The sequence below is a fragment of the Notolepis coatsorum genome, assembly GCF_963971535.1.
Source record: "Notolepis coatsorum genome assembly, chromosome: 18".
Lineage (NCBI taxonomy): Eukaryota > Metazoa > Chordata > Actinopteri > Aulopiformes > Paralepididae > Notolepis > Notolepis coatsorum.
In genome coordinates, this window is record NC_140182.1 from 77,009,831 (window position 1) to 77,065,501 (window position 55,671).

Sequence of the window (55,671 nt, forward strand, 5' to 3'; positions counted from 1 at the left end):
CAAGGGCATCCGGGATGGTATCTTCTGGGGTACATGGGAGCACATATCGAGAGAGTATTTTCCCACCAGCGACAGGCAATCATTTAAAGCTGTCAGAATGATGATCAGACCCAAGGGATTCGCACCATGAGGTAGACTGGTTTGTTAGATCTGGGCTTGCTTGAAACTTGAGACATTTCTAAACATAAATGGACATTACAATCACTAACTTCAGCTGAGCTTATAACCTGTCCCTTGTCCTTTAAAGTTCAAGTTTTGTTTTATTTGTCACATATAAAGGTACATGTACATTACAGTGAACTGCTTGGTTCTGTATGAGCCTAGAGATTGTGCTTCATACAGTAAAAAAACACTGTACAATTTATACAATATACAACTAAAGTACCAAATAAAGTACAAAAAACAACCAATGAAGTACAAAATGCAAACTTTTTAAAATTATAATAACAATAATAACAGCCCGTGTGCCGTTGTACACTGTTGATGCAATGCTGCCGCCTTGTGTTGGGAATCGGGATCTTATGCAACACCCTTTTATAAAGGTTGACCTGTGGAAGGAATCAAGGATAGTGTATGAAACTGAGGAAGGTGTATTATATTAGTAGTTACTGAAGTTATTCCGATTCAGTGTCTTTTCGTCAGTTTAATATTTCTTAATGGAGGGTTTTGTTCTATGACAGGAAAGAGAGGTCCTCTTTTGAAGTTATTTTTCTATCAGCTCTCATGCATAGCCTATGAGTGACACAGAGACTGATAATACAACACTATAGGGACGTTGATGGTTGATTTGTGTATTGTTGACTATGTCTTATGCTGCACCTTTGCTATGATGAGATAAATTAAATTGTTTTAAAGTTTCGAACTTCTTTTTGAACGATTAGCGTTAGGCCTAAACATGTTCTAATTCGATTTTATCATTCAATCTTCATAAATCGAAATAGATGCATCATGCACACTTGGTAAAATAAATATGATGTAACCTGCATGCAACTACAGATTCTTGGATGGTGAAACGAGCCAAGAAAGGTTCCGTCTCTGGGATACTGACCCGGAACGCTCTCACTGTAACCCCGCCCTAGAGAGACCAAAGACCGTCTCTGTATATCACCCGTATTCAAAACATTTAAACAATTTTATTTGCAACAATGCGTTAATTAACTATTTCTAAAAACATTAAAATACCACCGAAAAGAGGAGTTTTAAAGTCGATGGAAACGTTGACCATCAAAACCATAGATATATATATATCTATGATCAAAACAGACTAAGTTTGCCGACATCCTGTTTGGAGAGAGTCCTGCACGGCGCGCTGACAGAGCAAGAGAGGGGGACGCGGTCAGATTTACCCAAAAGAAGCCGTGCGTCACGGTGTGGCATGACATGAGTGACATAGACATAGACATACCCTTGACCGAATTAGTCTTGTTTACTTCAATGGGTGGTTTTCTGTCCACCGCCACCCCGGGAAGCGACAGTGACAGTCTGTAGTGTCAAGTGTGTTGTTTGATTTCGCTCGGACCAAGGTTGTTTAGCTACGGTGGCCGCGATGTATTGCCGTTCGGCGAGCAGGAGAATCTACGCCGGACTGTTGCGCTGGCGAGCTGTGAAGACATCATGGACCTCCTCGCCTCTGAAGACATGTCAGGAGAAGACAACCTCCTCGCCTCTGCCCCCCGCACTGAGGACCTTCTCCACCTCTCCTGGCAGGGCAGTGGCTTCGACGTCCAACGAGGGCAATACGCCTCTGAAGCAATGGGCTCTTGTCGTAAACCCCTTCAGCACAGTGCGTGTTGAAGTGAGTTGCAACATCATAATACGTCCCCTGGACCCTCATGATTTCCCCGAGTCGAACCGAGCCTTCGTGACGGTCCACGGGCCCGGCGCAGGCGCAGAGCAGGACGCGCAGCTGGATCACCTCGCCGTGCACTATGACGAGCAACACAAGGAGCTGGTCATCCTGGCCGAGAGGCTCAGCAGCGACCTGACGGTAGAGCTGTCCGCCCCGACCAAGACCGGTGAGCAAGTAGGAATACATACAACTCGTATTGATGATGATGTATGGTCGCATCTTTTCTCAACAAGGCAGACTTGACAAACGTTAAAAAAAAACAATACATTTAAGACAATATCAAATAAAATTTATGTAAATATGTACGAGACTATAATAAACAAAGCAAATTCCATTAATAGACAGGATACACATGTGTGTGTGTGTGTGACAGGGAACAAAATTTACTTTTTGACTTGCAGCCATTTGGCTGTTAGATTTTAAAAACTACCAGCAAGGCAGCTTTTTTACCAGCCAAAAATTATAAATAGCTTTTTAGTATATCGCCATGTGTTATTATTAATTTACTATATAATACTCTCATATGCTATTTTCAATTAATATCATAAACAACATAAGGAATGTTAGCATAATTTTGAGTGGACTGAAGGAATGAGTCAGCGTTAATAGTTTTAAATGCAAATAATTTATTGAAACATAGAAGTGGGGTCGGACTCGGGACACACACACACACACACACACACACACACACACACACACACACACACACACTGTTTCAACTCACCACCCCCACATCATATTGTAGTCTAGTCTGTCTTCAAACTTCCACTCCTCTCGAAACTTTCTTTTTCGTCTGAGAAAGGCGCGGTGGGTTTTCTTTTTTTCTAGCGGCAGGCTTACTCCTTCCATATGGTTCCACTTCCACATATTTGTAATTGTAACCCATTTAATAATAATAATATTTACATTTATATATTTAATTACTGCATATATTATGTAGCATCCCTGGGAGAGTGATGGATGGACTCCTTTACTGGTGTTTCATGAATGTTTATTTTCATTTCACAACGTAAGAGCTGAAGTGAAAAGACAAAGAAAGACAGAGAAAAGATACTCAGATATATACATTATATATATATATATATACAGGTATACATTAGATATACATAAGTGCCACATTCACATTGTTCAATAAAGCTAACATAACACTTGACACAAATGGCTTCCAATAACAGTGACATCCCAAATACATAAATGAATACAAATATAAAATAAACAGCCCATCTCACTAAATAGGACAATTTGACATCCCAGTACCTTGTCCTCTCTCTCCAACAGGGGGCTTAACCATAAACCACATGAAAGTCTTCTTTCCGGATCTATAAGCAAACAAAAACTCTTAAAATGCTGGTACTCTGGACCTTATTAAATGTGTAGACAAGCTAGCAATTTGCAATGACCAAGTTAGCTAGAAAACAACGTATTTTCACAGTAGCAGGAATAACTTTAAGTTGTCAAAACACAAACAAAAGTGAATTCAAACCAATATTAAAACCATAGAAAGTGCACAGCAGTTACCTTGTAAACCATTTCCAAATAACAAAAGAATAAAGAAGATATTCACGGAGAACTCTGTTTCCTTGTAGCCGTAATCTAAACGTTCATTTGAACCGTCAAGCTGAGCTCATGTTCGCGGTATCTGCTTCCGGTTAGCTACTTCCGGTTTGGCGGTGCTTCAAAATAAAGGTTCCCTATCACACACAAACTGAATGACGCTACCTGGAGGGTCGTTTACACTCCCACCAATCAGGAGTGGTTTATATTACACTGTAAATCCGACTGATTCCATAATAAGGAATAACCTAGTTGGCCTGTATCCCCAGGTAGGGAGGCTTAGGGGGTGCTACCACTTGCCCAAGGTGGACCCCCAGACCAGTGGATGGAAGGAGTCATCTTACTTCTCCATTCTAGTTCATTACGGACTAGCCACTGCCGCTAATTCTATATGACCTCTGATTGTTCGAGAGGTTAGTGTGTTAGACTTATTCTTGTGGACGTGTCTCTGAATGCGTGCGATAGCTCGAGTAGCGAGTGACCAAGAAGAAAACGTAGACAAGTGATCAACTATAGTGCTTTGCTCCTTGGTCGTTGTGCTAAGTGCAAAGCACTTCTGACTTCTGAATCTCCAATAGTTAGCTCTGGAGCATCATCTGCAGGCAGCTCCATTTCTTTGTTCCACAAGAACTTGGGTCCAGTGAACCAGTTGGATATCAGCAGCTCGCTGGGCGTCAAGCCCCTGGGCGCATGGTCAGCAGGGTTGTCACTTGTTGGGACGTATCTCCATTGTTGAGGGTCTGAGCTGAGATGAATCCGTTGGACACAGTTAGAGACAAAGGTGTGGAATCGTCTTGCTTCATTCCTCATGTATCCCAAGACTACTTTCGAATCAGTCCAGAAGAACTCCTCAGCACCAGGAGAGCCAAATTCCTCTTTGAGCAGGACCGGTGCCACAAACCCGAGGGGGTCGTACAGGGAGGCTACTGTTGACAGGATGCCGCGGCGTGTAGGAGGCTGTTCTTTAAGGTTGACGTTGAGACAGAAGTTGTCAGACTCCGTGTCCCATTGAATCCCGAGAGCTCTTTCAAGTGGCAGCTCATCAAAGGTGAGGCGCATGCACTTTACGTTGGTTGCTCGTTCAGAGAGCGGGATACTCTCGAGGACATCTCTGTTGTTTGACACAAACTTATGTAGACGGAGGCCACCTGTGGCACAGAGTTTGCGTGCTTCTTTGGCTAACTGAATTGCACTCTCAGTGTTTTCAACACTTGTGACCCCGTCGTCAACGTAAAAGTCTCTCATGACGAATCGTGATCCGTGCGGGTAGGTGTGTGCCTTCTCCTTAGCTAAGTGCTTTAGTCCGTAGTTGGCATACCCTGGCGAGGAGGCCGCACCGAACAGATGCACCTTCATGCGGAACTCCCTGGGCGGTGAGTTCAGGTCTCCTTGCTTCCACCAGAGAAAGCGCAAGTAGTCTCGATCAGCTTCCTGGACGTGAAATTGATGGAACATTTTTTCAACGTCGCACATCAGAGCAACTGGGTGCTGGCGAAAGCGGATGAGCACTCCACTCAAGTTGTTCAACATGTCGGGCCCAGAAAGGAGGTGGTCATTGAGGCTTGTTCCTTTGTAACTTGCTGAGCAGTCAAACACAATGTGAAGTTTGTCAGGTTTCTTTGCGTGAAAGACGCCGTGATGGGGAATGTACCACCTTTCGCCTTCTCTCCCACCATCTTCGACTGGTTCTGCGCCCCCCTTTCCAATAACCTCTTCCATGAACTTGACGTATTTCTTCTTGTACCCTTCGTCGCGCTGCAGTTTTCTTTTAAGGTGAATCAGGGCTGAGTTCTTATTGTTGGGGAGTCTGTTTTTGAAGGGCAGGGGCATTTCGTAATGGCCTTGTTTGGTTTTCCGTATTCCTTCATCCATCCCTTTCAGAAACGTGATGTCATCTTGAGACACTGGTTTTCCGTCTTCACTGCCGTCCTTAAAGTCTGACTCTAGAATGCGGATAACATCGGCCGGTGTGGCCGGGGGTAGCTCTTTAACTGTGGTTCTGTGGCACATGCGACTGGTGCTCAACGAATCCTGGCTTTGAGCTGAGGGCCCCATGATACTCCACCCTAGATCTGTCCGTACAGCGTATGGTTCCTCATCTGCTCCGAGGATGACTTGCCTTGGAGCCATGGCTCTCGAGCAATTATAACCTATGAGAAGACCCACTTCGCAGTCTTTTAGTGTTTGAATTTCGTCTGCTATTCCTGCTAGATGACTCCATTTCTTAGCCGTCTTACAAGTGGGGATGTGTGCACGGTTTACGGGTATGCAGTCCTTAGTGTAGGCCACTGGAAGATCGACTTGAGTGGCAGAGCTATATCCTCTTACACGAAGGCCGCAGACTCTCTCACTTGTGAGAATTGTGTCCTTTCCGCTCATGGTTGTCAGCTTCAGTTTAACTGGATGCTTGTCTGCATTAAGACCGTCACTCACCTCTTGGTCGATAAATGTAGTATCGCTTTGAGTGTCGAGAAGAGCGTAGACAAGTCTCTCCATAGTTGGGTTACTTTTGGAGGAAACCCATACTGGTAGAATCATTGATGTGCTGGATGAGCCTCCAACTGCTACACTGAGGGATCTTGCCTCAGGGTCTTGATCTGATTCTGTATCAGGTGCAGGCCTTTCTTCTCTTTGATAGTTGTTATCATGGAGGGCTGTAGGATGTTTTCTCTTGCAGGTGTCACAGGAGTGACGATGGCGACAGTCTTTCGCATTGTGTCCTGGCTTTAAACATCCATAGCATAGTCTCTTCTCCTTTATGAAGTTGCGTCGCTCATCCAGTGACATCTCTGTGAATCTTTCACATGCATGGAGCTGGTGTCCGTCATCTTCACACTGAATGCATGGAGCCATAGTCCTAAACTTCCGGTTCTCATTGTCAGTGTCTGCTTGAGTGGCAAGAACGCTGGCTTTGTTTCTCTTAGAGTCTCTGACATTTCCTTTATCGGCGCTAGTGGCTGAGTGTAGAGCTTGGAAAGACGTGATTGGATTGCAGGCAATCTCCGCTTCAGTTGACATGAATTTTGTGAAGTCCTCGAAAGTTGGAAATTCTTGACGTTCATTCAAGCGTTTTGTGACTTGACGGTTCCACTGAGCGGCTGCCCAGTCTGGCAGTTTGTAAATGAGCTTTCGGTTCTCCTCACAGTCGTTGAGTATGTCAAGACCCTTGACATGAGGAATGGCATCCCGACAGGCATTGAGAAAATCAGAGAAACTCCTGAGTCCCTCTGCATCCTTAGGCTGAATCCTCGGCCAGTTGGATAGCTTCTCTCTGGATCAGGGTTAGAAATTAAAAAAAAATTTCAAGGGCTTTTTTTGCCCCCCTTAATTGATTTTCGGGGGCTTTTTTTTGTATTTCGGGGGCACTGAATTTTTATGATGAAAATTAACATAAGGATTATAAAACATTGTTGACACTTTTTTTTACAGTCTTCGTCCCTATGTTTGATAATGTAATGTTAATGTCTCCATATATAGGGCTCTACGCTAACCTTTTTCCCAAGGAGCACATGTGCTCCTAAATAAAATGTTAATAAATAAAATCTAAATAAAAATTTAGGAGCACACAAAGAAATTTAGGAGCACAGTGAAAATTGTTCAAGTAACACAGAGTTTATTAACTATTTATCTCATGCATTATTATACTGTGCGTGTGCACACTATGAATTGAAAATGGGGGACCCTGATGTAAACAAGACGAAAGTCTTTCTCTGGTCTGCATCCCCTTAACTTGTGTGTATTGAGCTGTACTGTATTGTACCCATTCTGCAATCTGTTAATAAAGTTTTCAATCAATCAAACGCAAAGGATATCGGTTGTCAAGCTGCTTTTGTATGTTGTAGTGTTGTTATGATACCAACATTTTGACTTTGATACAGATAGGAAAGGTAATGGAATATATTATTAGATGACAGAACATTGAAAATTCTTTATACAATTATTTAATTCATTATGAAATAGAAATTCCGTTTTTGGGTGGAACGTTTGTTGCAAGGAGGGAGGAGGCGGGGACCGCTGCGTGTTACACACAACACGGAGAAATGGTCTAGCTGCTTCGGTGCGTCGTTAACGTTAACGTCGGAAGAAATTCCCCACTAAGCCCTAAATTCAGAGCAGAGCAGTATCCTAATGACTTTTATGCTTCAGTCGATAAGGTGTTTTGCGAATTCTGTCAACATACCGTGGGGACTGGACCCGCAAAAACACGTGCGAATATCAGTTCAAAAGCCATGTCAGCCGGATTCCTCTCTTTCTCCTCGTCTCTCTTTTGCTCAAAATAAAAATGAATGGGCTTCATGGCTGGCTGATTTTTTTGCGTTGTCTGATTCTGAATGTATAACTTGCCTAAGCCGGTACCGTGACTTTGTTTTCGGGCGCTACTGTGATTGGACGTTTATGCGCCTTGTGTAATGTGGGACTATTATAACAGCGGAGCTGTTTTGTAATCGTCACTCGTCTCGAGTAAATGATTTTTCCGGGTGGCGCACACACACATATTATTAGGGCCAAATACAAGGGAAATGCTCGCACTGTAGATCATATATATAATTATATATATAATTAGTAAACTGTCGGGGGCATTTTCTGCCCCCCTTAACTGATATTCGGGGGCATTTTGTCCATTTTCAAGGGCATTTTGCCCCGAGCCCCCGTTAATTTCGAACCCTGCTCTGAATGATCTCTGAATGGCAAATGGCTGGCCAAAGCGATGATTCAGCTTATCCCAGGCGTCTTTGTAGGCTTCCTTGTCGTTACGATAGAACGTGCCATCTAGAGCCTGGCGTGCTGGGCCACCAACATACTTCTTCACGTAGTAGAGTTTTTCAGCTGGGGTTATTGCTCTTTGGTCGATGAGTGAGGTAAACGTTGTCTTCCATTCGATGAACTGTATAGGATCACCATTGAAAACGAATGGCTCTGGTGCAGGAAGCCTACTCAAGGCTATGCTGTCATGGAAGACCTGTGCGAGAGCAGTGATGTCAGAATGAGAGGTTGGTGCAGCATGAGATGGAAAGAGTGTGGCAGCAGGTGCGTTCCTCATCTCTGCATTGCTTTCATTGATGTGTTCGGCAGCTTCATGTCTGATCTGATCGTCATAGACCTTTAGTTTGGCTTGGGCTGCGAACACTTCCTTCTTGGCCTGCAGTCGCTCTAACTCACGCTTTTGTACCTCCAGAGCCTTTCGTTGTTGTTCCTCTAGTTCGCGTATAGCTTCCCTTTGTTTTTCCTCTACTTGCATCATCTGATAGGTGGCTTCCTTTTCGGCTAGTTCAGCCGCTGCCTCCACACGCTTAGTTATTATAGACGAGCCTTGTGCAGACCTGCTGCTCTGAGTTAATGAGGAGACGTCAGAGGCAGATCCATAGACCGACCTTGCGTAGTCATGGCGACGCAGTTCATGAAGTCGGCTCCTTTCCCGTTGGACATTGAAATCGTCTTCTGTACCTATGGTTCTATCATGAGCGATGTTGACTAATTCCCTGGTTACTGTCTCGCACGTATCCACTCGTCGTCTTACGTCATTGGGGGGCGCGGCGAGACCTCTGATTTCGACATACATCATACAAACGTCCGTCTTAGACCTATTTAGTTTGTCGATGAGAGTCCAGAGCTCCTCCTCTGACATGTATGTCTTCATCTCGTGTCTTGCCTTGCAAATGTCGAGCTTCCATTTTTCATACAGGTACAGCAGTCTTTTCTCCCTTTTGCATGCTTCTTCCTCTTGGTGCGCACGCATCCTTTCTGTTGGGCACAGTGTACGGTGGGAGCGTTGGAGACCTTCAGTTAGGTCATCCTCTTCCTCAGGGATATCAGTGGGACCTTTTTCCTCTTCACTAGCTTCCTTCTGTGGGTTTTCAGACTCTTCCAACCCTAGGCCTACCTCTGTATGATGCTCTTCTCCTAAGCCTTTGACCTCATCTGGGGAGCTAGTTTCCTTATATAACTGTCATGTACAGAGGTCTATTGACCATACAAGATAGTAATCTGGGCAGGTGTTACATGAGCAAAAAACAACCCCCTCAGTAGAAAAATGCTTCTCGAACAGTCCCGGGTAGGCAGATAGTAAACAACAACGTTTTCAAATGGTAAATTAAGTTTATTACAGTGGGGCTTCCAACCCACGGCCTTTTCCCAAAGGGAAAAGGGATGTTGTCAGTGGGGATTTCAACCCAGATCACACAAAGGGAAAAAGGTAAGGGGAGGACAAGCACGGTACACATACAGACAAACAGCAACAGTAGGAATCAAATGATAAGGCCAATCATATAGATGTGCTCCCCCATGAATGTGTCAATTTACACAGAGGCCAATCTATATATATATATATCTATATGCTACCTGGTAGCAACGCTAGCAGAGACACCTACCAGGTAGCAGTGTGAACAAAAGGAACACACAGTCCCATATAATTATGGAGACAAGGCCAATATAATACAACAGGGAAAAATAGAGCATAGTTCCACCACAGTGGCAACCACAGGCAACCTCCAACACCGTGATCACCGGCAAGTGACACAATAAGGCGCCGAGACGTGTGTGTCCTGTCAGGTATTTGGATACCCATCCCTCTCGAGATTGATTGCCATCAGCTGTCATTCATCAGGCAATCAGCACTCTTCAGTAGGGATGGGCAGCACCTGATAGGGAGAGAAGAGACAGCATTACTCTCATGTTCACACACACACACATCATATACAAAACAACACATTAAATATACTAACCTGATGTTCAGAAGGTGTCATAAATACAGTAATAATGGTAATGACCAACCCAGGTACGTCACAATAACCCTCCTTTCCCTTCTAAGGATGCCATGATGAGCTAATTATTGCACCTTTCAACGTTAGAATAAAGTGAATGTGGTTGCGCCTTCATACAGAGCAGCATAGACATGGACAGAGAAATAGCACAGCATACACTTTGAATGGTAAATTAGGGCAAATAACCAGCATTGAATGTGTTATCTACAGTATGGGCATTTACATCAGTGTTCATGCCAAAGCAATGACTAGAATACACACAATAACAAAGGAAGCTCTACATGAAGTGTGCATTTTTAAAACAAAAAAGGTAATTAATTATCAGGTCTATAGTAATGTAATGAAACGGTTCCTTCTCTTAACAACTCAAGTGAGGGTGAAGTTCAGTGCAGGGTCCGGGAGACGAATATCCGATGTTCCACTTCACCATAGAGTAAGCTCTTACTGTAGCATCCCTGGGAGAGTGATGGATGGACTCCTTTACTGGTGTTTCATGAATGTTTATTTTCATTTCACAACGTAAGAGCTGAAGTGAAAAGACAAAGAAAGACAGAGAAAAGATACTCAGATATATACATTATATATATACAGGTATACATTAGATATACATAAGTGCCACATTCACATTGTTCAATAAAGCTAACATAACACTTGACACAAATGGCTTCCAATAACAGTGACATCCCAAATACATAAATGAATACAAATATAAAATAAACAGCCCATCTCACTAAATAGGACAATTTGACATCCCAGTACCTTGTCCTCTCTCTCCAACAGGGGGCTTAACCATAAACCACATGAAAGTCTTCTTTCCGGATCTATAAGCAAACAAAAACTCTTAAAATGCTGGTACTCTGGACCTTATTAAATGTGTAGACAAGCTAGCAATTTGCAATGACCAAGTTAGCTAGAAAACAACGTATTTTCACAGTAGCAGGAATAACTTTAAGTTGTCAAAACACAAACAAAAGTGAATTCAAACCAATATTAAAACCATAGAAAGTGCACAGCAGTTACCTTGTAAACCATTTCCAAATAACAAAAGAATAAAGAAGATATTCACGGAGAACTCTCTTTCCTTGTAGCCGTAATCTAAACGTTCATTTGAACCATCAAGCTGAGCTCATGCTCGCGGTATCTGCTTCCGGTTAGCTACTTCCGGTTTGGCGGTGCTTCAAAATAAAGGTTCCCTATCACACACAAACTGAATGACGCTACCTGGAGGGTCGTTTACAATATATATATATATTTATAGGGCAACCAACCTTTTTACACTGCCATACACTGAGGCATCAGGGCATGTATACTTGCCCAGATGCTTGATCTACTCGCTGTACGTTAACTTTTTTTGCACATAGCACTGGTGCTACAGAGGTTGATAGTTTTGTAGCACAGGCCAAAATCTTGTAGCACAAGTATAAAACGTGTTATATTTGTCACAAATGTGCCTATTGTATTTGTGTTATTTAGTTGCAGTGCCATGTTTGGCTGTCATTAGGCTTGTTCGAGATGGGATAGGCGGACGCAGATCTGCGCAGGTTTCACTACTGCCTCGCCAAGCGCGTTGCATGACGGTTAGAATGTTGTCCGACTTGCTCTGAAAATCTGACGAGGCGAGGCGTGGAACTCCCGCGGGAGCGAGCCACAAGCAGCCTTCAGAGCGAGGCGCCACAGTACCTCTCACTCGGCTGCTCCCGGCTGGGAAGCGACTTGCTATGGTCGGGCAAAGCGCCTATTGGCTCAGAAAAGTTGTCAGTCACCAGCCACGTGACAGCCAGTGAGTTATGAGACGTTTGATTGATTGATTGATTGATTGATTGAAAACTTTATTATGTTATGCGTTATCATCATATCATCATGATAAACTTCAAGCTGTCAGACACACACACACACACATACACACATGCGTCGTCTGTTTTGCCTCAATACTGTATGTAAAGGCCAATGAGTGTTCTTGTTATAGATTATTATTAGTAGTATTATTATTATCTATATATTATATATTAGATCAATGCACTGTTTTAAACTGTCTTATTTATGTTTGGACACTAGGGGGCTCACCACCCATTACAGCCCTATAAATAGCCAAGGTGATCAATGGAATCGTGTGCACCTGTGTTAGGATACAATTTTCTACCTGGCTGTTTCACTGCTGTTTCACTGCTGTTTCATCTGAGCACTTGACAACTGTTCTGATTTAACCCTTCATTCACCATCATTCACCTTTGGACAACAATAAACCTGTAAACCGAACCGGCGGCAACTTTGGACATTCAATTCATTCAACATCACAACTTTGGGACCGAGTAGGAGCCAGTAATAGCGGGTGCACCGTGGACGCTTGTCAATTCACTGGGGAGCGACAAGTGGCCACTACACTGTATATATAATTCTGTTTTGCCTCAATATACACAGTATACATATATATATATTGATGCAAAACAGAATTATTCAGCAGTGTGTTGTGTGTGCGTGCGGCCAGGAGCGAGCAACAAGATGGTATACATTATGGTATATGAATAGTATATTCCACTATAGCAGTATATGGTGTGCTGTACTGTACATTTGAATCTGATCTAATTTTGCACACGGCCATCGCATTATAATGAGCTGGACAGGTGTGTAATGTGTGTGTGGTGACGTGAAAGCGTATCTGCCATGCGAGACTAGGCGAGAGGCTCTTGTGAAATCGGCAGTGTCCGCCTTTTTAACTCCTCCCCCGGCTTCACTCGCCTACTCTCGTCTACTAGTCGAGGCAAACCGAAATCCATCTCGAACAAGCCCATGCTGACAAGTTGACGTCACACAGCCAGACACGTTACGTGTAAGGAATTATGGGATTTGGTGTTGGATGTATGGACTCTACTAGGGGTGGGAATCACCAGTTTCAGCACGATACGATACGATATCGATTCTTTGGACAACGATACGATATTTGCCGATATCTGCCACGATACGATACGATGCAGGTGCCTGCAATTGATATGAGACGATATCATAAGCCCATTTAACACAATCAGTAACATTTAGATCAACTCAAAAAAGGTAACGAAAATATAATTTGAAAAAATTTATTTAGCTCTTCCAGACATTTAAATGAAAAAACAATCTATTGTTTTTAATACAAATAGACCTCCTGTTCACTGTAAAGTCCCACGTTTTGATATATTGAGCTTTAAACTTCAAGTAAATTTTTTTGGAACTCACAACTCACAACACGCAACCTAAAACCCCTTCCTCTCCCAAACCGTTTCTACAATTGTTTTATGTTGCATGATGATCATGAATTCATTTATTATTATTCTTTTTTTTATATTTGAATATCAACATTATCTGTCCATCCTCAGTAATCCTCAGTTTACTATAATATACTCCTGACTTCATCGTCTTTCCAAACGCACGCACGCACACACACAGAGAAAGGGAGAGTGCCCCCCCCCCCCCCATTTCCCTTTCCCCAGTCCACACTTTCTGCTGTTCTCTATGGCTCTGCCTCTGATCAGGATTAGCTTGTTAGTTTACGCTAACATAACGTTAATTTCGGGCGATGTGGGCATAAAGGAATGGCGACGATGCAAAGCATGTTGGATGCATTTGACCCGTTGTGAGGGGAAAAAAACACCACAGACTTATTTCGGGTAGCAAAATAGGCGCACTGCTGTGTAGCCCTGCTCTGCTTTAATGCCAGCAGACAGCACGGACTGGGCAGATACGACTCGCCGAGTTGCCACGGGATTTTCAAAATAAGAGTATCGATATGAACCGAACGTTGCTAGCTGCCCGGGCCATAGATATTATAGCTGGAACTGCGCTTGGGGCGGAAATGAGACCCGCCACGGGATTTTCAAAATAAGAGTATCGATATGAACTATTTTGTTACCGGCCAGGTGGCGGGCGCCGGGCAGACCTCTCATTGTTACTCGCCAAACCTTAAATCGAAACCGTGGCCCCCAGGTTGTGGAATGCTCTGCCCTTGGACCTTAGATCTGTGGTCTCTGTAAACACTTTTAAAAAGCAGCTAAAGACTGTGCTGTTTAAACAGGCGTTTGGCAAATTATGCTCTATGTAAATCTTTTATGTCTTTTTATCTGTTTTGGCTTTTCCTGATCTTTCACGTTTTGAATTATTTTCTTTTACCATGCTGCTATCTTTTGCATTTTATTGATGTTTTTACAATGTGAAGCACTTTGTGACCCTGGTCTGTGAAAGGTGCTATATAAATAAACTTTACTTACTTAAATCTGCCCGCCATTGGCGCTTGGCGGGTACTTATTTTGTTCCCTGTGTATATATATATATATTTAAAATCACTAGGGGATGCAAATTGATCACAAGTACATAATAACCATATATAATAGTCAAATATTAAAAGTTGGTCTTTTTGTTATTCAAGTTATTGGATAAAGATTTTTTTAATTTCTTTATAAATGTGTCTTTCTGTTTGTAAATGTACATTTGTGAACATGGAACTTTGCTAACAAAAAAACCCAAACATTTTCTCATCACCAGTCAACTGTGCAGTCAACAGTATAGCAGAGTTAATGATAATAAAGCTACAAATATATTTTCAAAACATATGAGTGCGGTTACAAAACCAAAAGAGAGATGAAGGACCGTTCCTGGTTGTGATTCACAGGAATTCTGAATTGTGATTGTATTAATATCCTTCTCAGACTTCTTAAGAAAATGTTTTACAGGTTAACATCTATGGAGTAGCTTGAATGAAATCTTTCACCTTGTTTGTTAGTAAGAACTTGGACCGTACTTTTATCCAGTTGATATTTTCAACCAAACTGTTTCCGATAACATATCACCACAAGAACAGAAACGATATCCTGTTAGTACAAAACATGTATCCTTCCTTTACTACATACAGCACATGTTCCCTACTGCAGATGGCTTAATAGAAGCTAGTGGCAGAGGTAGAGCATTTAAAATACCATTAAATAACACAATAACAACACAATAATAACTGTAGGAATAGCATAAAAAACTAAAGCAAAGTCTCAGAGTTATTGGGATTTATTATTTATTCTGATCCAAATTAGCTATCACCTAGGCAACAGCTATACTTCCTGGGGTCCACAGATATTGGAATACAGATAACATCTCTGAGTAGTTGTAAAGGATACCCTCTATATTGAACTGACGAGTATTATGTTGTTGTTGAACTTGTTAAAAAAGAAAAAAATATTTATTCTTAAAAAGGATATTGTGGTTGTTCCAAATTAAAACATTATGTGGGGAGACGTTGTGTTTATAGGCCAAAATCAACGCCTAAAGGACTTGTTGGTGAAAATGAGACGGTTGGGATTTTATTGTATGTTATAGTTACAAAGTAAAATAGATTCTAGGTCACCTAATTGTGAGAACCCTCAGTGATACCGACAATACTCTTGTGAAATTGAATTAATTAAGATGCTACTAAAATGATAACTGCATGCATGTTTACATTTAGTCATTCAGCTGACACTTTTATCCAAAGCGACATACAAGTTCTGTACGACAGGTCAGCAGGAAGGGTACAACTCTTTCAGCTGAGTAACAATGTTCATCAAACCGTTTTAAAACGTTGGTGCTATATACTGTAGTGTTGAGTGCATAGACTAGTAGAGAGATATTAGTATAGTAGGTAGTAATATAGACGAGGAAGATTAATTAATGGAAGAGTGCATGATAGTAGAATACTGTAAGAAGGTTAATAGTTTTACAGATATTGATTGAAGAATGTTGTTTATGATCTCTACAAGTAGTTTGTGTCTGTATTTGTGTATTAGATCTTTACGTCACTGCTCGAGGAGAAGGCAATGTACACGTGCAGCAGATGGAGTGTGACATCTGCAAGGTACAGACGGAGAAGGGCGACTGTGTGCTGCACTCCGTCAAGGTAGGCTACATCACAAACGATGCATCAGGGCAATCTGACGTCTAATAAGAAAAGTTCTTACATTTGTCATTCATTCCTTGTAAAAAATGAATATAAAGTATAAGTAAAAGCCAAGTTCTTACATTTGTCATTCATTCCTTGTAAAAATAAATATATAAGTAAAACACAAGTTCTTTTTTTTTATCCACTTTTTCTCCCATTTTCTATATTTTCTCCCATCCCAATTTCGCATCATCCAATTCAACCCTCCCCTGTCACGAACGCTGTTTCTTGCCTCCCACAAGCCGGCTGCAATGTGGACTAAGTCATACATAGCACAAGTCCCCTCCGGTACTTGAGGTAACAGCAGTCGCATCTTTTCACCTGCGCAGCTCGATCTCTCAGTGGCGAGGAGTAACGCGTGGGAGGCTCACGCTGCCCCCGACACTTCCTGATTCTACTGCGCAGGCGCACCAACCGACCTGTAGGAGTCGCTGTCCACAACGCCCGATCCCCACCCATCAGTTTCCCACCCCCTAATACGGCCAATGTGTATTAGTATGAACGACCAGCTAAACTGAAAGCAATGTGGCGCGCTGGGCTCGAACAGGCGAGCCCAGCGTCTCTGCATTCGTGGCGAGCGCCTTGCCCACTACGCCACGTAGCCGCCCCGTAAAACACAAGTTCTTACATTTGTCATTCATTCCTTGTAAAAAGAAATATATAAGTAAAACACAAGTTCTTACATTTGTCATACATTTATTGTAAAAAGAATATAAGTACAATACAAGTCCTTACATTTGTCATTCATTCCTTGTAAAAAGAATATAAGTAAAATACAAGTTCTTACATTTGTCATTCATTCCTTGTAAAATATAAATATAAGAAAAACATCTTTATGTTTGTCAATTTACTTTCGTGGTGCACAAAAGGAAGAGCTCTGTATTCTGCAGCTATATCAGCAATATCAGGTCAAAGTGAGGTCACTCTCTCTGTGTCTATCTCTCTCTCTCTCTATTTCTCTTTGTCTCTCTCTGCTTTCTAAATTTAGATCTTGAGAGTATAGCCCACTGTGTGCTCTCTCCCTCTCTCTCTGTCCTCCACTGACTGTTGTCTCTCACATCATAGAGTCATCAGGTAACAGTGCAGTGTCATGGAGGACATGTTACTGGTGTGGGCACCATCCATGGCAACGTGGACATCAGCACGTCTGGACACGGTGTAAGTCTACCAGGGTCACTGTCTTACCACGTGGACAATCACGGTGCGGAGGCTAGTAGTCATTAAGAGTTGTAAGTGATGAGTCAGATGAATAGGTATTCTATAAATAGATTATCCTCCTTCCAATTTGCTGCTCCCAGCAGTTGGAACGAGATGCAAAAATCTTTGAAAATGGACAAATTGATCCCCCTCACTACTTTTAAGGACTCTATCGCAGAGTTGTTTTCACACACCTGCAACTGTCACCCAGCCTTTTAACTGTAATTAGTTCTGCTTCATGTATTACATTTTATGTTGTTGTTGTTTTAGGTTGTTTGTTTGATGCATGTTTTAATTATTTCCTGTACCTCTGTGATGTATGTATCATCTGTCTCTTTTCTTTTTTAATTTAATTTAATTTAAATTATTTGTCCCTGTTACCATTCGAGAGGCCCCTTTGTCCTCTCGCCAGGCCGTCACTGTAAATAAGAATATAATTGACCTGTCTGGTTAAATAAAAAATAAATATGAGAGAGCTTAGCTGAAGACATGAATAGATTGTTAAGGTCAATTGTGTTTTTAGTGGAGAGTCTTTTTGTTTTTGTTTGCGCTGAACAAGTTATTTCCTGGAACACTGAAGGCACATTAGTGGCATCACAATATCTTAACATTAACACATATGTTTTGGTCTTTAATATCCACATCCAGAGGGGTACATCTGCATGATGCTTTCAGTTGTACAAAGGCATTCATCTGGGAAAAACAAATAGTTATACAGAGTTACAAATACCTTGGCACGGTTATTGGCAGTACACTATGTTTTGAACCTAATGCAGATGCTGTTTAAAAAAAAAAAAAAACTGTATTTTCTTTCTGAGAAAAAACGTAACTCTTAATGTTTGTGAAACCTTGAGGACACAACAGCCTTGTTGGAGTGGCAAATAAAATGATGAGTATGTCAGGCTCAGCTTACTGACATCTACCATCGCCAGGTTCTCACGAAGGCCAGTGCCATTTTGGATTGTTCTGACCCCCCCCCCCCTGCAGAGAGAGCATGACTTATTGCCTTCAGGAGCCCAAGGGAAGTCTTAAGGCTCCTTTGTTCCAGGAGCCATTAGTCTGCTGAACTCATATCAATTGAACACTGAACCTCATATGGAGATTCACTCAACACAAGCTAAAGTGCAGGTTGTTTCTGCACTTTACTTACAGTAGCCGTTATCTGTTGTTTCTGCACTTTTCTTACAGTAGCCGTTATCTGTTGTTTCTGCACTTTACTTACAGTAGCCGTTATCGGTTGTTTCTGCACTTTACTTACAGTAGCCGTTATCTGTTGTTTCTGCACTTTACTTACAGTAGCCGTTATCTGTTGTTTCTGCACTTTACTTACAGTAGCCGTTATCTGTTGTTTCTGCACTTTACTTACAGTAGCCATTATCTGTTGTTTCTGCACTTTACTTACAGTAGCCATTATCTATTGTTTCTGCACTTTAACTTTAACAAGATCTTCTATTGTCTGATTTGTATTGTTATGTTTTGTTTTTAAAATAGAATGATTGTGGACTGATTGGCTTATCGTGGCTGCAAACCTAATTTTCCCTCGTGGCCTAGACAATAAAGCTGAACTGAACGGAGCACTCTGCAGACATTAGATGGCAGCACTAGTCCAGAACATGCAAACTTGACAACAGCTTCTTATATCAAAAGATATTTGATGCACTGTACTGTGATGTGTTACGCTCTTTTGAATTGCATAACTGAATGTAGGCTTCAGTTCAGGAGAGCGTTGTTCACCCTGGCTGTGTGTATTCTCCTCCAGACTAGGTTGCTACAGCCCACTACTGAACACACACTACATGCAGTGTACTGACCAGCTGTGTGTATCCTCTCAAGGCAGTGGATGTGAAGAAGCTCCAGGGCAGCATCATGAGCGTGTCGACGGAACACGGCCCTCTGAAGGTGAAGGCCATCTACGCCGAGTCCAGCTCCGTCTCCTCCTCCTCTGGGAGAGTGCAGCTGGGCCACGTCCATGGTGAGTACGACGACCCCGGAGCAGCTGTCGCACGGTCGTCATCACCACCATCAGCCATGCTGGGGTGAAGCGAAGGCTAGCGTTTAAAACAATCTGCACGCTTGCGGCGTGCAAAGGGCTGCCGTTTCTCATCCTAGCAACTCTATAAACAAATACAACAGTAGGATAATTATGAATGTCTTTCAATCTGTTTGTACGACACCAGCTCTTCAATGGCGGTTTTTAACTATCAAAGAAAGAAAAAAAAATACATTTTGTTGTAAACCTCCACTTACAACGTACCCACTCCAATAAGAGTTGAATCCAATAAAAAAAGAATGCATCCATCACCACAGCTACTCTCATCCAAACCCTTTGGGATGGAGCTCATGGGAACCAACGTGGCTAAATGTTGAAAAAAAACATTTTGTGACTCAGAACCTATTCAGTATGAAACATGCACATACGCATTCTTAAATGATTTGTCACATAACAAGGCGATTACGGTTATTGTGTGAAATAAAGTAAATATGTCAAGTATGTCCATTTGGTTAGATAAATGATGTTCTGCTTTGTGCCAAACTATTGCATGATCTACACCTCTGAGGTTAACTACTGCTTTTGGGGGTTGAATGTAATTATTATTTCTTTTTTATCCACTTTTTCTCCTCCTGTTTTTCTGTGTTTTTCTCCCATCCCAATTTAGTCATGCCAATTCCCCCCTCCCCTTCCTGGTTGTTGCTCGCATGTGCCCCCCACTGGTCGGTCTAGGGAAGGTTGATAGATACTATCGCATGTCCCCTCCGATACATGCAGAGTCAGCCAGCCACTTCTTTTCACCTGCCAGCGCAGACTCTCATTGGTGAGATGTAACGTGTGGGATAGGGGTGTAACGATTCGACCTCACAACGATTCGATTTGATTGCGATTCTTAAGGCAACGATTCAATGCATCATGAAATCTCTTCATTTGACCACGATTCGATTAATTTTCAATACATTTTTGATACATTTTCTATCAGTTAATAATTCCCCCAAATTTTTTTGAATACACAAATGTGGCTGGGGGAACTGATTCACTCAGCATGAATGGACTATAGGTAAATAAAAACAATACACAAAAAAAAATATATATATATATACCGGTATATATATATATATATATTTATTTTTAATTTCGATTATAATCTATTCTAACATATTCAAATCGATGCATCGAATCGAACACATTAGAATCGATGCATTTCGATTAATCGATGCATCGTTACACCCCTAGTGTGGGAGGCTCACACTACCCTCACCATCTCCCTTCCTCGCTGTGCAGGCGCCCTGACCGACCTGTAGGAGTCGCTGTTTACAACGACCAGATTACCACCCACCGGTTTCCCTCCCGCTGACTCTGCCAATTGAGCCAGTATGACGGCCGGCCAAGCCGGAGGCAACGCTGACAGCCGGATTCGATACCAGTGTCTCTCACATTGGTGACGAGCGCTTAGTCCGCTGCGCCACCCAGCCGCCTGGTTTAATGTAATTATTGAAGTGACATTTAATGTTCATAAAAGGTTATTTAATTTTTAGCAGTATACCGCCATCTGCTCCAGCCTGAGCTAAATCTGCTACCCCTGCCTGTTGTTCTTTTATACTTCAGAAATATTTTAGAAATACACGTGTCGTGGAAATTATTAAGAGAACAAATGATGAGCCGAGTAAATCTGACTGAGTCGAGCTATAAAAAAAATGAACATAGATTTATTCATTGTGATCACAGTGAAAATGCTCAGTTACTAATCAGAGACCAGAGTGTACACAAGCGTCTGACCAGGAAGTGAGACAGAACCCTGGTCAGACGTACGATTAAATACATAATTGAAATGATGTACACTAGACATCCAGACATGACAGAAAGGATAAACAAAATATGCCCCAGTTAGGGAAATGAATAACAAGATTGGCTCAATAGCCTTTGTTATGTCTTAACTGGAGAGGTAAATAGCTTTGCTATGACTCACAAGAGGAAAAAGATAGGCCAAATGTCATCTCTCCCCAACCTTGGTCGTTGTTAAAGAGACAGTCAGACTCTGTAGCCTAGTGTCTAAGCTGTGCTAGTTGACCTATATTAAACTAGTCGAATATGTATGATATCAGCAGGAGGGCTACACCTCTGGCAGCTAAGGGTCAGTGGCATTGTTCATCAAATAATATTGAGCTTGAGTGTTACACTCTTGAGTGCATAGTAGTGTAGACATATTAGCAAGATAGGTAGTAGTATAAGAATAGTAGCATATTTGGGTACATAATAGTAAAAAGGTTAGAGGGTAAATTTTTTTTCTTCCTATATTATTTCAGATATTGCTTTTATTCTGTCAACTGTATGCACATTTTATGCCTATGTTTATCACAGTTTAGTTTGGAACCCAATGTGCAGACAAGGAGTGATGGTAGACAGAACTGGTGCAAACCCAATATGGGTGCGTTTAATAGAATGGTCGGTATCCAGGCAGGGGTCGGTACACGGGGGTGGTAATCATAATGTACAGGGTATACACGGGGGCAGGAGAATCAGACAGACGGGGTCAGAGCAGGAGCAGGTGTCGTCAACCAGGCATGAGTCAGAGCAGGAGCAGGTGTTGTCAACCAGGTGTGAGTCAGAGCAGTTCCTTGTGAGCCAGGCCAGTGTCTCCAGGTCTTAGCCGAGCAGGTCAGTGTCTCCAGGTCTTCACCGTGCAGGCTGGGAGAGAGGATGAGAATACAGTTAGACAAGGTCACAGAATGAAAGATCCAGGCGAACAACTAGAAGCAACAGAATCACGAACACAAGCAATATAACTTGACTACCTGGTAACGAGAGTTTACGATCTGACTTCTCCACGTCTGGGGCGGGGTTATATACCATGATGTACTCTGCCCACAGACCTCAGATCAGCTGCCTCGTTGACATCACAGCTGTACCTATTTGACCGTAATGAGAGCGGGAGAAGGGGGAAGAGAACAGAGAGAGGAAAGGAGCACTGACAGGCCGGAACCATGACAATGTTAATTGTATGCTATTTGCTGTAAAGCACTTTGAGCTGCAATCCATGTATGAAATGTGCCATATAAATAAAGTATTATTATATATTTTTATTATTTGAAGAGGTGTGTTTTTAGTCGACAGCGGAAAATCTTTTGGTTTCAGCTGTCCTGACTGTGGAGTTCGTTCCACCATTGTGGAGCGAGGACTGAGAATAGCCTGCTTCTTTTTGATGACCCACCAACCATGAGCTTGGATAGTGTTGACAGTGGGCAATAGGGACAGCAGAGGTAGATAGCTTACTTATAGAAGCACTTAAGACCCTTGTTATGTCATCTTGTAGGCAAAACCCTTGCTTCCACATCCAACATGTGCGCATATCTTTTTGAGTTGAAATTGTAAGAATTCTCTTTGAAAACATGAGACACATAATTTAGCGTTTTGATTGATTGATTGAAAACTTTATTAACAGATTGCAGAATGGGTACAGTACAGTACAGTACAGCTCAATACATACAATTGTTAAGGGGATGCAGACCAGAGAAAGACTTTCGTCTTGTTTACATCAGGGTCCCCCATTTTCAATTCATCGTAACATATATGACATACATGACATACAGATAGACAGTACTGCTACATCTATACATTTATGACATACCAGATTTGCAAATACAGTACTGAGGTTGGGTAGGTGTTGGGGGGGGGGTGGGGGGTACTGTACATTGGAGGTGGTTGGGGGGGGGGGGGGTTGGGTAGGAGGGGTGGGTGGGGGACACTGTACAACTGTACAAGCAAAACTGTACATTGGAATATTGACAAGACCATACTTGGTAATTTTTACTGTACATTGGAGGGGGTTGTGTTAGGACATTTACAGGGGCCAGTTTCGAATTGCAGTCTCCCGTAGGTGTTTTTTGAGAGTGTTTTTGAAAGTGGGTAGTGATTCACATTCCTTTACAGCTTTGGGTAGGGCGTTCCACATCGATGTGGCATAATTGCGAAACGTGTTTAGTCCCTTGTTTGAGCCGAATCTGGGTTTAACATGATTTGTGGAGCTCCCTCTGGTGTTGTGATCGTGGTATTCTGACATGTACATGGGTACCTTGGTCGTGTAGTGTATCTTATAGACCAGGCCCATTGCAAGTTGCTGTACTCTGTCGTCTACTCTAAGCCATCCTAGGTTGTCAAAGTGGGCAGGGGTGAGGTGGCTTCTAGGAGTAAGGTCAAGCAGTAGTCTGACCAGTTTGTTTTGAGATGTTTGTAATTTTGTTTTTAGCGCCTTTGAGGTGCTTTGGTACCATGAGGTGCAAGCATAGTCGTAGTACCCTTGAATGAGTGCTCCTGCCAGAGTCTCCAGGGTATTCTTGTTTACCAGTGAGGAGATCCGGTACAAGAATCGAGTTTGTTGGTTGACTTTTTTCTATTACATTGGATGCCATTTTGTCACAGGAAAGATTTGCCTCTAGGATGGAACCCAGGTAGGTAATATCTTCTTCACTGTAACTGAGAAGCCGTCTGTCTTGCTGAGTTTGTTATTTGAACCGAAGAGAATGGACTCTGTTTTGCCCATGTGTAATGATAGTTTGTTATCAGCGAGCCATATGCAGATTTTGCCTAGTTCTGAGCTGAGGGTTTTTTCAACCTGTAATTTGTTCTTGTCAGAGACCAGCAGGGCTGAGTCGTCCGCAAACAGGAACAAGTTGCAGTCACAAGCTGACGACATGTCATTTGCATAAATTAGGAACAGTAGCGGACCTAGTATGCTTCCTTGTGGAACACCACAGCTTACTGTGAGGGGGGGGGATAGGGTACCGTTTACCTCCACCATCTGCTCTCTCCCCTCCAGGTAGGATTGCATCCAGCTCACTGATAGACTATCAAAACCAATTGCTTTTAGCTTGTCAATCAGAATGGTGTGATTGACAGTGTCGAAGGCCTTTTGTAGATCCAGCAAGACCATGCCGCGTAGTCTCCGTGGCTCCGTTTTTTAGTCAGTGGAGTTGGTGGTGTCATCTTCTTGTGTTCTGTAGTCAGTGGAGTTGGTGGTGTCCTCTTCTTGTGTTCTGTAGTCAGTGGAGTTGGTGGTGTCCTCTTCTTGTGTTCTGTAGTCAGTGGAGATGGTGGTGTCATCTTCTTGTGTTCTGTAGTCAGTGGAGATGGTGGTGTCATCTTCTTGTGTTCTGTAGTCAGTGGAGTTGGTGGTGTCATCTTCTTGTGTTCTGTAGTCAGTGGAGATGGTGGTGTCCTCTTGTGTTCTGTAGTCAGTGGAGATGGTGGTGTCCTCTTCTTGTGTTCTGTAGTCAGTGGAGATGGTGGTGTCATCTTGTGTTCTGTAGTCAGTGGAGATGGTGGTGTCCTCTTCTTGTGTTCTGTAGTCAGTGGAGATGGTGGTATCCTCTTCTTGTGTTCTGTAGTCAGTGGAGTTGGTGGTGTCCTCTTCTTGTGTTCTGTAGTCAGTGGAGATGGTGGTGTCATCTTGTGTTCTGTAGTCAGTGGAGATGGTGGTGTCATCTTGTGTTCTGTAGTCAGTGGAGATGGTGGTGTCATCTTGTGTTCTGTAGTCAGTGGAGATGGTGGTGTCATCTTCTTGTGTTCTGTAGTCAGTGGAGTTGGTGGTGTCATCTTGTGTTCTGTAGTCAGTGGAGTTGGTGGTGTCCTCTTGTGTTCTGTAGTCAGTGGAGTTGATGGTGTCATCTTCTTGTGTTCTGTAGTCAGTGGAGTTGGTGGTGTCCTCTTCTTGTGTTCTGTAGTCAGTGGAGATGGTGGTGTCCTCTTCTTGTGTTCTGTAGTCAGTGGAGTTGGTGGTGTCATCTTCTTGTGTTCTGTAGTCAGTGGAGTTGGTGGTGTCATCTTGTGTTCTGTAGTCAGTGGAGATGGTGGCAGGTGGTGTCATCTTCTTGTGTTCTGTAGTCAGTGGAGTTGGTGGTGTCATCTTGTGTTCTGTAGTCAGTGGAGATGGTGGTGTCCTCTTCTTGTGTTCTGTAGTCAGTGGAGATGGTGGTGTCCTCTTCTTGTGTTCTGTAGTCAGTGGAGATGGTGGTGTCCTCTTCTTGTGTTCTGTAGTCAGTGGAGATGGTGGTGTCCTCTTGTGTTCTGTAGTCAGTGGAGATGGTGGTGTCCTCTTCTTGTGTTCTGTAGTCAGTGGAGTTGATGGTGTCCTCTTCTTGTGTTCTGTAGTCAGTGGAGTTGGTGGTGTCATCTTGTGTTCTGTAGTCAGTGGAGATGGTGGTGTCCTCTTCTTGTGTTCTGTAGTCAGTGGAGATGGTGGTGTCATCTTGTGTTCTGTAGTCAGTGGAGATGGTGGTGTCATCTTCTTGTGTTCTGTAGTCAGTGGAGTTGGTGGTGTCATCTTCTTGTGTTCTGTAGTCAGTGGAGTTGGTGGTGTCCTCTTGTGTTCTGTAGTCAGTGGAGTTGATGGTGTCATCTTCTTGTGTTCTGTAGTCAGTGGAGTTGGTGGTGTCCTCTTGTGTTCTGTAGTCAGTGGAGTTGATGGTGTCATCTTCTTGTGTTCTGTAGTCAGTGGAGTTGGTGGTGTCCTCTTCTTATGTTCTGTAGTCAGTGGAGATGGTGGTGTCCTCTTCTTGTGTTCTGTAGTCAGTGGAGTTGGTGGTGTCATCTTCTTGTGTTCTGTAGTCAGTGGAGTTGGTGGTGTCATCTTGTGTTCTGTAGTCAGTGGAGATGGTGGCAGGTGGTGTCATCTTCTTGTGTTCTGTAGTCAGTGGAGTTGGTGGTGTCATCTTGTGTTCTGTAGTCAGTGGAGATGGTGGTGTCCTCTTCTTGTGTTCTGTAGTCAGTGGAGATGGTGGTGTCCTCTTCTTGTGTTCTGTAGTCAGTGGAGATGGTGGTGTCCTCTTCTTGTGTTCTGTAGTCAGTGGAGATGGTGGTGTCCTCTTGTGTTCTGTAGTCAGTGGAGATGGTGGTGTCCTCTTGTGTTCTGTAGTCAGTGGAGATGGTGGTGTCCTCTTCTTGTGTTCTGTAGTCAGTGGAGTTGATGGTGTCCTCTTCTTGTGTTCTGTAGTCAGTGGAGTTGGTGGTGTCATCTTGTGTTCTGTAGTCAGTGGAGATGGTGGTGTCCTCTTCTTGTGTTCTGTAGTCAGTGGAGATGGTGGTGTCATCTTGTGTTCTGTAGTCAGTGGAGATGGTGGTGTCATCTTGTGTTCTGTAGTCAGTGGAGTTGGTGGTGTCCTCTTCTTGTGTTCTGTAGTCAGTGGAGATGGTGGTGTCATCTTGTGTTCTGTAGTCAGTGGAGTTGGTGGTGTCCTCTTCTTGTGTTCTGTAGTCAGTGGAGTTGGTGGTGTCCTCTTCTTGTGTTCTGTAGTCAGTGGAGATGGTGGTGTCATCTTCTTGTGTTCTGTAGTCAGTGGAGTTGGTGGTGTCATCTTCTTGTGTTCTGTAGTCAGTGGAGTTGGTGGTGTCATCTTCTTGTGTTCTGTAGTCAGTGGAGATGGTGGTGTCATCTTGTGTTCTGTAGTCAGTGGAGATGGTGGTGTCCTCTTCTTGTGTTCTGTAGTCAGTGGAGATGGTGGTGTCATCTTCTTGTGTTCTGTAGTCAGTGGAGTTGGTGGTGTCATCTTGTGTTCTGTAGTCAGTGGAGTTGGTGGTGTCTTCTTGTGTTCTGTAGTCAGTGGAGTTGGTGGTGTCCTCTTGTGTTCTGTAGTCAGTGGAGTTGGTGGTGTCATCTTGTGTTCTGTAGTCAGTGGAGATGGTGGTGTCCTCTTGTGTTCTGTAGTCAGTGGAGATGGTGGTGTCATCTTGTGTTCTGTAGTCAGTGGAGTTGGTGGTGTCCTCTTCTTGTGTTCTGTAGTCAGTGGAGTTGGTGGTGTCCTCTTGTGTTCTGTAGTCAGTGGAGATGGTGGTGTCATCTTGTGTTCTGTAGTCAGTGGAGATGGTGGTGTCCTCTTCTTGTGTTCTGTAGTCAGTGGAGATGGTGGTGTCATCTTGTGTTCTGTAGTCAGTGGAGATGGTGGTGTCATCTTCTTGTGTTCTGTAGTCAGTGGAGATGGTGGCAGGTGGTGTCATCTTGTGTTCTGTAGTCAGTGGAGATGGTGGCAGGTGGTGTCATCTTGTGTTCTGTAGTCAGTGGAGATGGTGGCAGGTGGTGTCATCTTGTGTTCTGTAGTCAGTGGAGATGGTGGTGTCATCTTGTGTTCTGTAGTCAGTGGAGATGGTGGTGTCATCTTGTGTTCTGTAGTCAGTGGAGATGGTGGTGTCATCTTGTGTTCTGTAGTCAGTGGAGATGGTGGTGTCATCTTGTGTTCTGTAGTCAGTGGAGATGGTGGTGTCATCTTGTGTTCTGTAGTCAGTGGAGATGGTGGTGTCATCTTGTGTTCTGTAGTCAGTGGAGATGGTGGTGTCATCTTGTGTTCTGTAGTCAGTGGAGATGGTGGTGTCATCTTGTGTTCTGTAGTCAGTGGAGTTGATGGTGTCCTCTTCTTGTGTTCTGTAGTCAGTGGAGATGGTGGTGTCCTCTTCTTGTGTTCTGTAGTCAGTGGAGTTGGTGGTGTCATCTTCTTGTGTTCTGTAGTCAGTGGAGATGGTGGTGTCCTCTTCTTGTGTTCTGTAGTCAGTGGAGATGGTGGTGTCCTCTTCTTGTGTTCTGTAGTCAGTGGAGATGGTGGTGTCATCTTGTGTTCTGTAGTCAGTGGAGTTGGTGGTGTCCTCTTCTTGTGTTCTGTAGTCAGTGGAGTTGGTGGTGTCATCTTGTGTTCTGTAGTCAGTGGAGATGGTGGTGTCCTCTTCTTGTGTTCTGTAGTCAGTGGAGTTGGTGGTGTCCTCTTCTTGTGTTCTGTAGTCAGTGGAGTTGGTGGTGTCCTCTTCTTGTGTTCTGTAGTCAGTGGAGATGGTGGTGTCCTCTTCTTGTGTTCTGTAGTCAGTGGAGATGGTGGTGTCCTCTTCTTGTGTTCTGTAGTCAGTGGAGTTGGTGGTGTCCTCTTCTTGTGTTCTGTAGTCAGTGGAGTTGGTGGTGTCATCTTGTGTTCTGTAGTCAGTGGAGATGGTGGTGTCCTCTTCTTGTGTTCTGTAGTCAGTGGAGATGGTGGTGTCCTCTTCTTGTGTTCTGTAGTCAGTGGAGTTGGTGGTGTCCTCTTCTTGTGTTCTGTAGTCAGTGGAGTTGGTGGTGTCATCTTGTGTTCTGTAGTCAGTGGAGATGGTGGTGTCCTCTTCTTGTGTTCTGTAGTCAGTGGAGATGGTGGTGTCATCTTCTTGTGTTCTGTAGTCAGTGGAGTTGGTGGTGTCCTCTTCTTGTGTTCTGTAGTCAGTGGAGATGGTGGTGTCATCTTGTGTTCTGTAGTCAGTGGAGTTGGTGGTGTCCTCTTCTTGTGTTCTGTAGTCAGTGGAGTTGGTGGTGTCCTCTTCTTGTGTTCTGTAGTCAGTGGAGATGGTGGTGTCCTCTTCTTGTGTTCTGTAGTCAGTGGAGATGGTGGTGTCATCTTGTGTTCTGTAGTCAGTGGAGATGGTGGTGTCATCTTGTGTTCTGTAGTCAGTGGAGATGGTGGTGTCCTCTTCTTGTGTTCTGTAGTCAGTGGAGATGGTGGTGTCCTCTTCTTGTGTTCTGTAGTCAGTGGAGTTGGTGGTGTCCTCTTCTTGTGTTCTGTAGTCAGTGGAGTTGGTGGTGTCCTCTTCTTGTGTTCTGTAGTCAGTGGAGTTGGTGGTGTCCTCTTCTTGTGTTCTGTAGTCAGTGGAGTTGGTGGTGTCCTCTTCTTGTGTTCTGTAGTCAGTGGAGATGGTGGTGTCCTCTTCTTGTGTTCTGTAGTCAGTGGAGATGGTGGTGTCATCTTGTGTTCTGTAGTCAGTGGAGATGGTGGTGTCATCTTGTGTTCTGTAGTCAGTGGAGATGGTGGTGTCCTCTTCTTGTGTTCTGTAGTCAGTGGAGTTGGTGGTGTCCTCTTCTTGTGTTCTGTAGTCAGTGGAGATGGTGGTGTCCTCTTCTTGTGTTCTGTAGTCAGTGGAGATGGTGGTGTCATCTTGTGTTCTGTAGTCAGTGGAGTTGGTGGTGTCCTCTTCTTGTGTTCTGTAGTCAGTGGAGATGGTGGTGTCATCTTGTGTTCTGTAGTCAGTGGAGTTGGTGGTGTCATCTTGTGTTCTGTAGTCAGTGGAGATGGTGGTGTCCTCTTCTTGTGTTCTGTAGTCAGTGGAGATGGTGGTGTCATCTTGTGTTCTGTAGTCAGTGGAGATGGTGGTGTTCTCTTCTTGTTTTCTGTAGTCAGTGGAGATGGTGGTGTCATCTTGTGTTCTGTAGTCAGTGGAGATGGTGGTGTCATCTTGTGTTCTGTAGTCAGTGGAGATGGTGGTGTCCTCTTGTGTTCTGTAGTCAGTGGAGATGGTGGTGTCATCTTGTGTTCTGTAGTCAGTGGAGATGGTGGTGTCCTCTTGTGTTCTGTAGTCAGTGGAGTTGGTGGTGTCCTCTTCTTGTGTTCTGTAGTCAGTGGAGTTGGTGGTGTCATCTTGTGTTCTGTAGTCAGTCCATCTTTCCCATTTTTCATTAGTGTGTCTCTTGTAATCTCAGTGTATGTGTACGTTCTTCCATTATGAATATCTCTTCCACAGTGCACACCCACTGCTCCTCTGTCAGAGATTCCACTTCATACCACTCGTAATAGCTCTTTTACTTGCAGATAACAAAACTTTAATAAGATATTCATCCTCTTTTCGTATTATGTCTTGTGTCAAATTTCCTTGAAGTATGTTTTGGGTATCTCATATCCTATTGTTTTTCTTAAACTCTGTCATATCTTGTGTGTATGGTCTACATCCACGTGACCACATGATCTCCAGCATGGTTGCTGGTTAGTTTCCAATTTCCTCTTAATCTTTGGAGTTGTAAAAAATCTGACCATATTTCCCCCCTGGTTAGACTATTAATTAGGGGTGTAACGGTACACAAAAACCACGGTTCGGTACGTACCTCTGTTTTGAATTCACGGTTCGGTACGGGTTTTCGGTACAGTGGGGGAAAGTTTGGCTTTCCATGTTCCACTCAGGGGTGATGTAGTGTACAGTAACTAATTGTACTTGTAGGGCTGTCAACGAATATTCTATATTGAAATTAATAATTGACTTGTTAAAAAAAATTATACAAATAATTATATTAGATTGTGAAAAAAAACAGCCCCCGGTGGGCGGTCGTTAGTGGTTAACATACCGTTGTATTCGTTCGGTACACAGCCATACTGAACCTAAGGTCCATTACTGAAACGGTTCGGTACGGATACGTGTACCTTTACACCCCTACTATTAATGCACTATTATTATTATTATTACTGTCTTTCTATGGTAAAGACTAAGAGTCCAGGGACAGGGTTTCCCAGAGTGGGCCTGAAGACTTCTGGATTCAAAACGTCATCATTATTTACAAACAGTAAAAGAGTCTATACAGCTGAAAACAATGTGACTAAACTGAAATGTCACTTTAAGGCAGAATAACTCTCGGTAATAAGCATTTGGATCAACAAGAGAGAGAGAGGGGGAATGACCGTGTGACTGTGACATTGAGAGTGGAAGATGATTCATCCACATGGCATTCTAATTCCTTCCAGAGATAGAAAAGCCTTTCTTGGGCATGGAAACAATTATCTTGTTAGCTCCGATAATGACTGTTCACGGTTATAGCACAGTTTGTACCAAATACGATGTCCCTTGTCAACATCATAGTCCAACCTCTACCTTTTGGAATGCTAGCTTTGCCTTCTGTAACGGCCATCTTTAAATCACGTGGAACCACATTTACAGAGATTTACAGTAATCAAAATGGTAAATGTAGCACTTACATAGAGCTTTTATCCAAAGAGCTTTACAATTTTGTTCCTCACATTTTACCCATTCACTCACACATTCACACACCGATGGCAGAGGCGGCCATGCAAGGTGCCAACCTGCTCATCAGGAGCAGTTAGGGGTTAAGTGTCTTGCTCAAGGACACTTTGACGCGCTGCCCGGGAGGAGCGGGAATCGAACCAGGAACCTCCGGCTTACCAGACAACTGCTCTACCTCCCGAGCCACACTGACTTTTGTACTTTCCTTGGGTTCCAGGTGATGCCACTGTGAAGAACGTGTCTGGGGATGTAATCGTAGGTAAGCGTGTTACGATTCACAATGAACCCCTCTCTTCTCAAATCACAGGCAAAAAGGAAAATATGACACGCTCTGTGTTTGCTTTGCTTGGCAGACGGGTCGAATGGCCACCTGACGGTGTCGACTCACAGCGGAGACATCGATGCCTATGTGGGGGACAGTGGCAGCGCGGAACTCCACAGCCAGGAAGGTAAGTGGAAATAAACAAGACTGTGCTGAGTTGCAAGAGGGGGGTGGTCCATAGGGGGGCTGTGCAAAAAACAATTGAAATACCCTTTTAACCCTTTAATCGCCAAGGACGACTTTAGACGTCATTCCTCGCCATGCGTAATCTGCCAATGACGTCGTACAGCGTCTTTGAGATCAATATTTCAAAAATCTGTCATGGCAATCATATTTCACCCATGGAGACTTGAGACTTGCTGTTGATCTCCTCTCAACTCTCCAACGGTTCATGACCGCCATCTGGTGGCCGATCGGCGAATCGCCAAAACCGGAAGTGACGCTCCGGAAGTGGTGCTCACCCATATTTCGTCCGGCCACTCGCTATCGCTAGCGGGACTCCAGCTTGATACACTGGATAGCGATCCGTTGCCAATAACTTGATAAACAACATGATTTGGACGTATATAGTATTATACAACCTGGAAATGGATCGCATATATCAACATCCCATAATAGCGAACTTTCTGCTCCACGCTGATCGCCCAACGCTACGAGGAAGCTGCGGTGAGTTTCAGCGTGTTTGATTATTATTAGACATACACACTGCTCCGATCAACATATCACCCATACTAAATAAATGATTTAACGTCGGCCACGGACTTATAAACCCCCCCTCCCCCTCCGGTCACCAGCAGATGATGAGGCATGACGTGTAGGACCTTGTACAATTGACATTTTTTATCTGACGTCAATCGGTATCAAACTACATTTGATGATCTAATATATGTATTTAGGGCTATAACTCACGTTCTGCAGAATGCTGCAGAAAACGATAAAAACATATTTATACTTTAGACCGTATTTTAGTATGAAAATGTGAATGAAAAAGTAGAACGTTGCTACATCCTAAACGATAGATACTTGACGTTGAATGGGCCATAGTAATGTCAATTTAGCAATACAATTTAAAAAGTTATAGCCCTGCAAAGAAGGGGAACATCTCCATAGACAAATAGAGCTGGCAGAGGACGGTATAAGGATGGATATAAGCGTGGCAGAGAAAGGGTTAAAACACAATTTCAATAAAATAGCAAACAAAAGTTCCAAATAGACTAGACTAGTTCAAAAGACTAGGTCCCAACTGCACCTCCTCATCCATCACCCTCAACACAGGGGCCCCCCAGGGCTGTGTTCTGAGTACCCTCTACTCGCTGTACACACATGACTGTGTGGCACAGCGGAACAACAATACAATCATCAAGTTTGCTGACGACACAGTAGTGGTGGGCCTGATCTCTGCAAACGACGAGAGGGCCTACCTGGAAGAGGTAGAGGATCTGGCGCGGTGGTGTCAGGAGAACTGCCTCTCCCTGAACGTCAGCAAAACAAAAGAAATTATTGTGGACTTTAGGAGGTCGGGGGCCAGGGACTACAGCCCCCTCAGCATCGACGGGGCACCGGTCGAGAGAGTGAACAGTTTTAAGTACCTCGGAGTCCACATATCCGAGGACTTGACATGGACCACACACATTGACACAATGCCTCTACTTCCTTAGGCATCTAAGGAAGTTCAAAGTGAGTCAGAAGATCCTTAACACTTTGAGTGCCAGCAGGGGGCGCCAGAAAGTGCCAGCGCTGTAGTCAATGGGAGGGCGATCACATTTGCGAACGCATAAACTATATCTTAAATTATGGCTATGTGTCTAATACGCCCGTCGCTTATCAATGACTTGTTCGCAGTCAACATTGTCAAAACGGATTGTTTTTTAATCTGTTCATTTCCGTTTGATACCATTTTGAAAAACGCTAGTTTTTTTAAACTTCCAGAAAAAAATAAGATTCTGCAGGAATCACGCTTTACTGGAATACACAAAACACGTTGTCATTTTTCGGCCTGTTTATGAATCGTTTTCAAATAAACGCTAGATTATCGATAGTATATGTGTACTTATGCACGCTAGAGAAGCGGGCTGAAAAATCGATTATCTTATTTCCTGATCAGCACACACACACTCACAGCCACACACACATATGGGACACGCTGAGATATAGGTGAAAAAAACTCTGATTATCCCAAGACTGGTAAAATAGATTCCTTACCTCAGATCAGATGTTCTCCAAAAAGATGATTCCAATTCCTGATCGCCATTCCAAATATTGCATTTATTGATCCAACGCTGGGTACTGGAAACATATATTCCACGCTGTTCTGCGGCTCGGCAATGAATGGGATCGTCTCCGATTACATGCCTGACAAGTAAAATGTGGATTACGGAAAAATCTGTTCCCATCCATTTCATTCAGTCCAATCCAATGGGTGCAATACCATCCGGAGAGACGATAGGGGGCGGTATTTTCCCTGTTCGAGCTCAAACAGATCCCCACTGGTAACGTGAGGCTAGATTGATGAAAAATGTATGGAAATCAATAATAAAAAAAATAACGATTAAAGCCCAACCTCCAGGGTAAACCCTACTGATCAATTATGGGTAGTTTACATCATTGGTATATAATTTCATTATTTATTTTTTTCCATTTGACACCGGAAATGCCACTCTGAAAGAGTTAAAAAGGTCCACGCACGAATAACATGCACGCGCGAATCAAAAAAGCTTATCAAACGCCGACGTCACAACAGGACAACAGGTGCATATTAATGAGCCGAATCTAAAAGCTTATCAGACGCTAGCACCTAGCACGGCCGTGACGTCACTTCAGGAAACGTATGCCTTATGTCCGTCCGGGTCATAGTACTAGATCAATGGTGGCTCACTCGGTGCATCACAGTTAGCCTATATCTCCGCCGTCCCTGCTACAGTCGACTCGGGACCACTACACTCACTGACGTTAGCCTATAGCCCGCCGTCCCTGCGGGTGGTTCTCTCCTCTTTGTGTGCCCCCGTCCCCGCGGAGGAGCTTGTGGACTCGACAACAGCGGCGGCCGCAGGGCGCCGGAGCCCGCAGCGATAGTTAGCTCATAGCTATCGTGTAACACTAGCCTTTACGGGCTCGAGCACCCTACGGCTGCTGCCGCCGTCGCGTCCATGGGCCCCCCGGCAGGGCACCTGTGGGGACGGGGTGTACAGAGAGGAGAGAACCATTTTGGGTCGGCCGTTCATGCCGGCCAGCGAGCCGGATGTCGGGATATGTTGTTAGCACAATAGCTACCAAGCTAAGCTATGTTATCTACTAACGTTATAAACACAATATGTGTACAACGACACAATGATTTACTTTATTACAAATATGGTAACGTGGTTGTGGCTTTTACAAATAGTGGTTAGCTTTAGAGATGGATGGATGGCTATAATCACGGAGCAATAGTGAGGTGAAACAGATACATTTCATTCGGCTAGTAGTAGCAAGCATATATCTATGGTACTAGCTGTGTGACTCTCAGCGCCCCCTGGTGAGCCCCCTGGTGCCCTGCACCTGTTGTGACGATCATTTCGATTACACACGCACGTTATGAACCATTGATTAAAATATGCACGTGCGTGGTGATTGTGTTGGGCAGACAAAATGTTTGATAAAAACGCTAAAACTGGGTCAATTTCAATACTTTTTTTCCCCCTTCTTCATGAAAGCCACTGTTGGCCTAGTCCACATTGTTTATTGAACAAAAATACAACGTGGAGGTTGACCTTTAAATAACGAGATTTCTCATTCTTGGCACTCAACGAATGTCATGAACTAACGTAGGGCTGGGCGATATGGCCAAAAATGATATCGCGATAACGATATCGATAACAATATCATATCACTCTATACAATATTTTTTTATTCTTATTTTTTATTATTAAACAACAGATTTTTTGCAGCAATTCTTTGTCGTTGCCGCCATCTTTAGTGTTACTTACATCCCCTCACACTCCAGTTCTCAGGCTGCAGCTGGTTTGAAAGCTAAAGTAAACCGGCTTCTCTGCTGGCTGTGGCTCCAGGGGAGTTGAACAGTTCTGGCTCTGCTAGTTTCTTTTCTATCTTTTGGCGCTTTTTTGGTGCACCGTGACTCATGACTGGAGACTAGCTCTGCTAGCACACATAGCCTACTGTGTACAGACGGTTTCAAACTCTATTTTAAATTAGAAAGCAAACAAAATAAATGGACAAGAGAAAAATAAATCTCAATTTGGTCAGTATTGTCATTTTTACAAGCAAAGCCATTACTTTAAGTTGCAGGCAAGAAAGACAAGTCTGTCCACTGTCTCTGGTTTTAAAACTGCCCTGTTGCAGGTAAAAAAGAAAAAAAAAATCTATTTCTTTTTCTTTTTTTTCTTCTTCTCGATATCGATTATTAAAATATATTGCGATAATTATCGTTATATCGCCCAGCCCTAAACGAATGAGATTTCTCGTGGCTGGCACTCAAAGTGTTAAGAACTTCTACTCATGCACAATAGAGAGCATCCTGACTGGTAACATCACCTCCTGGTTTGGGAATAGCACCGCACAAGACCGTAGCAGACTACAGAGAGTGGCCCGTTTAGCCGAACGCACAATTGGAGGTGGGCTTCCCACTCTCCAGGACATTTACAACAAGCGTTGCAGGGGCAAGGCTAAGAGAATAATCAAAGACTCTAGCCACCCAAACAACTGCCTCTTTGAACTGCTGAGGTCAGGCAAGCGATACCGGAGTCTCATGGCCTGTACAGAGAGACTCAGAAGGATCTTCTATCGCCAGGCCATCAGGATGCTCAACGACAATGACACTATGGGCTAGATAGTTACCAGCGGCACGGTGGTGTAGTGGTTAACACTGTCGCCTCACAGCAAGAAGGTCCAGGGTTCGATTCCCGCTTGGGGACCAGGTTTCCATGATGCCAGTTACCCAGGTGGGGTATCTCCCAGGCCTTTCTGTGTGGAGTTTGCATGTTCTCCCCGTGCTCGCAAGGGTTTCCCCCCCCCGATAAGATAAACCCAATGGAAAAACATGCACAACAATAGATCGCTAACGCTGTGGCGTCCTTGACGAAGACGGACAGGAGCACTTGGATTGGTCCCCTGGCGCGGCTCACGTTGACGCCTGTCTGCTCCCGGCTGCCCTTGGGGGGGAAGGACGACGGGATGGGTTAATCGCAGATACGAATTGCATGCATGCATCGCATGTGTGCCGATTGATGACCTCGGAGCAGGTCCTAAATTATTATTATTATTATTATAGATCCACAAAGAATGGATTGCACGGAGCAAGTTGCACCCTTACTTACAATTCATTATGAATTGAAAATGGGGGACCCTGATGTAAACAAGACGAAAGTCTTTCTCTGGTCTGCATCTTACCCTTAACACTTTCATTGCCAGCCATGCGATGCGCCTTACCCCCCTTGAATGCCACCACCCACTTCAATGATAGAGCTCTCATATTTGCAAACGCATAAACTATGTCTTAAATTATGGCTATGTGTCTAATCTGGCCGTCGCTTATCAATGACTTGTTTGCAGTCAACATTGTCGAAACGGATTGTTTTTTAATCGGGTAATTTCCGTTTTATACCATTTTGAAAAACGCTTGTTTTTTTGAAAGTTTCAGGAAAATATAAAGATTCTGTGATAATCGCCCTTTACTGGAATATTCTGGAATACACAAAAAACGTTGTAATTTTTCGGCCTATTCATGAATCGTTTTCAAATAAACTTATCCCAAGACTGGTAAAATAGATTCCTTACCTCAGATCAGATGTTTATTCAGAAGATTATTCCAATTCCTGATCGCCATTCCAAATATCGATCGCCTTTATTGATCCAACGCTGGGTACTGGAAATATGTATTCCACGCTGTTCTGGGGCTCGGCAATGAATCCGATCCTCTCGGGTGACTTGCCTGAGAAGTCAAATGAGGAAGCAGGATTTCCCCCCCCCCCCCCCATGTGTTTCATTCAATCCATTCCAAAGGGGTGCAGTACCACAGGGAGAGACGATAGGGGGCGGTATTTTTCCAATGGAGCTCAGAGAGAGTTTGCAGCACTAACGTGAGGCTAGATTGATGAAATATGAATTCAAATCGCTAATATAAAAAAAACGATCTCTCGTCGCTGGCAATGAATGGTCGGCATGAACAAACGAGATATCTCGTCGTTGGCATTGAAAGTGTTAACAATTGTGTGTATTGAGCCGTACTGTATTGTAACCATTCTGCAATCTGTTAATACAATTTTCAATCAATCAATCAAACACTTGACTTACCTGTTATATTATGTTTAGCCTTTTTAAACATGTCCCTTATCGCGCTGTCCTCTGGCTGCGCTAAGCCACCAGCTGTCACGAGACGCGCACTGAGAGCTGGCCAGTACCGCAGGAATTTTTATGAAACATTCTGATATTTCCGCGGGTCTTGTACAGTGGCACAGTGGCACGAGACCACTGCACAAGACCCGCGAAAATATATCCATAACAGTTAAATACGCCTATACGGGCTAAAGAGTTATGATAATAATAATAAATGTAACGAGTGATCCAAATAAAATTTCTATTCGATTCATGTAGGGCTGGGCGATAAAACGATAACGATAACTATCGCGATAAATTATTTCCTCGAAATAAACATGAAACGTGGTCGCAAAGTTTCGATATATCGATTTTCCAAGCTTGGCTCCGTTCAGCCTCGGCTCACCACACTCACTAACAACAACCAACGTTACGTGATGACGTATTTACGCACAACAGCTAACAACCAATCAGTGAAGGAGATGGCCGAGAGCGAAGTATACCCGGAAGGAGGTAGGACTCACTCAACAACCAGGCTTGCTAGGCTAATTAGCTTGCACGGCAATGTTTTATATATTTACGTGCCGAGTATGTGTGCGACGTGAATTCTGAGGCCACGTTTATAGTAGTGGGGGTATACAGTGGACGTCGTTTCAATATATTGTGGCGGAAGAGAGTATTTTAGTGTAATATTTAGCACATTGTCATGGAATACACAGCTTAGATACTACAGGCTTGCTAGGCTAATTAGCTTGCACGCCGATGTTTTATATATTTACGTGCCGAGTATGTGTGTGTTTTGAATTCTGAGGCCACGTTTATAGTAGTGTGAGGTATACAGTTCGTTTCAATATATTGTGGCGGAAGAGAGTATTTTAGTGTCATATTTATTGTCATGAGATACTCCGCTTGTCGGCTAACGTGTAACGTGCGCGGACTGATGACGACATCAACTCGACTTGAGACATTCGCAGCAGCATAAGAAGTCAATTAAACTTGACGGACATTATATCGACGATAATTATCGATATCGAATTATATGAAAATAATTTTATAATTTTATCGCGATAACGTTTTTGGTCATATCGCCCAGCCCTAGATTCATGCATTTCTGACTGTTAAACAAGTAAAAAATGATGTAAATATGTTGTTAGAATGGTACACATATTCATCTGGTGACATTATAGCATTAACACATGTATTGACCCAGAGAATGTATACTGCCCTGTCAAGGCAGACTGCAGTAACTCAAAAAAAGTCAAAATTTAGTTATGAGTGAAATTGAACTTGTCAATAAATGTTTTATCTTGTGACCAAGTTTCAGATGTTAATGTCGCTCAGTTTTGGAGATATGGGGTTTTAAAAACTGCAGTAACTACAAAATCACACTCAAAAACCAGGCAGACCGCAGTAACTTCCAAACAGTGAAAAATGGCTTTAAAGTGTTTTGACTTGCCATCCAAAATGTGTTATAGGTAGATAGATGATAGTACCCAGATTTAACATGTATTAATGAAGTAATCTTTAGGCATACAAAAATATGACATAATTATTTTAATTAACCCCCAAAAAGCAGATACTGCACTCTGCTGCACAGTTCCCTTAAATAATTATACAGGTAATGTACAGGCAAAGTGCAGTAACTTCAAATACAATGTTGTTTTCCCTCCAGCTTTCATAACTTAACCTAGCCATTTTGAAAATGAAATTTAACACCTGAATATATTGGAATGATGATGATCCAAATAAAATGGCTAGGTTAAGTTATGAAAGCTGGAGGGAAAACAACATTGTATTTGAAGTTACTGCACTTTGCCTGTACATTACCTGTATACTTATTTAAGGGAACTGTGCAGCAGAGTGCAGTATCTGCTTTTTTGGGGTTAATTAAAATAATGATGTCATATTTTTGTATGCCTAAAGATTACTTCATTAATACATGTTAAATCTGGGTACTATCATCTATCTACCTATAACACATTTTGGATGGCAAGTCAAAAAACTTTAAAGCCATTTTTCTCAGTTTCACTTTTTTGAAGTTACTGCGGTCTGCCTTGACAGGGCAGTATAGTTTGACACCAAAATTGATCTTCTATGTTCAACATTCTAACAACAAACCCTAACCCAACATTAAATTTTTTGGCAGTTGTTAGAATGTTCGACACATTTGTACCACATGCACAAACCTGCATGATTATTGCCCCAAATAGCATGCAAGTTGGACAAAGTGGGTATGTCTGGAAAGAAGAGGCTTGTGGGTACCTATAAAACCAATATTCACTCTGATATATTCATGTGAACGGCCAAGGGACCTTTTGGAAAATGAGCATGGCAGTTTTTTCTAGGCGAAAATTGAACATCTTTTGAATCATTGCCTATTAAAACCCCCATCCCAACAGTTGGGCTCAATGAAAATGGTACCAATGGAAAGCTTAGCTTCTCTAGTTTACAGGGATACCAATACCTTTGTGTTCGCTCAAATATTGAGCGCGCTAGGACCAAGATATTTATTAATTGGCAGAACCTTGATTTTACATGGCGGCTGTTGTGAAGGGCCAGATTAAACTGAATATATATATGTATCGTTTGATATACCTTGTATATTATTTGTATATATACACGGAATATCCCTTTACCTGCGTACAAACCAGAGTAATATTCGCTCTCCTATTGGACAGCGACCCCAGGCGCCAACGACCAAGCCCCCAACGGCAAGTTCAAAGGCAACTCCGGGCATGTCGGTACATGCCCAGAGTCTGCGTAGTAATACGAGACAAGAACTGAGGTTGGGACTAGATATTCACCTTACGTATAAATACGGCGCAGGTGTAAACGGCAGTAGTTCAAGTTCAATGTCCAAGCCTTCACCACGAGTCAACGTGCAGTGAAGTGAGCAACCTTGCATCTAAATAGAGCATTGAGAACCGCGTGCGAATAGAATGTTAAAGTGTCAGAGTTTAACGCAGTAACGTTGAGTTCGACTTAATCTAATGTGAAGTAATAGTCGATCATTTATTGTGTATCGTGCGGCTACAGTTCTTCCGTGACCAGCATTACCATCGGTTCGTCGTGTATTTAGCTAGTGCACTTATCCAGGCTGTGCGGCCTAAATCCGTGCCCACACCCGAGGAGTCCTAGGCGAGAACCGTTGGATATGTACACAGGAGAATCTACACCGGCGATTGCAGAACCATTTCTGGTTGGATTATATTGCTTTGGGACCGTGACCACCGGAGAAGAGCACCGTTGATTCCACTGTCGTTTGGGATTTAACCTCGTGAGGATCACCACTCGGGCCCGCCTCTTGGAAGGGGCTGGCTAGCTGTCGTCAATGCTATCGAGCATATTGGATTACAACTATTGCTTTGTCTGCTGATCAAGGGAGTACATGCACCGGCTCCTGTATTTGGAGCCTCTTTATTCCTCGTTGACCCAGACTGTGTACCCGAACATTCCTCTACCCCTCCCTGCCTTACACCCCGGAGGGAACCCAGTGTCTCCAGTTGGTACCGGTGTGGCCCATATAATTGCTATACCACAGGTGGCGTCAGCTTAGACCCATCATAGTATTCCTACTATTCTCATTGACTTATGCTCTTGACTGACTTTACGTATATTCTTCGCCATACAAGCGCAAGCCTAATTCTCAATCTGTAACCTAACGTTGCTTAATAATAATAAATAACCCTCCAATATAATTTATGTGTCAATGCCGTATTCTTGTGTAGGTGTTCAACATATATATTCATGTACTGTATGGCCAGTAATTAAAGTACATAACTAGTAGTGGTTTAATATATCACAATCTTTAATACAGTCAGGGTTTTGTAACCCCTCAGTTACAATTGGTCCTTCGAGCCGGAGGGTATCAGTGTAATATTTAATATAATATTAGTATTAACCATGGCCAGCGGTGAACACTCCCCAAGCGGCTCTCCCAAGCTAGAACGCCCGCAGCGCAAACGTCAGCCACCTCCCTATCTGGAGGAATTCGCTGTCGTTCTACCACCTAGCTTATCTAAACGGACGTTAAATACGGATAAAGCGGATAGTCAAAGCATGTCAAATCCTATCGACCAGGCGACCCTGCCAGTAGAGACCCCAGTGGGTTCTAACGAAACTGACTCAGCTCACGGGGGGGACCAGGTGGGACATGACATGACTATACCTCCAGACAACGTCACCGGGATAGTCCCCGGAGAGCTCCAGGATAAAGAAAGCGCTCCAGGGACAGAACCCGACATACGACCAGAAGAGAAGCGCGCCCAGGAGATGGACCTCGGGGCGCGCCAGGAGAACAGATCTCCAACGAGCACTGTCAGAAGCCGATCACCTCCGTCAGTGTCATCTCCCAGCGAGGCGGACCAGATACTGGCGCAAGCCTTCATCGCCACCCTGACAGCCTCCACCGAACGCGATCGACTTCAAGCAAAGACGCTTAGTGAGCGCGAACACTCCGCCACGGAAAGAGAGCGCCTCCACGCGCAACTCCAAGCGCAAGCCCTTAGTGAGCGTGAACACTCTGCCGTGGAACGAGAGCGCCTCCGGGCGCAACAATTAAGTGAGCGCGAACACTCTGCCATGGAAAGAGAGCGCCTTCAGGCTCAACAGACGAGCGAGCGCGAACAACGAGAGCGCCTCCAGGCGCAACAAGCAAGCGAGCGCGAACAATCTGCAGCGGAACGAGAGCGCCTTCACGCGCAACTCCAAGCGCAAGCCCTTAGTGAACGCGAACACTCTGCAACCGAGCGAGAGCGCTTCCAGGCGCAACAAAGGAGTGAAGACGACCGCATAAGACTGGAGGAGAGACGCCTTCAGACGGAAGAGAACATTGAAAGAGACCGCGCTAATGCACAGCGCGACGCCGCCAATGCACAGCGCGACGCCGCCAATGCCCAGCGCGATGCACAGCGCGACGCCGCCAATGCCCAGCGCGAAGCAGAGCGCGACGCCGCCCATGCCCAGCGCGAAGCAGAGCGCGACCGGCTGCAGGCGCAGATGATAGAACAATTGATTGCCAGGGCGACACCCCCTCTCTCCGCACGGAGCTCCCAGAGATCATCACGACAAGGGTCTAGGGCACCTTCCCCTACCCGACAAAGCGAACCGGGACCCGGCCAACAGGAGGATCCTGTCTACGTCTCCGAACCCCCTCCCCGACCGGTCCATACGAGACCCAGCCACCGGGAAGAACCGGCCTACGTCGCCGAGAGACTGAATAGAAGACTTCAGGACCTAGAAGAGGAAGAGGAAGAGGAGGAAAGTCAAGCCCACCAGCAGCAACGTACTCTGGACCAGGTGGCCCAGTACAGCCCAGACTTCAGCCCCGAGTCACTGCACTACAAACCCCCGACTCAACTCACAAGTGAGTTTGACGTACAGTCGGCACCGAGGAACAGCACCTGGGTACCCGGCCTCTGGTACCCACCAAGTACCAACCCACGACAACACGTACAGGGAGACTCGCCAGGAGGCCTCTTCCCCTACGCTCACCAATGTGCCAGCCATCCATGGCATCGTACCTTGGCACACCGACGTTCCCAGACTTTACGCACGAGGACAGAGCACAGTACACGGAATTACGGATGTGCTTGGAGACTATGATGTCCGACGTCCCTGATGAGTCGTACAAATATGCCAACCTCCTCAAGCATCTCAAGGTGCCCAGAGCGCATAATATAGCGCTGGCATATTCCAACTCAAGTACCCCATACTCCGCGGCTCTAGGGGTCCTCGACCAGCGTTACGGACGCATATGGGACTATGTGATACAAGAAATAAGAGATATCGACCGCCTCCCCCCAGCCAAAGACAATAGAGCATTGGATGACCTCTCTATCAAGGTACAATCCCTAGTAGGGATGCTGGGGTCCCAAAAGGAGAAAGGGAGATATGAACTATATGCTAACTCTAATGTGGAGCGAATACTGGAGAAGCTCCCTCCAGCCCACCAAGAGCGCTTTCGGCGGCAGAGAGACCACCGTGATCCCGACGGTCCCGAGCCATCCCTCCTAGACCTGGCCGCCTTCCTCGCGAGGGAAGTCAGCAGCCTACGACTGGACACGTTCGTGTGGAGTGGACCAAGCCCAAGAGATGGACCTCGGAGATCTAATGATAACCGCCGGTCAGTGACCGTTATGCACCAGGCCGAGTCAGTGCCGCAGCACAAGAACCACAGAACCCCCCCGACGAAGGGGAAGTGGAAGATTGTATGCCAGTACTGTGAAAAGGAACATTGGCTGTCTCAATGTGACATTTTCAAGAAGATGACCGCTGACGAGGTGAGTCAGTGGATCAAAGCCAACCGCCGCTGCTTCTGCTGCGCGCGCAGCCATATGGCAGCTGAGTGCCGTTTAAAGAAGAAATGCAGCAAGTGCGACGGCGCCCACTTGGATGTCCTACACGACAGCAACAAGAAGAAACCCGTACCCCCAAGCAGCTCGAGAGTGAACGTCATGTATATAGACCCTGCGAAGAGCGGGAGCTCCCGAGTGCTCTTGAAAGTGGTCCGAGTGATATTAAGCTACGAGGACAAGGTCATGGACACTTACGCCGTCCTAGACGATGGGTCAGAAAAGACTCTCCTCCTCGCATCCGCTGCAGCCCGGCTGGGTCTGCGGGGGAGCGAAGAAACAATGACAATCCGTACCATTAGAAGAGACCTGAAGACCATAAAGGGTGAAAATGTCTCTTTCACGATAGCAGCAGTGGGTCAGCCTCGAGAAGCAGTATAGGATTACTAACGCCTTCACCAGCCAAGACATAGGCCTGTCACAGTACACCTACCCCATCCCAAAGCTGATGGAAAAATACGTGCACCTACGTCAACTACCTATACCGCTCATCGACGGCGCCACCCCGACCCTGCTCATAGGATCCGACCACGCACACCTCATCGTCCCAACGGACCGGGTCCACATCGGGCCCAGAGGCTGTCCAGCAGCGGTCGAGACCCGCCTAGGTTGGACACTACAAGGCCCCCTCTCCGGGTCTTCCAACCGACCAACAGCCACTCGCTGCCTCCACTCAAGAATAAAAGAAGAAGACACCACCCTCTTACAGCACGTCGAGAGGCTATGGACATTAGACGCGATGCCCTTTAAGAATGAAAAGAAACTCGTTCGCTCAAAGGAAGACACTTATGCCATAACCCTCCTCGAGCAGAGGACAAAGAGAGTCGAGGTCAATGGAGTGATGAGATACGCAACTCCACTCTTGAGGCGAGAGGGTATGCCCACCCTCCACGCCTCAAAAGAAGCGACGGAGCGATATCTACTGAACACCGAGCGGCGTCTAGCCAAAGACCCCACTCAAGCCACTGTGTACCACGCTGAGATTGACAAGCTGATCACAGCGGGACACATAAAGAAAATTGACATTCAAGAGGCCGACCAGACGATCGAATCATGGTACGTGCCCCACCACAAGGTCCACCACAACGGCAAGGATCGCATTGTATTCAACTGCAGCTACCAGATTGGACTACAGAATCTGAATAAAGAACTCTTGCCCGGCCCAACACTCGGCCCCTCTCTACTAGGCGTGTTACTACGCTTCCGCCAAGACAAGGTGGCCATCAGCGGCGACATCAAAGGGATGTTCCTGCAGGTGCGACTAGTGGAAGAGGACAAGCCCTTGCTGCGGTTCCTATGGAGAGAGAGGATCGGGGATGAGCAACCATCCATCTACCAATGGGAGGTCCTCCCCTTCGGAACCACATGCAGCCCATGCTGTGCTACGTTCGCACTGCAAAAACATGTGACAGAAGACCCTGAAGCTGACGAGGAGGTCAGACAAAGTGTAGAGAGGAGTTTCTACGTGGACAACTGTCTGCAAAGTGTCTCGACGCCAGAAGAAGCCGAAGCCCTCCTACTCAAGCTCCGCGCCTCACTGATCAAAGGCGGCTTTGATCTCCGGCAGTGGGCCAGCAGCGACCCTCAAGTACTTCGCAGCCTCTCCCCAGAGACAAACGCAGCAAGCAGCGAGACCTGGATGGCGACCATCCCAGGTGAAGCACAAGAAATGACATTAGGACTAGTCTGGCGCTTCAAAACAGACTTGCTCCATTACAGATACACACCCCTGACCACGGAGCAGGGAAGGTCGACCCCTCTACCGACCACCAGACGGAGCGTATACAGAACACTCTCAAGGCAATACGACCCGCTGGGGTGTATCCTACCTTACACCACCAGGGCGAAAATGATTGTACGAGAGCTGTGGGACAAGGAACAGGGCTGGGACGACCCCATACCCGACCACCTCGCTTCCACCTGGAGAGAGTGGGAGAGAGAACTCAACTCGCTCCAAAATGTGAACATACGCCGAAGCTACTTCCCACCCACAGTGCGGTTGGAGACGTGCCAGATGGACCTGCACGTCTTCAGCGACGCCTCAGAAGTGGCCTACGGCTCGGTGGCTTACTTGCGGGCCCGAGAGGAGGGAGGATAAATACACACAGCCTTCATCCTGGCTCGCTCAAAGATAGCCCCCCGCAAGCAACAATCGATCCCGCGTCTAGAGCTCTGCGCAGCTCTGGTAGGCGCGCAACTCGCCACGTTAATCCAACGTGAACTCACCATCCCGGTGCAAAGAACAATCTTGTGGTCAGACTCCATGACCGTACTCACATGGATCCAGTCCGATTCGTGTAGATACAAGGTCTTCGTGGGAGTCAGAATCACAGAGATCCAAGACTTAACAGAATCAGCGTGCTGGAGGTACGTGGACACGAAACAGAACCCAGCAGATGTCATCACACGGGGGATGTCCCTAGATGACCTCACACGTCACAATATCTACAGTGACGGTCCTGAGTTCCTCAAGCTCCCGGAAGAAGAGTGGCCTAACCCCACCCCTCGGGAGGCTAATCAAGAGGAGGCAGAGATCAAGAAATCTATAGTTCTGTGGGTTGACGCACACACCAGTCCCCACTGACCCTAACATAGACGACTGCCCCACCTTTGAGAGTGCGCAGTTAAAGACATTCCTGTGGCACCACCCTGAGGTCCCCCCCACTACCGACATTAATGCAGCTAACTACGAAGAAGCAGAACTCCTTCTGCTACAGCGAGCCCAAAGAGACTCGTTCCCCGACGAGCTAGACTGTCTGCAGGGATCAAAGCCAGTCCCGTCAGACAGCAGACTGCTCCACTTGGCCCCCGAGCGCGACACCCATGGCCTCATCAGGGTGGGTGGTCGTCTGAGACGAGCCCCGGACTTAACGGATGACGTCAAGTTTCCTATAGTCCTCAACAGCCGACACAAGGTCACCGAGCTCATCATAAAGAAATATGACGAGGATGTGCACCACGCTGGGGCAGAGAGAGTCTTCGCTGAGATCCGACGTCGCTATTGGATACTGAACGGAAGAGAAGCAGTACGTCGCTTCCAGCGGACTCGACCAGACTGTCGCCAGTGGCGAGCACAGCCCAGTATACCCAGGAGGGCCGACCTGCCTCACCGCCACACCCGACCCGTGGCGAGGCTGATAGAATTGCCAAGGCTCCCTGACTCCCTTGATGACGATCATGACCCACTGACTTTGTAGATTGCCCTACTCCCCACAACAGACATTGAGTAGTTGACGGGACTATTAATCTGTCTTCCTTTTAACTAATTAGGTGCGGACTAATTAGGAGGCGGCTGTTGTGAAGGGCCAGATTAAACTGAATATATATATGTATCGTTTGATATACCTTGTATATTATTTGTATATATACACGGAATATCCCTTTACCTGCGTACAAACCAGAGTAATATTCGCTCTCCTATTGGACAGCGACCCCAGGCGCCAACGACCAAGCCCCCAACGGCAAGTTCAAAGGCAACTCCGGGCATGTCGGTACATGCCCAGAGTCTGCGTAGTAATACGAGACAAGAACTGAGGTTGGGACTAGATATTCACCTTACGTATAAATACGGCGCAGGTGTAAACAGCAGTAGTTCAAGTTCAATGTCCAAGCCTTCACCACGAGTCAACGTGCAGTGAAGTGAGCAACCTTGCATCTAAATAGAGCATTGAGAACCGCGTGCGAATAGAATGTTAAAGTGTCAGAGTTTAACGCAGTAACGTTGAGTTCGACTTAATCTAATGTGAAGTAATAGTCGATCATTTATTGTGTATCGTGCGGCTACAGTTCTTCCGTGACCAGCATTACCATCGGTTCGTCGTGTATTTAGCTAGTGCACTTATCCAGGCTGTGCGGCCTAAATCCGTGCCCACACCCGAGGAGTCCTAGGCGAGAACCGTTGGATATGTACACAGGAGAATCTACACCGGCGATTGCAGAACCATTTCTGGTTGGATTATATTGCTTTGGGACCGTGACCACCGGAGAAGAGCACTGTTGATTCCACTGTCGTTTGGGATTTAACCTCGTGAGGATCACCACTCGGGCCCGCCTCTTGGAAGGGGCTGGCTAGCTGTCGTCAATGCTATCGAGCATATTGGATTACAACTATTGCTTTGTCTGCTGATCAAGGGAGTACATGCACCGGCTCCTGTATTTGGAGCCTCTTTATTCCTCGTTGACCCAGACTGTGTACCCGAACATTCCTCTACCCCTCCCTGCCTTACACCCCGGAGGGAACCCAGTGTCTCCAGTTGGTACCGGTGTGGCCCATATAATTGCTATACCACAGGTGGCGTCAGCTTAGACCCATCATAGTATTCCTACTATTCTCATTGACTTATGCTCTTGACTGACTTTACGTATATTCTTCGCCATACAAGCGCGAGCCTAATTCTCAATCTGTAACCTAACGTTGCTTAATAATAATAAATAACCCTCCAATATAATTTATGTGTCAATGCCGTATTCTTGTGTGGGTGTTCAACATATATATTCATGTACTGTATGGCCAGTAATTAAAGTACATAACTAGTAGTGGTTTAATATATCACAATCTTTAATACAGTCAGGGTTTTGTAACCCCTCAGTTACAGCGGCCATCTTGAAATCCATCATGATGACGTGGCCCCTACCCAAAAATGAAAGCTATGATGATGGGGAACACGTGGGGAAAATTTGGTGCTTTTATCCGGCGCGTCCACATCCTTCTCAAATCTGGCGCTAAGCCACCGGACTACCTACCTTTTTCCCTGATTGTGTGTTGTGTGTTTCATTCCCCTCGTTACAAATAAATATCATTTACTTTGGAAAACGCTTTGTTTATTTCCTGCCGGGACCTGTGCTTAATTAAAGCATGCACTGGACGGGCTGGCTTCACAACAGGTATTCTTGTTTGGTCATCAGACCTTTACTTGCGACACTTATCTTTTGCGTAATTTCCCTTTTCTACGTCCTCCTCTCTCTCGTCCTCGTTCTCTGAATGCATTCTTCTCTCCCTCCACCAGGAGCAGTGTGTGTGCGTGTACCATCCTCTATAAAAGCAGGGGTGCAGCTCTGCGGGGCCTCGGTGGACATCGGCTCGGAGGTCGTGCTGCTCGGAGCGGAACGCAGCTCCACCGCCAGCCAAAGCACAGTGACTGGTGAGTCATCAACAGCCCCGCCGTCGCTCTGGGGAGGGTGTGTAGACTACCACATGCTGCCCCGCCGTCGCTCTGGGGAGGGTGTAGACTAGAGCCATATGGAATCCGCGATCACGGAATCACGGACGGAATCGCGGAATTGAGCAATAAAAATGGAATCCACTATAAAAAAATAATATAAAAAATATTTTTTAGACAAACAAAACACTTTGCTTTCATGAAATATTGTAAGCCGTCATTTGAGGCTTTATAAAAGCAGCACAATGAACACAAATCTGTCAGTGCCGAGTCCGACCTCATCTTAAATAACAAACAGCATTGCTTGTTGTAGTTAACAAAGAGAGGCAGAGTTGATTTTGCAAAAATATATATAATTTTTCTTTTTTTTTTTAAATCAAATTTTATTTTCATATTCGAATCCCATGCCCATCGAACGAAGCTTCAAAGTATTTAAGACACCCCTATTAAATGGACTGTTATATCTTATTAAATTGTGGACATTTATTCATTCCCACTTATTAGACACTATTTCTGATGGTAAAATGAGCGTACAAAGCAAAATACAGAATTCTGAAATATTAAAACGGAATTTGGAAAAAAATAAAATGGAATTTGGAAAAAAATAAAACGGATTTCATATGGCTCTAGTGTAGACTAACGCATGCTGCCCTGCTGTCGCTCTGGGGAGGGTGTAGACTATCACATGCTGCCCTGCTGTCGCTCTGGGGAGGGTGTAGACTACCACATGCTGCCCCGCCGTCGCTCTGGGGAGGGTGTAGACTAACACATGCTGCCCTGCTGTCGCTCTGGGGAGGGTGTAGACTATCACATGCTGCCCTGCCGTTGCTCTGGGGAGGGTGTAGACTAACACATGCTGCCCTGCTGTCGCTCTGGGGAGGGTGTAGACTAACACATGCTGCCCCGCCGTCACTCTGGGGAGGGTGTAGACTAACGCATGTCTCCTCTGTCGCTCTGGGGAGGATGTAGACTAACATGTCTCCTCTGTCGCTCTGGGGAGGGTGTAGACTAACACATGTCTCCTCTGTCACTCTGTGGAGGGTGTAGACTAACACATGTCTCCTCTGTCCCTCTGTGGAGGGTGTAGACTAACACATGCTGCCCCGCCGTCGCTCTGGGGAGGGTGTAGACTAACGCATGCTAAATCCGTCACTGCCTCTCCCCCCCTGCTGCTGAATCCCTCATTCACGCCTTCATCTCCTCCCGCCTGGACTATTGCAACTCCCTCCTCACTGGTATCACCTCCCGCTCCCTCCATAAACTGCAAATGGTCCAAAATTCAGCCGCCCGCCTCCTCACTAACACCCGGTCCCGCGAACACATCACTCCTGTCCTCCACTCTCTCCACTGGCTCCCGATCAAACACAGCATAAACTTTAAAACACTACTCCTCACCTTCAAAGCCCTCCACAGCCTGGCCCCCCCCTACCTGACTGATCTCCTTCTTCCCTACCGCCCCACCCGTTCCCTCCGGTCCTCCTCCACTGCCTCCCTCACTGTCCCGACATCCAAGCTTAAAAACTTTGGAGATCGGGCCTTCTCTCGTACTGCACCCCGACTCTGGAACTCCCTCCCCCAGTCCATCAGAGACTCCCCTACACTCTCCACCTTCAAAGCTCGCCTCAAAACCCACCTGTTCTCCCTTGCCTTCAACCCCCCCCACCCATAAACCCCCCCCCCCTCCAACCTGATTGATGTCTGTCTCCAGTCTTTTTGTGCTATCATGCTGTCTTCCCTGTTCCCCCCATGGTCTCATGTTCCTTTTGTTTTTGTTTCTTTGTTGTTTCTTTGTTTTTGTTTCTTTGCTTTTGTTTCTTTGTTTTTACTTTTGCTCCCGACTATTGTCAGCGATTTCGGGTTATTGAGAAGCGCTATATAAATTAAATGAATTATTATTATTATTATTATTATTATTATTACATGGTGGATGTTGTAGACTAACACATGTATCCTCTGTCCCTCTGTGGAGGGTGTAGACTAACACATGTCTCCTCTGTTGCTCTGGGGAGGGTGTAGGCAACCCGACCGACCAGTAGCAGTCGCTATTCTAACGACCAGCACTCATACCCCACCGGCTTCCCACCCACTAACACTGCCGCTTGTGTTTGTAGGGGGTGCTGCTGCTGGGAATTTAACCCAGGTCTGTGCGGTGGTAGACGAGTGCTTAGACCTTTACACTACCCAGAGTATTCAGTCTTAAATGTTTAGTTTTTCTTCAAGGATCTTCCTCAAGACAACAGTGACAGTATCTTGAGACTCGAGAGTAGTCGTCTGCATTATTTTAATATATTGTACATTCTCTTTTTTTTTATCCACTTTTTCTCCTTATTTTCTATTTTTCCCCCATCCCAATTTCGCCTCGCCAATTCTCCCTTCAATTCTCCCCTCCCCTGTCTCGAACGTTGCTAGACTATGCCTCCCACTGGTCGGCTGTAGTGAGGATAGAAGCCTTGCATCACGTGTCCCCTCCGGTACACGAGGAGGCAGCTGTCGCATCTTTTTACCTGAACAGCACAATCTGTCAGTGGCGAGGAGTAATGCGTGGGAGGCTCACGCTGCCCCCGATACTTCCTGATTCTGCTGTACAGGCGCACCAACGGACCTGTAGGAGTCGCTGTCCACAACGTCCAATCCCCACCCACTGGCTTTCCCACCCCTAACACTGCCAATTGTGTTAGTATGAACGACCGGCCAAGCTGGTAGCAACGCCGAGAGCTGGGCTCGATACCAGCATCTCCTGTGTTCGTGGAGAGCGCCTTGCCCACTGCGCCACTCAGCCGCCTTGTACATTATTTTCTGTACAATTCTCTTGAAGCAAAATGTATTGAAACAAGTGAAATGATGTCACCCCACTGGAAGTTGTCCTTTTCACTTGGTAGGGTTAGGGTCACATTACCATGTTATACAATAGATTCAATGCATTATACATTAGATTAGATTTTATGCTAAATAATATTTTAGCTTTAGCTTATTTTTGTTAAATAGCTCTACATTCTGACAGCCATCACTGATATAGAGTGTCTGGTCAGTAACATGGGTCTCCCAGTCCCTCCACTCTGCAGTAAACACAAAATAAATCTTCTAGTATCCCATTCCCACTTTATCCCATCAGGAGAGGGAATATTTAGATATTTAGATATAGATATTTTTACTTATTTCATGAAATCTTTATATTTATTATTTTTAATTTTTGTCAGACCATTTCTGCAGTGAGAGTTCTCTCTTCTGATTGGATAAAGTGACAACGGGATACCTTTCCTTACTGGTACTATGTTCTTTCTGGTACTATGTTCTTACTGGTACCATCTTCTTACTGGTACTCTCTTCTTACTGGTACTCTCTTCTTACTCAAGAAAGCACATAAGATAATTAGTGACTCCACACATGTCCTTCATGTGTGTTTTGACTTGTTGCCATCAAGAAAGCGCTTTAGGTCCGGTTGTGTGATGCACGAGGTAGCAGCCTGCATGTAAAACAAACCAAAGGAAGGCCATTCGACTGGTGAATGGCCACAGTACAAGGAATGGTCAGTTCACTAATGTGCACCTTTTGACCCCTTGATTTAAAAGATTTTTGACGAAAGTGCACTTTTTTTGTACTGACCGAATTTATTTATTAGACTTGACAGATCAACAATATAAGGATCCTGTTCTAACAGTGTCATGTCTCTTGTGCTTTAATAGTTTCATGTATGTCTCTTGTCCCCTGTTCTGTCTTGGATGTGTATAAGTGCAGCTGTTTGCCGTATTCATGCCGTATTCATGCCCCTTGCCGGACTAATAATTTTTTTTTTTTTTTTTTTTTTTTAATTACTGGTACTATCTTCTTACTGGTATTTTCCTACTGGTCCTCTCTTCTCTGTTTGTCTACTCCTCAGGCTATCTGAACAGTACACCTCAGGCAGAACAGTGGATCAAGGCTCAGGCAGACAGAGGTGGCGTCCGGCTGAAGACGCAGAGCTGGTTGGAGTCTCTGAAGCTTGGAAGCTGAGTCGCCGCAAGAGACGGGCTCTCGGGAACAACGTTCTGTATTACCTCCGTGCAGCTGGACCTTTTATTTTCACGGAATAAGAACTTCAGTGGTGGAACCGGAGAACCTCTGCAGCACCAGAAGAATGAATTCACCTACTTCTGAGTTGTCTCTGAACTGAAGTCCTCAGAAATAACTGAAATTATCGTTAATGTGACCTGCTAAAAACGCACACTCTTTGAATGCATACTGTGCAGTTGTAATCGTTTATTCTGTTGATAGTTAAACCCCCTATGGAACCGGAGAACCTCAGCAGCACCAGAAGAATGGATTCACCTACTCCTGAGTCTTCTCTGAACTCAAGTCGTCATTGAATTGTCATTTGAATGCATACTGTACACTTGTAATTGTTTATTCTGTTAATAGAATAGGGGTTTAGAAAATGTTTTTTTTATTAATGTATGGCGATGCTATGTATTATATAGTAAGAAAGGTAACTTAAAACGTGTCTCGTCTGTCTTGTCTAGCTCTGTCTTGGTACTAAATGGTAGAATGGTAAATGATGGGGCGCCCTGGTGGCGCACGCGTATATACACTCGGCGTAACAGCAGCATCCTGGGTTCGAATCCGGCCCAGGACATTTGCTACATGTCCTCCCCATCTCTCTCTCTCTCCCAATTTCCAAACTGTCCTATCCACAATAAAGCAGTAAAATGCCATAAAAGAAATATATATATAAATATCTTTAAAAAAGGTAAATGGTGCATTTATATAGCAGCTTTTATCCAAAGTACTTTACAACTAGTTCCTCACATTTTACCTATTCACTCACATCAACAGTGCTGCTCATCAGGAGCAATTAGCGGTTTAAGTGTCTTGCTCAAGGACACTTCGACACGCTGCCCGGGAGGAGTGGGAATCAAACCGGGAAACTCCAGATTACAAGACGACTCTGCCACTGTTGCCCTCTTGTCATTGCACTGTTTTGTAGGTAGTCTGTGTGTGTCATCAAGCAACAAAACCTGGAGCTGCTACATGGACTGTTGCTGCTTGTGAGTTCATTTTACACACTACAGTACAGTATATACATGAAGTACGTACATCAGCATTGGGCATGAGATCTACTTTGCTGGACATCACCAGCCATGCAGACCAGCACTTTACCCCTGTGTGGTGTTGGTTTTCAATGTCTACTAAAAGAGACCTTCTACAATGAATACTTTTTTTTAAACCTGAGACCCATTGACCTTGGCTAATTTTCTGCGAAGAACATATAAAATAACACATTTTCATTGAGTGCACAGTACACCCCCCTACATATCTATATTACATACATGGTGTTCTGGTCCACTGGACCTGGAAGTGTGGAATTGAAAACGGTTCACTGTGTTCCTTCACTGTCTGCCTCCACCTGGTTTCATTTATATTTTTCAAGATAAACAAGATTTATTTTTATTCCATTCATGACTGGATTATAATGGATATTCTTTCATTTATTTTGAATTTTTTCAGACATCACATTTGATCACAAAAATCGAATAGCACTTTTATTGATAAATGTGATCGAGCAGAGGTAAAGGTCACATATCAAATATATCTGCCGTCTAGATTGCTTGTAATTGAGATAAAGTTAACATCTATTTTTACATAAATTGTTATGGCTTTATTGTTTTAAAACGCCAATAATGATGTGGGTCCACCAGACCTGTGAACATCTGGTAAGTAAAAAACACCACACAAGGGTTACGTCTTATCATAGCCTGGCTAATTATGATAATGCAAACTAATGGTCCATATTTTAATATGAATAATAATGTGTACATTCTTACTATCTGTAGACAGACATATGCACATTGATATTATGAAACAATAAAAATAGATATTTAAAATACTGATTGTAGCACTTGCTCCAGTTGCTTTATTAGACCCCGGTATATTTGTCCATTGCTAAATCTTCTACAAATCTAATTGTAGCTACTTGGTTTCAAAATTCAATACAAATTCTCAGAGATCAAGTTGTTTATTTGACATTTAATAAGCCATGCATTGTGCAACACAACATCTTGAAACATGTTGCACAAAGTATCCTGAAGCAGAAATGAGTCCAAGCATTTGAATCCATCCAGAAATGTCGTTCTGCTGTGCCAGTGAACGTCTGAGTAATGCTGTCAAAATAACAGCACAGCCAAAGAGCAACATGACAGAAAGTATTTGACAAAGTCTCATAACATGTCGGATCCAGATGCCTGATGGGAATGAGTGCTAGCATAACTTTATCTGGTGCCTAAAAATTATCTGTCATACTGTCAAGCCACGCATATTCCCTCAGACTTGAGGAAACTATTTTTAAATGCCCCCTGCATGCAACAGTGTGCACACATACATAACAGCAAGAAATGGAGGGAGAGAGATGCTTACATTTTCTTAGCAATCCATTGCTCTCTAGTAACAATGTATGATTAAACCAGTTATGATTCCTGCATAAGGCAGCAACAGTG

At 44.7% G+C, this 55,671-nt stretch overlaps 1 protein-coding gene across 2 annotated transcripts; it reads left to right on the forward strand.

Annotated features, from left to right (window-relative positions):
• The first annotated feature begins 989 nt into the window (after window positions 1–989).
• Window positions 990–54,015, forward strand: fam185a (family with sequence similarity 185 member A). Of its 2 annotated transcripts, XM_084334303.1 has the most exons (8): window positions 992–2,015; window positions 15,945–16,054; window positions 17,162–17,254; window positions 19,127–19,265; window positions 31,282–31,323; window positions 31,418–31,513; window positions 49,052–49,186; window positions 53,082–54,015. In XM_084334303.1, exons 1-8 carry the CDS (start codon window positions 1,547–1,549, stop codon window positions 53,192–53,194), a joined length of 1,197 nt encoding a protein of 398 aa, XP_084190429.1. In that variant the 5' UTR covers window positions 992–1,546; the 3' UTR covers window positions 53,195–54,015. The 2 variants fall into 2 exon arrangements, with proteins under 2 accessions (XP_084190430.1, XP_084190429.1); XM_084334304.1 differs by lacking the exon at window positions 17,162–17,254 and having other exon boundaries at window positions 990–2,015.
• Window positions 54,016–55,671: the final 1,656 nt, after the last annotated feature.

What these genes read in the sequence shown, in the direction of transcription:
- fam185a (XM_084334303.1), top strand. Translation starts at nt 1,547, where the DNA reads ATGTATTGCCGTTCGGCGAGCAGGAGAATCTACGCCGGACTGTTGCGC. An exon ending in GTCCGCCCCGACCAAGACCG is followed by an intron (nt 2,016 to 15,944) that starts GTGAGCAAGTAG and finishes TTTGTGTATTAG; the next exon opens with ATCTTTACGTCACTGCTCGA. An exon ending in CAGCCAAAGCACAGTGACTG is followed by an intron (nt 49,187 to 53,081) that starts GTGAGTCATCAA and finishes TCTACTCCTCAG; the next exon opens with GCTATCTGAACAGTACACCT.